The 72,089-nt window shown below is 33.4% G+C and overlaps 2 protein-coding genes across 6 annotated transcripts in view; one reads left to right on the top strand and one right to left on the bottom strand.

Annotated features, from left to right (window-relative positions):
* Positions 1–11,524: 11,524 nt before the first annotated feature.
* Positions 11,525–51,947, top strand: LOC139496210 (ras-related protein Rab-8A-like). 5 transcript variants are annotated; one of them, XR_011657563.1, is made up of 9 exons: positions 11,535–11,728; positions 14,351–14,411; positions 36,114–36,174; positions 36,887–36,964; positions 37,331–37,420; positions 42,832–42,948; positions 44,902–44,925; positions 47,049–50,767; positions 50,902–51,947. XR_011657563.1 is itself a non-coding variant. In XM_071284686.1 (8 exons), exons 1-8 carry the CDS (start codon positions 11,605–11,607, stop codon positions 47,130–47,132), a joined length of 639 nt encoding a protein of 212 aa, XP_071140787.1. In that variant the 5' UTR covers positions 11,535–11,604; the 3' UTR covers positions 47,133–51,876. The 5 variants fall into 5 exon arrangements, 3 of the variants coding, with proteins under 3 accessions (XP_071140787.1, XP_071140788.1, XP_071140789.1); XR_011657564.1 differs by lacking the exon at positions 44,902–44,925 and having other exon boundaries at positions 11,525–11,728; XM_071284686.1 differs by having other exon boundaries at positions 47,049–51,876.
* A 17,270-nt stretch (positions 51,948–69,217) lies between these two features.
* The window catches only part of LOC139494972 (uncharacterized), a 4,073-nt gene continuing 1,201 nt past the window's right edge, over positions 69,218–72,089 (bottom strand). Inside the window, exon 2 of the mRNA XM_071283095.1 lies at positions 69,218–71,019. Coding sequence (XP_071139196.1) covers positions 69,333–71,009 — 1,677 coding nt within the window. The 5' untranslated portion in view covers positions 71,010–71,019 and the 3' untranslated portion in view covers positions 69,218–69,332. The remainder of the gene's footprint in view (positions 71,020–72,089) is intronic.

Genomic DNA, 72,089 nt, shown 5'->3' on the forward strand with positions numbered 1-72,089 from the left:
TAGTTAAAAAAAAAAAGACCAAAACACAAAAATAACACTTAAGCAATGAACTGTGAAAATAAGGTCACGGTCAAATAAAACATGCACGACTGACAAATATAGATCACAAAATATTTCCATACACTAAAAATAGTTGACCTATTGCAAATAGTATAAGAACAAAAGACCAAAACTAAAAACAACTGAACCATGCAAATGAGGTCAAGGTCAGATGATATCTGACAGCTAGATATTTACACCTTAAAATCATTCCATACACCAAATGTAGTAGACCTATAACATACAGTATAAGAAAAACGGACCAAAACACAAAAACTTAACTATAACCACTGAACCATAAAAATGAGGTCAAGGTCAGTTAACACCTGCCAGTTGGACTTGTACACCGTACAGTCCTTTCATACTAGTATTAGACAAAATACAAAGAAACAGGCCGGTAACAACCGTTGTTACCGGCCTGTTTCCTTTGTTACTTTTGTTTTTTATCTGACTTGTACGACGTTTCAAGAAAGTTATAATACATTTTGCAAGACTAAACATTTTAGATACTTAGATAGCCATAAAGCAGTAAATATAAGTTATAGCATTATAATAAACATTTTTCATTTCCCTTCAACCGAGATTTTTTTTAAAGAAAAAAAAATCAGGAATCAAATTATTTGATAAAAAAGAGCCATTTCAAGTAAAAGATGAATGTTGTACACATTTAAGACTTTTAAAAGGCAACTTCTTAAAAAAGTAATATATTAAAGAAATATTTTAGTGGTAAGTAGGATTACGTTTGATCTTTATGGGTGAAACGGAAAGCGGGGAAGAAGGGGAGGAGGGGCTAATTTATTTTAAGATAAACAGGCTGTAATCTTTATTTTTGATAAAAAAAATGCAGGATGTGCCATTCCATTTCCCCATCCCCCCTTAAAAAAATACGTTTGTTGCCAAATTCATCAATTTAATATTCAGTGGTGGGGGTCCCGGGGATTGGAACAACCTTGTTTTGGATGATCAATGCATTTAAATGGGGACATAAAGTTGGACCCCCCTGTTTTGTCCTGGATTTGGACCTGAATCCGCCACTGATATAAATTCGATAACAATATAAATGTATCAAAAGAATGAATTTACTACTTCATTTGTAAATAAAATGTTTATGAAACAATGAATTTTGTCTTAATATTAAATATATTCAGGCCTATACTTTTTTTTTTTTAATTCATGCTCGTCTCTCGATCTGCAAGTGTTGATCGGGAATAAACACGTGTTACTATATGATCCAATCGCAGCTTACCGCCCAAAATTGATGACATAAGTTGAATAATTTTCTTCTAGATTTGCTGCTTATTTGGACGTGTATTACATGAACACTTTTTGTTTATAGGATCAATCGTGCGTTGGTGAGTTGATAGGGATTTTATCTTTTGATAAGATTTGAGTTTTATTTATTTATTTCCTGTCTCATATTTATTGAAATATACACGTCAGTATCATCCTTTCTTAAAATTTACTTTCAACATTGTCCCAAATACTATTCATATCCATATATTGAAGAAAACGTTTATTGACCGAATATTTTGCTTCATAAAGGGGGCGGTATGTTCTTTTTTTTTGTACATTAATTAACTATTTACTTTTCAACGCCATCACCCAAATGTTTTTGTTTAAATTAGCACTATTTACGGTATTCGGAAAATCAGGAATCATGCAAAACATTAATTTGTCATCTGCTTGACCATAGTAATTTTTTTCTCATAAAATTTGGGATCAAAATATCCTTTTTTTTTAGGAAAAAAACATTACCCCCCCCTTTTTAAAGTTAAATGTCTAATTCCTTAGTGTACTGATATGAATAGTATTTTACTGGAAATGTTTGAAAATAGATATTGATGCTAACGTGAATATTTTGTTAAAAAAATAAGACAGGAAATAAGTCGGTGAACCAAAAAGTTCAAATCTAATTGAAAGTTAAAGTGCCCATGAACTCACTGATCATGCACGAGTGATTCTATTCATAAAAAGAGTCCGTGTAACAAGTAAAAAGAGTCCGCGTATCATCTATAAAGAGTCCGTGTAACACCCGTTAATGTACTGTTTTTCTATAGCTCTGCGGGGGGCAAAGTCGTACAAGACCTATTGCTTATAGTATCTGAGATATGGACTTGACCACCAAAACTTAACCATTTTCACTGATCCATGAAATGAGGTCAAATGAAAACTGGTTGACGGGCATCAGGACCTTGCACGGTACGCACACACCAAATATAAAAAATCTGATAATTTTAAGAGAGAATTTAACATGACAAAAAAAAAAAAAAAAAATTTTAAGTAAAGACTTAACCATGAAAATGAGGTCAAGGCCATTGGACATTTGACTGATGGAAACTTCGTAAGTTGAGGCATCCATATACAAAGTATGAAGCATTTAGGTCGTCCATCTTTCAAAATATATTTAGCTTTTAAAAGTTAACTAACGCCGCAGCCGCCGTCGCCGGATCACTATCCCTTTGTCTGAAATGCTAGAAAATCTAAAATGGCAAACCTTACAAGACCACAGACTAAAAACCAGACTCCAAATGTTCCACAAATTAGTCATCAAGACAACAATGAAATTGAAATACCACCGCAAGATATACTTAAAAAAAGCCAGTCTAAAACAAGATCTACCCATAAAAAATATATAGACAACTTCAATGTAACAAAGACAGCTTTAAATTTTCTTTCTTCAGCCAGACAATGAAAGATTGGTACAAATCACCACCCGATATCTCAAACCAAACCTCTACAGACAACTTTAAGGATGCACTTACTCATGAGGTGCTCCTTAAAACATTATCTCACCTTAACTAAATGTGCTTATTGTTTTTATCTTATATTTATACAAAATATATATACTAGTATATAAAAAATGTAAAAATTAAAAAAATGTAAATTTCATTAAAATAAATTATAAAAAATATTGAAATTAACTTAAAGCGACCTCATACAGGCATGCGCCGAAAAGTAATCCTCAAAAAGTTGATGGTATTCCGTAACTAAAGAAGCTTTAAAAAAAAAATGTCGAGCTTTCTGGTCGCAGGCTCGACTAAAATGACCCAAATTACAGGCCTGTACTACATGTAGTTGCAGACATTATGTATACGGACAGCTAGTTCAAACTGGGATGTATAATATAATAGTCACATGTTTAAATAATAAACCATTAACAACTTATGGAGAGAAAAAAACATGCTTCTAAGACTTAAGATTAGGTGTAGTATAATAGATCATAATAATTCTGTTAAAGACCAGACATTTTTAGTGGAGCATCGTTCCAGAATATACCCATCCTATATTTTCTGTCCGAGGAAGCTTGATTATTTCTGGGACTATTATAAAAAAAAATATTATACTAACAGTCCCAGATTATTTTTATTGAATCATAGATAAAAGTAGATGTGGTACGAGACAAATCTCCACCCAAGTTACAATTTGTAAAAGTAAACCATTATAGGTCTTCAACATGGAGCCTTACTAACACCAGTCAGCAAACTATTAAGGGCACAAAAACACTTGTGTAAAACCATTCAAACTGGAAAACCAACGGTCTAAAGTTAAAACTATATAAAACTGGCGTTTTCAAAGGAGTAGGTCCGGTAAGGACCGATTTTGGCCTCAAATTTCAGGTTCATCTGACGAAAGATTTTGACCACTTTTTAAACACTTAAGTGTCTATTTATATTTGAATTAATAGACCACTTTCGAGTTCATCCGTCACCGGAAAAAACTCGTCAATTATACGCGCTTTTATCACCGTCATTTGTGCGTTTTGGGGCGTCGTCACTTCCCTTCCAATGTTGAGCGAGTGGTTGGAAAACTATAATTCTATATTATACGAATTATTCGGCAAATTGAATTTTCAAAATTGACAATCAACACTGCTGTCATTAGGGAATTGTCAGTAAGTACCTACAGAGCAACCATTATTTCTAGTTTATCCTGCACAAAGACGATCACTAAGACGCTTGATGAACGTAAATAGTGCAGGGATACAGGCGAGCCCCTCGATCTGGTAAATGACGTCATAAAGGCGTGCATAATTGACGAGTTTTTGCCGGTGACGGATGAACTCGAAAGTGGTCTATTAGTTTATGTGAAAGATTTTAACAGATTTAGTCATTAAAAACGATCCGATTCAAGCTCAAATATGAAAAATCTACCTAATATGTCAAAAAATGTCACTTTTCAGATGTTTTTTGGTAAAAATGAAAGTGGCCGCATCCGTGTTCATCCTCAACCTTTATATATGTTATGTATTATCATAAAATACAACTTACATTTCAATATTAAGGATGAACACGAATGCGGCAACTTTTATTTTACACGAAAACCGTCTGAAAAGTGACATTTTTTGGCATATTAGGGAGATATGATACAAAACAAAGAGTCTTATTTGCTTGATTTACAGGAGGAATTCTCTAAATTTCCTGCAAGCAAAAAAAAAAACGATTGAAATAAAGATATGCCGAAAAACAGCAACAAACGACAACCACTGAATTACGACAGGCTCCTGACTTGGGACAGACACATACATATATACAGAATGTGGCAGGATTAAACGTGTTTGCGTGTTCCCAACCCTCCTCTAACCCGGGACGGGAGAGATCCGTTTGCGCCACAACTTTTTTTCTCCAATGCTACGTTTGCGCCACATGTTTTAAAATTACATGGTACATGTATCATTTGCGCCAAAAATAAAACATAAGATTGCGCCACTTAGCAGAAAATATCTTCCCTACTCCTTTTTTCGGACTTGGAACCGGCAGTTTACAAAGAAAATGTTTCTTTTACTGAAACATATCTTCTTCTTACTGCTGCTGCATGGGTACTTCCTAATTTAATGTATGTCGTAGCTTGTAACTTTACTTTATTGTCCAAAAAAACAAACATTGAAGGATTAAATGCATTGGCATATCTTTATTTCAAATATTCAGCAAAGTAATAATTTTTATTCTCCGAACATATGATTCTTTTTAAGCCAAACATAATAATAATCATTAATATTTGTGATAGAAATGTGTACAGGTAAATATGCGCAATTGAGTTCTGAATATTGGCACAATTGATACATTTGGAAAACAAAATTTGGCGCAAATGAAACAGTAATTGGCGCAAAAGGACTGCTGCCCCTGGGACAATGGTACAACTGTACAACATGAGAACGAACTATAAAAATAAGTTAAAATGTTTAATTTAACTCATCAGATAGATACAAATAGAAAAACATGGACGTAACCGGGTACTTCTACATATATTAGTGCTTAGCTTGTCTATATATTTGACTTGGATACCTCCACGAGGGGCTTCAATTTAAGGAATTTGAAACTTGGGGGCTTGTCTAGCCCAACGCTTGGACGGATGCTTGTGAATAGTATAATTTTATGCATTTATAAAATACGTAGCTCCAATAGGGGTTGGCGTGCTTTCGGCCCCCTAAATCCACAACTGTATTAAAAAGTGAATAAAGGAAACAGGTTATTTGATTTTTTATAGTTCCGTATTTGTTATTTTTGCATTTGTAACTTATCGTACGACAATCAACTTTTAGCAAAGTAAAAGTAAGCAGCTACCTCAAGTCAGAATGGGACTGTTTAGTGAGAGTGCCACGCTCTCTGCACGTTTAGAACCCCAGCTCAAAGGTTATTTAGATCTATTTACATTAGTCTACTTTTTCATTGAGAAGTTTTTTTATATGATTTTATATATCTTCAGTAAGATGAATCGTTATTTACGTCTCTTATACAATTATGCATTCCAGTCTCACTTTAGATATAAAAAAAAGTTTGCCCGCTAAAATTAATTTTCTTTTACGACCTTGATGTGTATGGGAACTTTTGAAGAACCCGGAAGTGCCATGATTCTAAATACGTCTCTCCACTATGTCAATGTTTCCTGTAAACTTTTAGTTCAACAAGATGGCGAAAAAAACTTATGATGATTTATATAAACTCTTGGTAATTGGCGATAGTGGTGTTGGAAAGACCAGTGTTCTTCTCAGATTGACCGCAGATTCCTTTGATTCACTATTTTTTTATAAAGGATGTATGTGTTGGTTTGTAGTGTAATGGTTAAGACCGATGGCTATATATTTCGATCCTGCACTTGCTCGGGGCTTGTTGGTAAAAGTTGCCCACGACTCAAGTTAAACCCAAGAGATCAATCTCAGATATCCCTTCGGTTTGTCTGTTCCCGTTGGGTTGCTCAATGGTTCTCTCGGGAGTACTTTGGCTTCATCCTTAATAACAACAGAATTAACGGTGGGCGTCCAAGCACACCCATGGTGTCGGTATTGAGGATTTGTCCTTGATGGTGGGTTTGGGGATTTGTCCCGGCTTGATGGTGGGTTGTACATAAGTGACACATCTCCATTAATCCCGTAAAGCGTGGTAAATGTAAATTCGCGGGATGTTAATTTTCTTATTTTGGCTGATATATGTAAATCTCAAAAAATAATTTCCTCGAAAATTTATGCATGCGTTCGTAACTTTCTAATAGCTGAAGCGTTTTAAAAACCATCTATTTTTTCCCGGTTATAGCGGTCTGGAACCGGTATCATGAAGCAATCTCAGTGTTTAATCATATAAAGAGCTTCTTATATCATGGCTAAGATTGTTTATGCATGCCCGCCGCGTCACACTGTCCCGATTTTTATATACGATGGACACCCGAATGCGAAAATTGTAAGTTCGTACGAAGTTGGTCCCGATCTAGTTAAAATACTAAAAAGTGACCGAAGCAAGTACGGTGAATAACGAAGTGTATACGATGGTGCCGAAATTATATACGATAGCAAAAGATGGACATACAAAGGTTAACCGAAGACGGGTATTTAAGCTTCATATCACAGCCGATGGATCACGAAGGCTACACGATGGATTACGATGATGGCGCGATGGCCGTACGATGTCTAAAAGACGTCGTGTTCAAAGGTCAAGGTCACAGTGACAGTTGTAATACAAGGCAATATCACCATTGTGGACACTCTCAAACCAATATGCTTCAAAAGATTTTAACCACATTTGGTATATTGTTCCTCCTTTTAGTGATCTGACATTTTTTACGTTCAAGGCCAAAGGTCAAGGTCATGCAGTCTATGGACTTGTTTTTTCTCCTTGAAATAGCATAATACACAGGAAATTGGTGGCTCATTTTTTTACCTGCTGGTTCGGAAGACAATATTAAAGGTATTTCCAGTTACTGAATGTTTTGGATGATTTTAAAAAAATAGTTTATGTATCAAATATGCATATTCTATTTACCATTTTCTGCATGTGTCATATACAAATATAGTGTCCATTTTTTCTGCTTCTGCCTTGTTTGAACTGTAAAATGTGTGCACTAGTCTGAATAATAACCCATAATTTTTCCCATGTTTACTGATCTATCTTAAAGGTAAGGTAATGGGTTCGTTGATCCCTTTTATTCAAAAAGAGCTCTTTCCCGGAGAATATCACAATAACATAGACAAAAGGAAGGATGTGGGGAAAGCAACAAATACGGCAAAATATGACATATAGAAACAAAATGGTTATGGAGTAAACATTTGTGTGCCAACAACTCAGACGATACATAAAAAAATCAGAATAATGAAGAAAAAGTTGGTTTCCCTATATACGTGTACCTGCAGTGTTGGTGTACGAGGCGCGTTTATGATTTTCATTATGTTACTTGATATGAAAAATTGACAAAAATAATATTTTACTTGTAAAAGTAAATCCTGAGCCTGTAATAGCTGCTCTTCTTGTTCCATTTGAATTAATAGAAACAACGCTGTCGTCTTTCTTGTTCTCATAGAATCATATGATATGAGCTCCATGTTTTGTGAACGTCTTTCTTAACTGTCGTATTAGACTGACCAGTGCATATCGCGCATGGCACTTTAAATATATTTTAGCGCGAAAATTTAATTACATTTAGCTGGATTTATTTCCGTCGTAGTTCCATCTTGTCGCCTTCGTACTTTTATTCGATGGCAACACGACGGGATAACGAGGTCTTCACGAAGTCGTGTTGCCATCGTAAGACCTTCGGGTAGCTTCGTGATTCATTCGTGTAGACATCGTAATGTCAAAACTGCCCGATGGAAATGATGGAAACACGAATGCAATACGATGTTCAAAGATGAATTCCCGGTGACATTACGATGGTGAGGATGGTGATACGAACTCAATACGAACCCTCAACATCGGACGCACCTTCGGGGATTTTTTAACATGTTAAAAAATTTAGAACCCTTCCCGAAGATGTCCCCGAAGGCTGGAAAAAGTGGCCGATGGTCTACGATGGTTACAGATGGCACTACGAATAGCCCGATCTGGATACGATCAGTCCCGATTTTGAAAATTTCCATAATCGTGTTGCCATCGGCGTAAAAATCGGGACAGTGTGACTCGGACTGTACCTTGAAATTATATTAGAATGGTTGACGGCCCTTGAATTTCAAATTGCCCTCGCAACTTTGTCCTTCCAGGAGCAAAGCACGCGGCACGGCAGACTAGGCGACCGCCGTACCAATAATACTCTTAGTTACGGCATGCCGTACCATTGATTGTAATACACACAGCCTGTCGTGCCTCATAAAATATAGAAAATAAATTAAGGAAATTCTTGTATCACAGATAAATCTGCAGCTATATATAAATTCCATATTTTACAGGAGATGCTACACTGAAAGGTATTTTCAGGCTATTTAACATGCAGTGTACGAGTTATCGAACTTTAAATGAGTATAATCAGATTGTAATCCATACGGTATTGATTTTAATATAATTCTTAATCAAATAATCAATAACGGCAATATAAATTAATTAATACACTCGAACTGATAAAATAGAGAATGGAACTTGGGAATGTGTCAAAGCGACAACAACCCGACCATAGAGCAGACAACAGCCGAAGGCCACCAATGGGTCTTCAATGTAGCGAGAAACTCCCGCATACGGAGGCGTCCTTCAGCTGCCCCTAAAGAAATATGCATACTAGTTCAGTGATAATGGACGTCATACTAAACTCCGAATATTAAATGAGTTATAGTAGTCTCAGACTCAAACGATAACAACATCTAGGTCGTTATATAATAAGTATGCAAAATCATCATAGTGTCCATTGCAATCTGAAAATGATTTTTAAAGAGTAAATATTTGTGATCATACCGTGTATAATCTGCACAGCTCTTCCCCAAGTCCATATATATATATCTTTTTCTCGGCTTTTAGCAATTACCTTCTCTTTCCAGTCTCTCAAAAATAACACACTTACATAAACAAACCTTATTACACATTTTTTTCGTGACAATACAAATAAAGAATTATATAAGATTTTTGGCCAGGCCAGTACTTTTTTTCTGAAAGATCTTGCCTGACAAATATACATATCTTTAGAAGTATTTTTACATTCATTTTTTTATATATATCAAACAGAAATGTTTTGACTTGCGGGAATTCAAAATTAATTCAATATTTCTTGTATATCCAAATGCTTATATATATTTGTTCCTGACAGAAAAATGAGTTGTACATGCAGGGCCACTAAGCAATCTGCCCATTTTGCATGCCACCAGCAAAAAAATACAATAAATAAACTTAGGCCGGGAAGGCAACATTTTTTTCTGCATCTTTATATCCTTTAGTCTTCACGAAAACTTTTTTAGTTGTATACTTCTAGCACCAAATCAGTTCTTTGCAATATTTCAATATTGCCTTTCAAGTAAGAAATTACAGTACTGTATACTAGGAGAATTGCCGCTGTCAATTGCCACTTTAACATTCTTAAATTTAGGAGATAACTGTATTTTAAGCTCCGACGGCGTCAATTGGTGATTTGGTGGTTGCAAATTATGTTAATATATATATACTGGCGACGCGTTATCAACATGCATGACAAAATCAACCAATAACAAAAAAAAAATGAATAAGATCAAATAAGTCTACATGGTCACCAGTCATGTCGTCAGTGAACCGACAGTCGATTCCTTTGAATAAAGTGTTTGCCCTCAAATGACGATCGATGTTTAGTCATTTTTGACAATAATTTTGAAAACTAGAACTAATACATGTATTTAGAGAGCTTACTAGATAGATTTGTTGCAATCAAATATTTATCGGAGTTATTGCTCTTTAACCACGATTTTACACAGGCTCAGTTTGCTCTGTGATAAATATATCAAAACTAGAAACTGCAAACATGACGAGCAAAATAAGATTTACAAATAAGTCAATGACTGAAATTGTAGGACAAAGTGAACTTCAATGATGAGTTTTGTCCATTTATGTCTTTTTGGCGCATCATAATTGACAAAAATATACAATTAATATATCCATAAATATTTCTTGAGTCCGAAAGCGTTTTTTTTTCTGGATTTGCCTTCTTCATGGTGATTGCGGCGTCAAACCGAACCATTGAAAACCAGGACTGTATATATTGTCATAAAAATAAATATAAACAACAGATGTACCATATATACTGCACAATTAAAATTATGTATTTTCTATCCAAGAATCCTTTGTCTTGCAATCATTTTGCAATATACCGGCAAACTATTTCAGCGGTGTCTATTTAATATGTTGTTTTTCTTCTGTTTATATATTATATTATTCATAAAATGTATACATAACTTATTATTATGGTCATGTAAAAAAAATATATATATATAAAAAATCTATACTGAATAAGGCTTGTATAAAAACGTAGAAACGCCGGTACGAGCAGTGGCGAATCATGGCTAGGGAGAAAGGGGTGTCAATAGGTTGGAACACATTTTTTTTTTACGATCAATGCATTGCAAATGGGACATATAATTGGAAGGCCCCCTTCCATTTATCCTGGGTTGAAAACAAAAGCCAAATGCATAAAACCAATATGTTAGGATCGAGTGGTATTTTCACTGAATGGGATAGAGTTATAAATAATAAATTGTTTATATATACATTTGTATATGCAAAAAAAAGTCTTTTTATTTCAATCGATCTGGATGAGGTAGTTGTAGGTAACTTCACGCTTATAAAAACTGAAACGGTGAAAATCGAGTTTGCATGACAATGTATACCATGTATACATAATGGTTCCTCTTACTGACAAAAGTTCTTCCAGAAACCTAGCTATTCAGTTATACAATGCTATATGATAATCAGGTACATGTCTTTTTTTTTTTTGGAAAGGGGGGGGGGGGTCTGAAACAAATATTGAATTCAATTTGAACAAAATATATGCACTGTTATAATGTCTATACATTTTTATTAAGCAACATATAATGTGTATGAAAACTATTTTAAAAACAGATACTATCCTTTTCTATTATTCGATTTAATTTTACATTTTGATTTCAGTAGTTTATTTTTATCTGAATATGAATCTTTATTTAGGTCACTTATGCAATTATGCATTCCAGTTTCACTTTAAATATTAAATATACTTTTTCTTATTTTCCTAGCTGTTCGAAGTTCCCGAAAAAATGAATTTTCTGTAAAAACATTGATGAGTATGAAAACTTCCGAAGAAACCCGGAAGTGCCATTCCGAATACGTCACTCCATTTATGTCAATGAGGGTGTTTCCTGTTAATTTTTAGTTCAACAAGATGGCGAAAACTTACGATTATTTATTTAAACTGTTGTTAATTGGCGATAGTGGTGTTGGAAAGACTTGTGTTTTATTCAGATTTTCCGAAGATGCCTTTAATTCAACATTTATATCAACGATAGGTAAAAGTCTAGAGAAAAACTTCTAATGGTCACTCGGAGTACCTCAATGTTTACCTGTATTTTTTTCAAAACAAAACATAAAACCATTCCTTTTCATCACATTCGTGGTTGCTGCTCATCCCCAAGGCTTATATTCTACTTTCCAATAAGCAGATCCTAGGTTTAGAAAAAGTACAGTAAATTACACAATGACAATACCTTTTCTTAACAATGGCTGAGTGAGTCATCAGTCATCATTGTGAAGAACATGACACAATTATAAAGCATACTTGTACATGTATGTGAGTGACATATTGTCATTGTTTTTTTCAATAAAGATTGTTACTTTTTAACATATGCTTATGAGAACGACCATTTAACTTCTTTCAAGTTTGGGGGTTTTAGGGATTCCAAATTTGATTTAAAATATAATATTGTGATCAAGAGGATAACAACAACAACATGAATTCCCCCCAAGTGTTTAATTTTGAAAAAAAAAATAAAAGAATGATGGTGTTTAAAAACCAGAAAAATATTCGCTCTATGCATAAAAAAGTTTCTGACTCAGACTAAGCTTCCTAAATGTATAAGAAGTTATGTTCTTATCATGCTTATTGCAAAAACATATCATCTAAAGATGAATTGCTAAGTTTTTTGGACAGTAGTGAGTACATGTACTGACATTATACATGTACAAATGTATCATGTGAAAATTTGTTGAAAAAAAATACTGAGTGCATTTTGTAACTTCATTAGTTACATCACTCACCCAAAACAATGTTCCAACTGTTGTTAATGTTTAAAATTTCTGGTTCTAAATGTTTAACTTTTAGGAGAGTCTGGATCTGTTTGCCTTGATTTTATTCATTAGTAGAATGATTATTTTAAGGGAAATTTTTTAAATTATTATTATTTTTTTTTCCTACCGTAATACAAATTTATGTATTAGGGGACTTAGTCCCCTTATTATTAATATATCTAGACAAATCCTTGATATAGAGTACATGTAATATGTAAAATTTCACTGAATATTTATGTTGCATTGCTGCAACCAGTTCATTAATCTTCCAGTGAAAATACAACAATCATTGAGGTCAAAGCCCTCATAAGTTTACCTAATCAGTATTCGAAATAACAATCAACATTCATTGAATATAATTCTGCAAATAATAATAAGCCAATCCTTGCTTCAAAAACAAGCAATTCATTTTACAATATAATTTTTTTTAAATTTTGGGATAGAAATATATATGTCTTTACAACATGTACAAATGACTAAATATTAATAAATATTGACATTTGTATAATCATGTTTATAAAACCTGTAGGTATCATTAAAATTAATATTCTTTTTAATAAAATGGACAAATATTAATCAACCCGCAGAGGACATGGGCAAATGGACTCAAACATCAGACATTTCAAGCTTTCTCTAGATTTTTTTTAAGAATTGTTACTACATGCTGACATGTTAACATGTACATTAAACACATATAAGTTTCTTGTTTGATTACTGGTGTCAATGGTGGCTGTAAAACTTTAAAGTTTTGATAATCAGCTGATTATTGATATTCTAAATTGAAATCGAAATGTAAACATGTTTTTTTGTTTGAATGGTTTTACTCTACTATTTTTTTGGACCCTTATATAGCTTGCTGTTTAATATGCTATTTGGTGTGAGCCAAGGCTCCATGTTGAAGACGGTACCTTTACCTACATGCATAATGGTTTACTTTTATAAATTGTAACTTGGATGGAGAATTGTCTCATTGGCACTCATACCACATCTTCCTATACATGTACCTATATAAATGATTCCCACAAAAAAGATGTAAACATGGAAAAGAGCCTCCTCTGGGATGTAGTAAAATGAGTTAAGAAAACAGACTTTCACAAAATTATTTCACTTATCATGCTTATTCTAATGCAACATTGCTTGTAACATTCAATTTGATTGGATAACTTTATAAATGTTCGTGGCATCAATTGACAATTATTTCACTTATCATGCTTATTGTTCATGTTGTATAGAATATAAAGAAACAAAGCAGTCACATGACACAGTAAACATGCTAAATGAATATAAAAAATGTATATAAAATTGAGAATGGAAATGGGGAATGTGTCAAAGAGACAACAACCCGACCATAGAGCAGACAACAGCAGAAGTTCACCAACACATTTGTACATCATGTACATGTAATAACAGTTATATTGTATCTGTAAGTTTGGAACATTGATACATTTGTATGAATGATGATTGATTATAAGATGATAATACACCATGTACATGTATCAAGTGTATGAAAGATGATAATACATGTATCACATGTATGAAAGATGATAATACATGTATCACGTGTATGAAAGATGATAATACATGTATCACGTGTATGAAAGATGATAATACAGTGTATGAAAGATGATAATACAGTGTATGAAAGATGATAATACATGTATCACGTGTATGAAAGATGATAATACATGTATCATGTGTATGAAAGATGATAATACATGTACATGTATCACGTGTATGAAAGATGATAATACATGTATCACGTGTATGAAAGATGATAATACATGTATCTCGTGTATGAAAGATGATAATACATGTATCATGAGTATGAAATTCTGTCTTTTCAGGTATAGATTTTAAGATTCGAACGATAGAATTAGATGGCAAGAAAATAAAACTACAAATATGGTCAGTATAGTTAATTCTTAGCATTTAGTAATTTTCCTATTCTATTTTTAGTAATGATATCTAGGCTGTCCACCGCTGGGTACATATTGACCTTGAGTTTTTACAGGAATTGGTTTTCTTGAGTCTATATTGCATAAATTCTTCATTACAATGCTGAAAAGATTTGTAGATTCTCATACCTAAATGTTTTTTGGAAGTTTTAGGTTTTTATAAATTTGGGTAGCATCATTTTTACTATTCTTCAGTTATGTCCCTTTATAACTTTATACGATAGACAAGAATGAAGATGGGGCATCATCTGTGTCCCATGGACACATTCCCTATTTATTTAATATAATTAAAAATCAGTAACTAATTATAAAGGTCTATAAACTTCAATGTACTGCTAATAAGGTGGACAAATTCTACATGTTCAAAATTAGTGATTATTTACTAGAAGGGACATGCTTTTTACTAAGAGTTCCAAATGGGTTAAATTGGTCCAAATAAAAAAGATTCTAAAACCAATTGAGACCACACTTAACAAATCCTTAATCATGTTAATAGGTTCATATAGCGCCATGAACTTTTTTGATATTCTGGCAATGTCTTGTGCTCTATATAAAAAATTGAATATATGTTAAAAATGGATGATATTTTAATCTTTCTTAAGAAAAGGTGATTTGAAATTTAAACCACCCATGGATAAAACTTTTCTTGAACTTGTTGAAGGTTAAAAAATTGTGGACTGAAATTTCAGATTTTGAACCAATGTTGGAGTTTATTTTTTGTAAAATAAAATATATAAATATCCTCTTATTTGTGTAAGGCAATAATTGTTTATCCAATGGAACACTTTTAACTACTTTATACAATTATGAATATCGGAACAAAAAAGTCAAGTTGTAACCATTAAGATTTCCAATTAATTTGACATCTGGTCATGTTCATGGATTTTTTTTGTATGGATTGTGATTCTTTTGCCTTATCATAAAATTTGAAAACCCTAACATAAATACTCTAGATCTATTACATGTATTAGTTCATACTTTGAATAAAAAGTTTGGAAACTTCATCCAAAAAGTCCAAAAAAATCAAGTGCAGTTCCCATAAATCATCACTATTTTAGATTCGTTAAATGAACACACATTATGTACAGTACTGTTATTTCTTATTCAAAGAATTCAGTTCAAAGTTCAAATGTAACTGTACACATGGGCGTCAAGTTGGTTACCTATTCCCTATTCCCTATTCGTTACCTATTCCCTATTCCCTATTCGTTGCCTATTCGTTACCTATTCCCTATTCGTTACCTATTCGTTACCTATTCCCTATTCCCTATTCGTTGCCTATTCGTTACCTATTCCCTATTCGTTGCCTATTCGTTACCTATTCCCTATTCCCTATTCGTTGCCTATTCGTTACCTATTCCCTATTCCCTATTCGTTACCTATTCGTTACCTATTCCCTATTCCCTATTCGTTACCTATTCGTTACTGATTTGATTTTTAATATCCTTCCCCCTTTTTAATTATGGCATTGAATAGTTTAATATGGCTGCCGTTACCATGGAAACGGCACAATTGTGAAAAAAATCAGTTTTTGGTTTTTGGTAAACTGTTTGGATATGCTTCAACTCAGAATCATCATATTTTAAAACAATGTAGGTGCCCACTATATACAGGTGTTGGATGATTTTGGCGATCATTGGAACTACTATGTTGCCATGGAAACTACACCAAAATTTTCAAAATTCTAAAAATGCTCAAAACTTCATGAAACTTCACAGTAATGATGAGCAACATTGGAGTTGGAATTTCCAAAATAGGTCTTGTTACCATGGAAACAATGCAAAAAGGTCAAAAATTTCAAAAATAAGAATTTTCAGCAAACTGGATGAAACTTTACAGGAATGGTAACTGGCATAGGCAGAGTTGGATTTTGAAGTTAGAATTTTCAAAATGGCCGCCGTAACCATGGAAACAGCAAAAATATCAAAAATTCAAAATGTTCAAACTTAATGAAACTTTGCAAAAATGTTACTAGACATCTGTAGATGCTCTCTTTGACTTTGGAATTGTCAAAATGGCTGCCGCTCACCTGGTAATAGGGGGAAGGGGTGCCTTCCGTTATTGCTAACAATTACAAATCTAGTTGTTAATAGTCTTACATATGGTAATAGTTCTGAATTGGTTGAGGTAAAATGATCTTTTTATGACCTATTTATATGTGTTTGTGCTCAACCGATCCTTTTACTTCATGTTCGATACGCATTTGTTCCTTACTTGTTTTTTATACGTTCTACCTTTTAACTGCTTTATGTCCATATGTTTGAAGATGGATCTTGGTTCGACGGGATGAAATCACCGTGTTAGCGCTTGCGTAAAAACGAAGATGTGGTATGATTGCCAATGAGACAACACTCCACATTAGACCAAAATGACACAGAAATTATCAACTATAGTTCACTGTACGGCCTTCAACAATGAGCATAGCCCAAACCGTGTAGTCACCTATAAAAGGCCCAGACATGACAACCTCATACAATTCAAACAACAAAACTGACGGCCGTATTTCATATACAAAAATATAAACGGAAATATGTAACACAAAAACAAACGATAACTTCTTAATTTCAGGCTCTTGTCTAGGGACAGGCACATACTTACATAATGTGGTAGAGTTAAACATGTAAGCAGGGTGTACATCGTTTCGGAGCATGCTATTACCTTGTTTAATTCGTTCCATCACTCGCTTATAATTCGCTTATAATACGTGTATCTTACGTTGCACCTTTTAAAACATGATTTTCAATTGTTTTGTTGTCTCTGGTGGAAGATTTGGGCTCTTAGAGGTGATATAACTCTATAAGTGCATTTGTATCCGTTCCAGCGGTCGGATAATACCCTGTTAAATATTCGTTACTAATTCGCTTTTAAAAAGTTTGTTGTACGTTGCACCTTTTAGAAAAGGATTTCCAATTGTGTTCATATCTCTGGTGGTAATAATGTGTTCTTATAGATGAAATACCCCTATAAGCGCATATGTACTCGTTCCAGCGATCGGTTAATACCCTGTTACCTATTCGTTACCTATTCGTTACCTATTCACTTATAGTACGTTTGTTGTACGTTGCACCTTTTAGAAAAGGATTTTCAATTAAATTCATATCTCTGGTGGTAACAATGTGTTCTTAGAGATGAAATGACCCCATTAGAGCGCATGTACCTGTTCCAGCGCTCGGTAAATAACCTGTTACTTATTCGCTTTTAATGTGCGGGGTATACGGTGCACCTTGAAATAAATCGTTTTTTAATTGTGTTCAGGTCTCTGGTGGTAAGAATGTGTTCTTAGAGATGAAATTACCCTATTAGCGCGCATGTACCCGTTCCAGCGCTCGGTTAATACCCTGTTACCTATTCGTTACCTATTCGTTACCTATTCGCTTATAATACATTTTTTTATACGTTGCACCTGTTAGAAAAGGATTTTCAATTATGTCCAGGTCTCAGGTGGTAACAATGTGTTCTTAGAGATGAAATGACCCCATTAGAGCGCATGTACCCGTTCCAGCGCTCGGTAAATAATCTTGTTACCTATTCGTTACCTATTCGCTTTTAATGCGCGGGGTATACGCTGCAACTTGAAATAAATCGTGTTTTAATTGTGTTCATGTCTGGTGGTAACAATGTGTTCTAAGAGATGAAATGACCCTATTAGAGCGCATGTACCCGTTCCAGCGCTCGGTAAATAATCTTGTTACCTATTCGTTACCTATTCGCTTTTAATGCGCGGGGTATACGGTGCACCTTGAAATAAATCGTTTTTTAATTGTGTTCAGGTCTCTGGTGGTAAGAATGTGTTCTTAGAGATGAAATGACCCTATTAGCGCGCATGTACCCGTTCCAGCGCTCGGTTAATACCCTGTTACCTATTCGTTACCTATTCGTTACCTATTCGCTTATAATACATTTTTTTATACGTTGCACCTGTTAGAAAAGAATTTTCAATTATGTCCAGGTCTCAGGTGGTAACAATGTGTTCTTAGAGATGAAATGACCCCATTAGAGCGCATGTACCCGTTCCAGCGCTCGGTAAATAACCTGTTACCTATTCGCTTTTAATGCGCGGGGTATACGGTGCACCTTGAAATAAATCGTTTTTTAATTGTCTTCAGGTCTCTGGTGGTAAGAATGTGTTCTTAGAGATGAAATGACCCTATTAGCGCGCATGTACCCGTTCCAGCGCTCGGTTAATACCCTGTTACCTATTCGTTACCTATTCGTTACCTATTCGCTTATAATACATTTTTTATACGTTTCACCTGTTAGAAAAGGATTTTCAATTATGTCAAGGTCTCAGGTGGTAACAATGTGTTCTTAGAGATGAAATGACCCCATTAGAGCGCATGTACCCGTTCCAGCGCTCGGTAAATAACCTGTTACCTATTCGTTACCTATTCGCTTTTAATGCGCGGGTATACGGTGCACCTTGAAATAAATCGTTTTTTTAATTGTGTTCAGGTCTCTGGTGGTAAATATGTGTTCTTAGAGATGAAATGACCCTATTAGCGCGCATGTACCCGTTCCAGCGCTCGGTTAATACCCGGTTACCTATTCGTTACCTATTCGTTCCCTATTCGCTTATAATACATTTTTTATACGTTTCACCTGTTAGAAAAGGATTTTCAATTATGTCCATGTCTCAGGTGGTAACAATGTGTTCTTAGAGATGAAATTACCCTATTAGCGCTCATGTACCTGTTCCAGTGCTCGGTAAATAATCTTGTTACCTATTCGTTACCTATTCGCTTTTAATGCGCGGGGTATACGCTGCAACTTGAAATAAATCGTGTTTTAATTGTGTTCATGTCTGGTGGTAACAATGTGTTCTTAGAGATGAAATGACCCTATTAGAGCGCATGTACCCGTTCCAGCGCTCGGTAAATAACCTGTTACCTATTCGTTACTTATTCGCTTTTAATGCGCGGGGTATACGGTGCACCTTGAAATAAATCGTTTTTTAATTGTGTTCAGGTCTCTGGTGGTAAGAATGTGTTCTTAGAGATGAAATGACCCTATTAGCGCGCATGTACCCGTTCCAGCGCTCGGTTAATACCCTGTTACCTATTCGTTACCTATTCGTTACCTATTCGCTTATAATACATTTTTTTATACGTTGCACCTGTTAGAAAAGGATTTTCAATTATGTCCAGGTCTCAGGTGGTAACAATGTGTTCTTAGAGATGAAATAACCCCATTAGAGCGCATGTACCCGTTCCAGCGCTCGGTAAATAACCTGTTACCTATTCGTTACCTATTCACATTTAATGCGCGGGGTATACGGTGCACCTTGAAATAAATCATTTTTTAATTGTGTTCAGGTCTCTGGTGGTAAGAATGTGTTCTTAGAGATGAAATGACCCTATTAGCGCGCATGTACCCGTTCCAGCGCTCGGTTAATACCCTGTTACCTATTCGTTACCTATTCGTTACCTATTCGCTTATAATACATTTTTTTATACGTTTTACCTGTTAGAAAAGGATTTTCAATTATGTCCATGTCTCAGGTGGTAACAATGTGTTCTTAGAGATGAAAAAACCCTATTAGCGCTCTTTTAACCGTTCCAGTGCTCGGTAAATAATCTTGTTACCTATTCGTTACCTATTCGCTTTTAATGCGCGGGGTATACGCTGCAACTTGAAATAAATCGTGTTTTAATTGTGTTCATGTCTGGTGGTAACAATGTGTTCTTAGAGATGAAATGACCCTATTAGAGCGCATGTACCCGTTCCAGCGCTCGGTAAATAACCTGTTACCTATTCGTTACTTATTCGCTTTTAATGCGCGGGGTATACGGTGCACCTTGAAATAAATCGTTTTTTAATTGTGTTCAGGACTCTGGTGGTAAGAATGTGTTCTTAGAGATGAAATTACCCTATTAGCGCGCATGTACCCGTTCCAGCGCTCGGTTAATACCCTGTGACCTATTCGCTTATAATACATTTTTTTATACGTTGCACCTGTTACAAAAGGATTTTCAATTATGTCCAGGTCTCAGGTGGTAACAATGTGTTCTTAGAGATGAAATGACCCTATTAGCGCGCATGTACCGGTTCCAGCGCTCGGTTAATACCCTGTTACCTATTCGTTACCTATTCACTTATAATACATTTGTTGTACGTTGCACCTTTTAGAAAAGGATTTTCAATTGTGTCCATGTCTCTGGTGGTAACAATGTGTTCTAAGAGATGAAATGACCCTATTAGCGCGCATATACCCGTTCCAGCGCTCGATTAATACCCTGTTACCTATTCGTTACCTATTCACTTATAATACGTTTGTTGTACGTTGCACTTTTTAGAAAATGATTTTCAATTGTGTCCATGTCTCTGGTGGTAACAATGTGTTCTAAGAGATGAAATGACCCTATTAGCGCGCATATACCCGTTCCAGCGCTCGGTTAATACCCTGTTACCTATTCGTTACCTATTCACTTATAATACGTTTGTTGTACGTTGCACTTTTTAGAAAATGATTTTCAATTGTGTTCATGTCTCTGGTGGTAACAATGTGTTCTAAGAGATGAAATGATCCTATTAGCGCATATGTACCCGTTCCAGCGCTCGGTAAATACCCTGTTACCTATTCGTTACTTATTCGCTTTAAATACGTTTGTTGTACGTTGCACTTTTTAGAAAATGATTTTCAATTGTGTTCATGTCTCTGGTGGTAACAATGTGTTCTAAGAGATGAAATGATCCTATTAGCGCATATGTACCTGTTCCAGCGCTCGGTAAATACCCTGTTACCTATTCGTTACTTATTCGCTTTAAATACGTTTGTTGTACGTTGCTCCTTTTGGAAAGGGATTTTCACCTGTGTTCATGTCTGGTGGTAACAATGTGTTCTTAGAGATGTAATGACCCTATTAGAGCGCATGTACCCGTTCCAGCGCTCGGTAAATAACCTGTTACCTATTCGTTACTTATTCGCTTTTAATGCGCGGGGTATACGGTGCACCTTGAAATAAATCGTTTTTTAATTGTGTTCAGGACTCTGGTGGTAAGAATGTGTTCTTAGAGATGAAATTACCCTATTAGCGCGCATGTACCCGTTCCAGCGCTCGGTTAATACCCTGTTACCTATTCGCTTATAATACATTTTTTTATACGTTGCACCTGTTACAAAAGGATTTTCAATTATGTCCAGGTCTCAGGTGGTAACAATGTGTTCTTAGAGATGAAATGACCCTATTAGCGCGCATGTACCGGTTCCAGCGCTCGGTTAATACCCTGTTACCTATTCGTTACCTATTCACTTATAATACATTTGTTGTACGTTGCACCTTTTAGAAAAGGATTTTCAATTGTGTCCATGTCTCTGGTGGTAACAATGTGTTCTAAGAGATGAAATGACCCTATTAGCGCGCATATACCCGTTCCAGCGCTCGGTTAATACCCTGTTACCTATTCGTTACCTATTCACTTATAATACGTTTGTTGTACGTTGCACTTTTTAGAAAATGTTTTTCAATTGTGTCCATGTCTCTGGTGGTAACAATTTGTTCTAAGAGATGAAATGACCCTATTAGCGCGCATATACCCGTTCCAGCGCTCGGTTAATACCCTGTTACCTATTCGTTACCTATTCACTTATAATACATTTGTTGTACGTTGCACTTTTTAGAAAATGATTTTCAATTGTGTTCATGTCTCTGGTGGTAACAATGTGTTCTAAGAGATGAAATGATCCTATTAGCGCATATGTACCCGTTCCAGCGCTCGGTAAATACCCTGTTACCTATTCGTTACTTATTCGCTTTAAATACGTTTGTTGTACGTTGCACTTTTTAGAAAATGATTTTCAATTGTGTTCATGTCTCTGGTGGTAACAATGTGTTCTAAGAGATGAAATGATCCTATTAGCGCATATGTACCCGTTCCAGCGCTCGGTAAATACCATGTTACCTATTCGTTACTTTTTCGCTTTAAATACGTTTGTTGTACGTTGCTCCTTTTGGAAAGGGATTTTCACCTGTGTTCATGTCTCTGGTGGTAACAATGTGTAATTAGAGATGAAATGACCCTATTAGCGTGCATATACCCGTTCAAGCGCTCGGTTAATACCCTGTTACCTTTTCGTTACCTATTCGTTACCTATTCGTTACTTATTCGCTTATAATACGTTTGTTGTACGTTGCACCTTTTAGAAAAAGATTTTCATTTGTGTTCATGTCTCTGGTGGTAACAATGTGTTCTTAGAGATGAAATAACCCTTTTAGCGCGTATGTACCCGTTCCAGCGCTCGGCTTATACCTTGTTACCTATTCGTTACTTCTTATTTCAAGGTGCAACGCATAGCACGCGTATTTAAAGCGAATAAGGAACGAACAAGTAACAGGGTATCAGTCGAGCGCTGAAACGGGTACACATGTTCGATTAAGGTTATTTCACCTCTAAAAACCGACAGTTACCACCAGAGACACAAAAATATTTCTTTTTAAAGTACAACGCATTACACACGTTTTAAAAGCGAATAAGGAACGAATAAGTTACAGGGTATCACTGAGCGGTGAAATGGGTACATATGCGCTGATAGGGTTTTTTCAACTCAGATCAGAGAACACATAATTACCACCAGAGACGTGAAAGCAATCGATAATCGATTTATTTCAAGGTGCAACGTATACCTAGCGTATTTAAAGCGAATAAGGAACGAATAAGTAACAGGGTATCAGTCGAGCGCTGAAACGGGTACATATGTTCTATTATTTCACCTCTAAAAACCGACAGTTACCACCAAAGACACAAACGTATTTCTTTTTTTAAAGTGCAACGCATAACACACGTTTTATTTTTTAATTTAAACATATTTATTTATAGTGGATTGGGAAACAAGTTTTGCAACTTATATTTACCCCTTTCCACTTTTCGGATGTGAGTGCTGCCTTGTAGCGGCATCAGCCTACTCTTTAATCTACAAGGGTGTCTTCAACGTGCAAGAGATATGGCTCTCTCTTAACACGGGTCAGCCATTTATAGTCCCCTTCCGACGGACTATCATCGTTTCCTGAAGACCATAGTCGCAAATGTTGTCAAGAGAAGCCGAAAATTAAGTTCCTGAAATTTTCATCCCAAACGGGAATCGAACCAGGAACCATTGTGTTAGTAGTCCGATGCACTAACCGCTACAACACATTTTATAAGCGAATAAGAAACGAATAAGTAACAGGGTATCAGTGTTGCGCTGAAACGGGTACATATGCGCTAATAGGGTTTTTTCACTTCAGAGAACACACAATTACCGCCAGAGACATGAAAGCAATAGATAATCGATTTATTCCAAGGTGCAACGTATACCACGCGTATTAAAAGCGAATAAGGAACGAATAAATAACAGGGTATTAACTGGGCGCTGGAACGGGTACATACACGCTAATAGGGTCATTTCATCTCTAAGAACACATTATTGCCACCAGTGACATGAACACAATTGAAAATCCTTTTCTAAAAGGTGCAACGTACAACAAACGTATTTAAAGCTAATAACGTAATAAGTAACGAATAGGTAACGAATAGGTAAGGAATAGGTAACAGGGTATTAACTGAGCGCTGGAACGGGTACATAAGCGCTAATAGGGTCATTTCATCTCTAAGAACACATTGTTACCACCAGAGACATGAACACAAGTGAAAATCCTTTTCTAAAAGGTGCAACGTACAACAAACGTATTATAAGTGAATAGGCAACGAATAGGTAACAAATAGGTAACAGGGTATTAACCGAGCGCTGGAACGGGTGCATGTGCGCTAATAGGGTCATTTCATCTCTAAGAACACATTGTTACCACCAGAGACATGGACACAATTGAAAATCCTTTTCTAAAAGGTGCAACGTACAACAAACGTATTATAAGTGAATAGGTAAGGAATAGGTAACAGGGTATTAACTGAGCGCTGGAACGGGTACATGCGCGCTAATAGGGTAATTTCATCTCTAAGAACACATTCTTACCACCAGAGACCTGAACACAATTAAAAAACGATTTATTTCAAGGTGCACCGTATACCCCGCGCATTAAAAGCGAATAAGTAACGAATAGGTAACAGGTTATTTACCGAGCGCTGGAACGGGTACATGCGCTCTAATAGGGTCATTTCATCTCTAAGAACACATTGTTACCACCAGACATGAACACAATTAAAACACGATTTATTTCAAGTTGCAGCGTATACCCCGCGCATTAAAAGCGAATAGGTAACGAATAGGTAACAAGATTATTTACCGAGCACTGGAACGGGTACATGAGAGCTAATAGGGTAATTTCATCTCTAAGAACACATTGTTACCACCTGAGACATGGACATAATTGAAAATCCTTTTCTAACAGGTGAAACGTATAAAAAAATGTATTATAAGCGAATAGGAAACGAATAGGTAACAGGGTATTAACCGAGCGCTGGAACGGGTACATGCGCGCTAATAGGGTCATTTCATCTCTAAGAACACATTCTTACCACCAGAGACCTGAACACAATTAAAAAACGATTTATTTCAAGGTGCGACGTATACCCCGCGCATTAAAAGCGAATAGGTAACGAATAGGTAACAGGTTATTTACCGAGCGCTGGAACGGGTACATGCGCTCTAATGGGGTCATTTCATCTCTAAGAACACATTGCTACCACCTGAGACCTGGACATAATTGAAAATCCTTTTCTAACAGGTGCAACGTATAAAAAAATGTATTATCAGCGAATAGGTAACGAATAGGTAACGAATAGGTAACAGGGTATTAACCGAGCGCTGGAACGGGTACATGCGCGCTAATAGGGTAATTTCATCTCTAAGAACACATTCTTACCACCAGAGACCTGAACACAATTAAAAAACGATTTATTTCAAGGTGCACCGTATACCCCGCGCATTAAAAGCGAATAAGTAACGAATAGGTAACAGGTTATTTACCGAGCGCTGGAACGGGTACATGCGCTCTAATAGGGTCATTTCATCTCTAAGAACACATTGTTACCACCAGACATGAACACAATTAAAACACGATTTATTTCAATTTGCAGCGTATACCCCGCGCATTAAAAGCGAATAGGTAACGAATAGGTAACAAGATTATTTACCGAGCACTGGAACGGGTACATGAGCGCTAATAGGGTAATTTCATCTCTAAGAACACATTGTTACCACCTGAGACATGGACATAATTGAAAATCCTTTTCTAACAGGTGAAACGTATAAAAAATGTATTATAAGCGAATAGGTAACGAATAGGTAACGAATAGGTAACAGGGTATTAACCGAGCGCTAGAACGGGTACATGCGCGCTAACAGGGTCATTTCATCTCTTAGAACACATTCTTACCACCAGAGACCTGAACACAATTAAAAAACGATTTATTTCTTGTGCACCGTATACCCCGCGCATTAAAAGCGAATAGGTAACGAATAGGTAACAGGTTATTTACCGAGCGCTGGAACGGGTACATGCGCTCTAATGGGGTCATTTCATCTCTAAGAACACATTGTTACCACCTGAGACCTGGACATAATTGAAAATCCTTTTCTAATAGGTGCAACGTATAAAAAATCGTATTATAAGCGAATAGGTAACGAATAGGTAACGAATAGGTAACAGGGTATTAACCGAGCGCTGGAACGGGTACATGCGCGCTAATAGGGTAATTTCATCTCTAAGAACACATTCTTACCACCAGGGACCTGAACACAATTAAAAAACGATTTATTTCAAGGTGCACCATATACCCAGCGCATTAAAAGCGAATAAGTAACGAATAGGTAACAGGTTATTTACCGAGCGCTGGAACGGGTACATGCGCTCTAATAGGGTCATTTCATCTCTAAGAACACATTGTTACCACCAGACATGAACACAATTAAAACACGATTTATTTCAAGTTGCAGCGTATACCCCGCGCATTAAAAGCGAATAGGTAACGAATAGGTAACAAGATTATTTACCGAGCACTGGAACGGGTACATGAGCGCTAATAGGGTAATTTCATCTCTAAGAACACATTGTTACCACCTGAGACATGGACATAATTGAAAATCCTTTTCTAACAGGTGAAACGTATAAAAAAATGTATTATAAGCGAATAGGTAACGAATAGGTAACAGGGTATTAACCGAGCGCTGGAACGGGTACATGCGCGCTAATAGGGTCATTTCATCTCTAAGAACACATTCTTACAACCAGAGACCTGAACACAATTAAAAAACGATTTATTTCAAGGTGCGACGTATAACCCGCGCATTAAAAGCGAATAGGTAACGAATAGGTAACAGGTTATTTACCGAGCGCTGGAACGGGTACATGCGCTCTAATGGGGTCATTTCATCTCTAAGAACACATTGTTACCACCTGAGACCTGGACATAATTGAAAATCCTTTTCTAACAGGTGCAACGTATAATAAAATGTATTATAAGCGAATAGGTAACGAATAGGTAACGAATAGGTAACAGGGTATTAACCGAGCGCTGGAACGGGTACATGCGCGCTAATAGGGTAATTTCATCTCTAAGAACACATTCTTACCACCAGAGACCTGAACACAATTAAAAAACGATTTATTTCAAGGTGCACCGTATACCCCGCGCATTAAAAGCGAATAAGTAACGAATAGGTAACAGGTTATTTACCGAGCGCTGGAACGGGTACATGCGCTCTTATAGGGTCATTTCATCTCTAAGAACACATTGTTACCACCAGACATGAACACAATTAAAACACGATTTTTTTCAATTTGCAGCGTATACCCCGCGCATTAAAAGCGAATAGGTAACGAATAGGTAACAAGATTATTTACCGAGCACTGGAACGGGTACATGAGCGCTAATAGGGTAATTTCATCTCTAATAACACATTGTTACCACCTGAGACATGGACATAATTGAAAATCCTTTTCTAACAGGTGAAACGTATAAAAAATGTTTTATAAGCGAATAGGTAACGAATAGGTAACGAATAGGTAACAGGGTATTAACCGAGCGCTAGAACGGGTACTTGCGCGCTAATAGGGTCATTTCATCTCTAAGAACACATTCTTACCACCAGAGACCTGAACACAATTAAAAAACGATTTATTTCAAGGTGCACCGTATACCCCGCGCATTAAAAGCGAATAGGTAACGAATAGGTAACAGGTTATTTACCGAGCGCTGGAACGGGTACATGCGCTCTAATGGGGTCATTTCATCTCTAAGAACACATTGTTACCACCTGAGACCTGGACATAATTGAAAATCCTTTTCTAACAGGTGAAACGTATAAAAAATGTATTATAAGCGAATAGGTAACGAATAGGTAACGAATAGGTAACAGGGTATTAACTGAGCGCTAGAACGGGTACATGCGCGCTAACAGGGTCATTTCATCTCTTAGAACACATTCTTACCACCAGAGACCTGAACACAATTAAAAAACGATTTATTTCTTGTGCACCGTATACCCCGCGCATTAAAAGCGAATAGGTAACGAATAGGTAACAGGTTATTTACCGAGCGCTGGAACGGGTACATGCGCTCTAATGGGGTCATTTCATCTCTAAGAACACATTGTTACCACCTGAGACCTGGACATAATTGAAAATCCTTTTCTAATAGGTGCAACGTATAAAAAATCGTATTATAAGCGAATAGGTAACGAATAGGTAACGAATAGGTAACAGGGTATTAACCGAGCGCTGGAACGGGTACATGCGCGCTAATAGGGTAATTTCATCTCTAAGAACACATTCTTACCACCAGGGACCTGAACACAATTAAAAAACGATTTATTTCAAGGTGCACCGTATACCCCGCGCATTAAAAGCGAATAAGTAACGAATAGGTAACAGGTTATTTACCGAGCGCTGGAACGGGTACATGCGCTCTAATAGGGTCATTTCATCTCTAAGAACACATTGTTACCACCAGACATGAACACAATTAAAACACGATTTATTTCAAGTTGCAGCGTATACCCCGCGCATTAAAAGCGAATAGGTAACGAATAGGTACCAAGATTATTTACCGAGCACTGGAACGGGTACATGAGCGCTAATAGGGTAATTTCATCTCTAAGAACACATTGTTACCACCTGAGACATGGACATAATTGAAAATCCTTTTCTAACAGGTGAAACGTATAAAAAAATGTATTATAAGCGAATAGGTAACGAATAGGTAACAGGGTATTAACCGAGCGCTGGAACGGGTACATGCGCGCTAATAGGGTCATTTCATCTCTAAGAACACATTCTTACAACCAGAGACCTGAACACAATTAAAAAACGATTTATTTCAAGGTGCGACGTATACCCCGCGCATTAAAAGCGAATAGGTAACGAATAGGTAACAGGTTATTTACCGAGCGCTGGAACGGGTACATGCGCTCTAATGGGGTCATTTCATCTCTAAGAACACATTGTTACCACCTGAGACCTGGACATAATTGAAAATCCTTTTCTAACAGGTGCAACGTATAATAAAATGTATTATAAGCGAATAGGTAACGAATAGGTAACGAATAGGTAACAGGGTATTAACCGAGCGCTGGAACGGGTACATGCGCGCTAATAGGGTAATTTCATCTCTAAGAACACATTCTTACCACCAGAGACCTGAACACAATTAAAAAACGATTTATTTCAAGGTGCACCGTATACCCCGCGCATTAAAAGCGAATAAGTAACGAATAGGTAACAGGTTATTTACCGAGCGCTGGAACGGGTACATGCGCTCTAATAGGGTCATTTCATCTCTAAGAACACATTGTTACCACCAGACATGAACACAATTAAAACACGATTTTTTTCAATTTGCAGCGTATACCCCGCGCATTGAAAGCGAATAGGTAACGAATAGGTAACAAGATTATTTACCGAGCACTGGAACGGGTACATGAGCGCTAATAGGGTAATTTCATCTCTAATAACACATTGTTACCACCTGAGACATGGACATAATTGAAAATCCTTTTCTAACAGGTGAAACGTATAAAAAATGTATTATAAGCGAATAGGTAACGAATAGGTAACGAATAGGTAACAGGGTATTAACCGAGCGCTAGAACGGGTACATGCGCGCTAATAGGGTCATTTCATCTCTAAGAACACATTCTTACCACCAGAGACCTGAACACAATTAAAAAACGATTTATTTCAAGGTGCACCGTATACCCCGCGCATTAAAAGCGAATAAGTAACGAATAGGTAACAGGTTATTTACCGAGCGCTGGAACGGGTACATGCGCTCTAATGGGGTCATTTCATCTCTTAGAACACATTGTTACCACCTGAGACCTGGACATAATTGAAAATCCTTTTCTAATAGGTGCAACGTATAAAAAATCGTATTATAAGCGAATAGGTAACGAATAGGTAACGAATAGGTAACAGGGTATTAACCGAGCGCTGGAACGGGTACATGCGCGCTAATAGGGTAATTTCATCTCTAAGAACACATTCTTACCACCAGAGACCTGAACACAATTAAAAAACGATTTATTTCAAGGTGCACCGTATACCCCGCGCATTAAAAGCGAATAAGTAACGAATAGGTAACAGGTTATTTACCGAGCGCTGGAACGGGTACATGCGCTCTAATAGGGTCATTTCATCTCTAAGAACACATTGTTACCACCTGAGACATGGACATAATTGAAAATCCTTTTCTAACAGGTGAAACGTATAAAAAATGTATTATAAGCGAATAGGTAACGAATAGGTAACGAATAGGTAACAGGGTATTAACCGAGCGCTAGAACGGGTACATGCGCGCTAATAGGGTCATTTCATCTCTAAGAACACATTCTTACCACCAGAGACCTGAACACAATTAAAAAACGATTTATTTCAAGGTGCACCGTATACCCCGCGCATTAAAAGCGAATAAGTAACGAATAGGTAACAGGTTATTTACCGAGCGCTGGAACGGGTACATGCGCTCTAATGGGGTCATTTCATCTCTAAGAACACATTGTTACCACCTGAGACCTGGACATAATTGAAAATCCTTTTCTAATAGGTGCAACGTATAAAAAATCGTATTATAAGCGAATAGGTAACGAATAGGTAACGAATAGGTAACAGGGTATTAACCGAGCGCTGGAACGGGTACATGCGCGCTAATAGGGTAATTTCATCTCTAAGAACACATTCTTACCACCAGAGACCTGAACACAATTAAAAAACGATTTATTTCAAGGTGCACCGTATACCCCACGCATTAAAAGCGAATAAGTAACGAATAGGTAACAGGTTATTTACCGAGCGCTGGAACGGGTACATGCGCTCTAATAGGGTCATTTCATCTCTAAGAACACATTGTTACCACCAGACATGAACACAATTAAAACACGATTTATTTTCAAGTTGCAGCGTATACCCCGCGCATTAAAAGCGAATAGGTAACGAATAGGTAACAAGATTATTTACCGAGCACTGGAACGGGTACATGAGCGCTAATAGGGTAATTTCATCTCTAAGAACACATTGTTACCACCTGAGACATGGACATAATTGAAAATCCTTTTCTAACAGGTGAAACGTATAAAAAAATGTATTATAAGCGAATAGGTAACGAATAGGTAACAGGGTATTAACCGAGCGCTGGAACGGGTACATGCGCGCTAATAGGGTCATTTCATCTCTAAGAACACATTCTTACCACCAGAGACCTGAACACAATTAAAAAACGATTTATTTCAAGGTGCGATGTATACCCCGCGCATTAAAAGCGAATAGGTAACGAATAGGTAACAGGTTATTTACCGAGCGCTGGAACGGGTACATGCGCTCTAATGGGGTCATTTCATCTCTAAGAACACATTGTTACCACCTGAGACCTGGACATAATTGAAAATCCTTTTCTAACAGGTGCAACGTATAAAAAAATGTATTATAAGCGAATAGGTAACGAATAGGTAACGAATAAGTAACAGGGTATTAACCGAGCGCTGGAACGGGTACATGCGCGCTAATAGGGTAATTTCATTTCTAAGAACACATTCTTACCACAAGAGACCTGAACACAATTAAAAAACGATTTATTTCAAGGTGCACCGTATACCCCGCACATTAAAAGCGAATAAGTAACAGGTTATTTATCGAGCGCTGGAACGGGTACATGCGCTCTAATGGGGTCATTTCATCTCTAAGAACACATTGTTACCACCAGAGATATGAATTTAATTGAAAATCCTTTTCTAAAAGGTGCAACGTACAACAAACGTACTATAAGTGAATAGGTAACGAATAGGTAACGAATAGGTAACAGGGTATTAACCGATCGCTGGAACGAGTACATATGCGCTTATAGGGGTATTTCATCTATAAGAACACATTATTACCACCAGAGATATGAACACAATTGGAAATCCTTTTCTAAAAGGTGCAACGTACAACAAACTTTTTAAAAGCGAATTAGTAACGAATATTTAACAGGGTATTATCCGACCGCTGGAACGGATACAAATGCACTTATAGAGTTATATCACCTTTAAGAGCCCAAATCTTCCACCAGAGACAACAAAACAATTGAAAATCATGTTTTAAAAGGTGCAACGTAAGATACACGTATTATAAGCGAATTATAAGCGAGTGATGGAACGAATTAAACAAGGTAATAGCATGCTCCGAAACGATGTACACCCTGCTTACATGTTTAACTCTACCACATTATGTAAGTATGTGCCTGTCCCTAGACAAGAGCCTGAAATTAAGTAGTTATCGTTTGTTTTTGTGTTACATATTTCCGTTTATATTTTTGTATATGAAATACGGCCGTCAGTTTTGTTGTTTGAATTGTATGAGGTTGTCATGTCTGGGCCTTTTATAGGTGACTACACGGTTTGGGCTATGCTCATTGTTGAAGGCCGTACAGTGAACTATAGTTGATAATTTCTGTGTCATTTTGGTCTAATGTGGAGTGTTGTCTCATTGGCAATCATACCACATCTTCGTTTTTACGCAAGCGCTAACACGGTGATTTCATCCCGTCGAACCAAGATCCATCTTCAAACATACGGACATAAAGCAGTTAAAAGGTAGAACGTATAAAAAACAAGTAAGGAACAAATGCGTATCGAACATGAAGTAAAAGGATCGGTTGAGCACAAACACATATAAATAGGTCATAAAAAGATCATTTTACCTCAACCAATTCAGAACTATTACCATATGTAAGACTATTAACAACTAGATTTGTAATTGTTAGCAATAACGGAAGGCACCCCTTCCCCCTATTACCAGGTGAGCGGCAGCCGTTTTGACAATTCCAAAGTCAAAGAGAGCATCTACAGATGTCTAGTAACATTTTTGCAAAGTTTCATTAAGTTTGAACATTTTGAATTTTTTATATTTTTGCTGTTTCCATGGTTACGGCGGCCATTTTGAAAATTCTAACTTCAAAATCCAACTCTGCCTATGCCAGTTACCATTCCTGTAAAGTTTCATCCAGTTTGCTGAAAATTCTTATTTTTGAAATTTTTGACCTTTTTGCATTGTTTCCATGGTAACAAGACCTATTTTGGAAATTCCAACTCCAATGTTGCTCATCATTACTGTGAAGTTTCATGAAGTTTTGAGCATTTTTAGAATTTTGAAAATTTTGGTGTTGTTTCCATGGCAACATAGTAGTTCCAATGATCGCCAAAATCATCCAACACCTGTATATAGTGGGCACCTACATTGTTTTAAAATATGATGATTCTGAGTTGAAGCATATCCAAACAGTTTACCAAAAACCAAAAACTGATTTTTTTCACAATTGTGCCGTTTCCATGGTAACGGCAGCCATATTAAACTATTCCATGCCATAATTAAAAAGGGGGAAGGATATTAAAAATCAAATCAGTAACGAATAGGTAACGAATAGGGAATAGGGAATAGGTAACGAATAGGTAACGAATAGGGAATAGGGAATAGGTAACGAATAGGGAATAGGAAATAGGTAACGAATAGGCAACGAATAGGGAATAGGGAATAGGTAACGAATAGGCAACGAATAGGGAATAGGGAATAGGTAACGAATAGGTAACGAATAGGGAATAGGGAATAGGTAACGAATAGGCAACGAATAGGGAATAGGGAATAGGTAACGAATAGGGAATAGGGAATAGGTAACCAACTTGACGCCCATACTGTACACACCATTTTTTTTTATGACTACAGACTATCTACATTATCATTGATTATCTACTGGTATCTAAAAGTTGATGAAATTCTAAAAAATGAAATCTAATGCATTTTAGTCATTTGTTAGTTATACCCGGTGAATGTTATTTTTGAAAAAGTACAATGAATTAAGGAAAAAATAGAACCTGAGTCCTATAGCTATTGGCAATTAAAATAAGTCATTTTACAAAAAACTTTGAACAATTATATTACAAAGCACATGATTGATAGTGTAGGCAGATACAAAGTGCAAATTAAAAAAATATACAGTGAAACCTGGCTAAACCGAATCCTGCATAAAGCAAAAACCTGTATAAACCAAACATGTTCTTAAACACTGTCATATCAAATTGTATGCAGTGTGAACCTGATAAAAAACGAACTTTGGTCAAATCTGAACAAAATCTGAAGTGCGAAGAGTTTTGGATTAAACAGGTTTCACTGTACAAAGTAAAGTTGGTGATATGATTTAAATCACTCATTATTTATGATGATACATATAGAATTAAGGAAGTTATAATGAACTGAAGAAGTTGTTTGATGATCTACAGTCAAAACAAGGAAGAATTAAATACTTATATTGACTTAGACTTTTTATATTACATATTTTATGTTTGTTTTTACCTTATGATGAAATTAAAATAAGAAATTTAACCGATTTAAGATATAAATAATTTGTATCTGTTGAACAAGCTTTACAATGAAGAATGTGTTATGTCACAGTTATTTTTATTATGCATGTTATGCAAAAGAAGAGCCTTGAAAATGTTGAAACGTTAAAAGTTTTTACCACAAGACAATGAGATTATTTAATTTATTATTGATTTGAAGTTGAATAAAAAGTGCAATTGTTCAAAAGTTCATTGTCCGTGAAATATGAGAATGAATTTAAAATATTTAAATGTCAAATGAATGTCTTTTATTTGCTTTAGTAGATTATTTTTCAAAATATTTTTTTTAAAGTTCACCTGGACCAGAGAGCTACATTGAATGCAAGCTTTTGTCATCACTTAGTGAGATAAGAAATTGAAATATTTAAAATGTCTTTTGTTTCTTTAGTGGATTGTTTTCAAAATATACATTTTTTAAGCTCACCTGGACTGGAGGACCAGTTGAGCATTATTTTCATTGGTATGGTTGTTGTCCCTCATGGTAATTTGAGGCAGTTAATAAGCTGCCTTATGCGAGCATCCTAGATTTGTGTTCTACCCAAAAAATGCTGAAATATGTGTCATTGTTATTATCTAGCTGGATGTTCTGTTATTTTTTTCCCCAGAGATCTTCTTCTCTAAAATTTATGATCCAATCAATATTTCAACCAAACTATAGGTGAATGATTTTTATACTTGATATATATCAAGTACAAAATATGTGGGTTTTTTTCCTGACGGTCAAAATCACATGGTCATGATGGTCGAAAACTATAATAAATAGAGAAAATCTGACAGGGGCAAAAATGCTCAGATATCAATTAAGAGGTTTATTGCCTTCAATGATGATTATATGTTCTAATTTCATGTTTGTTGTCCATTAGTTCAAACACTATAATTGATATGTCTGTATGTAGTAACTGGTATGCCTATGGGGGCATAAAGATTTTTATAAAAAAAAAGAATGCCAATATCACAGAAACCATTTGCTGGCCCCACTTTGTACAAAATGAACATTTTTGGAAGGCTCTTGTTATCAAAACCCCTGTTATATATTTAATATGTTTTAAATGAATAAAAATAATAGAATGCCACCCTCTCTCTTCATGCTCTTGTGTTTGTTAGAAACATATATATCATTTGTATGTGCATGTACATGAACATCTATTACAGAATTGTACTTATCATGCTTATGAATGAAGTGAAACGAGTACTTATAACAGAAGTGTTATATGAAGTGTATCTATTTCAGAAATTGCATTGTTCCTACATCAGAAAGAAAAGTTTTTAAGTTTCTCACTTATGACGGTTGTAGGCAATCATGATGCATCTTTAAAATCAATCAGTTCAGAAAATGATGAGTCAATGTACTCATCATGCTCATGGACTTGTCTTAGTGTCAAATCTTAAAATGTTTTACACTAGGTCTTAGTGTCAAATCTTAAAATGTTTTACACTAGTATTTGTCAAATTTCCATTGTTTAAGATGGACCAATACATTTACATATATACAGGTACTGTCAACATGGTTGATGGTAAACCATCTAATTTTGCATTCAATTTATTTTTACAACATTGGGGAGTAGAAAAATACATTTATTATGGAAAACTTGGAATCTTTTTTAATTTATCAACATCAGGAAAAATTGAATCTTCGAATTATATCATCGTTTTGCTACTGAACCAATTTGATAAAATGGTTGTATTATTTGAAAGTAAAGTTTTTGGTCTTTTTGGTGTTGTGATTGGTCCAGACATTTATGTAGATGCTGATCCTAGGCAAAGGAATATAAAAGGACAGAACTGATATCTGCATCAATTCACATACTTAAGATAATTTTACTATGCCATACAATAATTGTTTGATGTACATTGTAGGGACACGGCAGGACAAGAAAGATTCAGAACCATTACTACAGCTTACTACAGAGGTGCTATGGTGAGAACATTTATTCTCCACCATGTACAATAAGACACATGGCACAAACATTTTACTGACTCTTATAATAATAAGGAGATGTCGTATACTTGCCTTTGATACAACTATGCACAAGAAACTGATACAACTATGCACAAGAAACTGGTGTTCTACTATAGGTCATCATATACTCACTCTGTCTGTTGGAGTGAAATTGTACACCCTTCAACAAAGGAAAAAAAATAAAAAAAATCCATACGTTCTTGTCAGCTTTCAAATGGCCTCGACTTGAAAAAATGAAACAATTCAAACAAGAAAACTACAAAATAAAGAAGCAATGGAATAGATTTGAAGGCAATAAATGACCAATAGTACAAGTACATAAACGCTGTCACAAAAAAATTGTTGAGCAATTTCATGGAAAACTTAGTTTTTTCAAGCATTATTTCCCTAGCTTTTAGAGTAGATTGTTGGCTAAGAAGCCATCTATTTCATGAGTTAAGTTTGTTTGTCTTCATTTTATGTTACTTATGAAAGTCTTCAATTAAACCTTGATTGCAATGCATACTCTACATGTATCTTCTACTTTTCTGAGAAATTAATCTCCCACCTTAAAAAAAATCATGTTACACTAAATAAAAATGTTATTTTGGCTTTTGTAAAAGTCTATTAAAAAGCTTTATGTTTAGATTTAAGAATTAATGTTAACCCATTTATGTTTTATGCATTTCAGGGTATTATGCTAGTTTATGACATCACAAATGAAAAATCTTTTGAAAATATTAGAAACTGGATTAGAAATATTGAAGAGGTATGTTTTTTAGTGCATGAGTTATTTCCCTTTTGTCAATTATTAGCTATCACATATTACATTAAAATGCTTTCTGACAGTCAATTAGTAACAAATAGTACATATAGATTTATGTGTATAAAATTCTACCCTAAACTTTAAAGAGATATAGATGAGTCCAACATAATAAATGATGATATCTTTCTCAAGGAAGATATTATGGTAACCGATGACCATAAAATTACCAATTATATTGTAATTGCATCTCCCGCCAAAGTTTGTTTATTTAATTTTCTTTTCTTCCAACATTTTACCATTGTCTCAAAATTGCTTATTTCCAAATTAAATAATACCTATGTTTTATAATTGATTGTTTTTATTACCCAGCATGCATCACAGGATGTGGAGAAGATGGTTTTAGGCAACAAATGTGATATGAATGACAGAAGAATGGTGTCGAAAGAAAAAGGAGAAAAAGTATTTAATAGAAAACTTTCATACTAGAAAAAAAACTGAGAAAATTAACATTGATTCAATAAGAAATCATAGAATTTAGTGTCTCAAAATATTAAACAAGTAAACTTAATTAGAAAAAAATAGTTAAATGACAAACAGTATATGAGCTGCGACGTAAAGAATCGACCTTTTGCAAAAATATATCAATACATCTGTTATCCTATTGTGGATTAAAAAAAATCTCTATGCTCTCTCTGTAAATTGATTTGTTGTAAGAAAACTACTAAACAAACGAAAATTCATCTTTTATTAGCTCACCTGTCCCGAAGGGACAAGTGAGCTTATGCCATCACTTGGCGTCCGTCGTTTGTCCGTCATCTGTCGTCCGTCGTCTGTCGTCGTAAACTATTTCAAAAATCTTCTCCTCTGAAACTACTGGGCCAAATACTTTCAAACTTTAACTGAATGTTCCTTAGGGTATCTCATTTATAAATTGTATCCGAAGTTTTGATCTATCAACAAACATGGTCGCCATTGCTAAAAATTGAATATAGGGGTCAAATGCAGTTTTTGGCTTATAACTCAAAAACCAAAGCATTTAGAGCAAATCTGACATGGGGTAATATTGTTTATCAGGTCAAGATCTATCTGCCCTGAAATTTTCAGATGAATCAGACAACCCGTTGTTGGGTTGCTGCCCCTGAATTGGTAATTTTAAGGAAATTTTGCTGTTTTTGGTTATTATCTTGAATATTATTATAGATAGAGATAAACTGTAAACAGGAATAATGTTCAGCAAAGTAAGATTTACAAATAAGTCAACATGACGGAAATGGTCAGTTGACCCCTTTAGGAGTTATTGCCCTTTATAGTCAATTTTTAACCATTTTTCGTAAATCTTAGTAATCTTTTACAAAAATCTTCTCCTCTGAAACTACTGGGCCAAATACTTCCAAACTTTAATTGAATGTTCCTTAGGGTATTTAGTTTGTAAATTGTATCCGAAGTTGTGATCTATCAACAAACATGGTCACCATTGCTAAAAATAGAACATAGGGGTCAAATGCAGTTTTTGGCTTATAACTCAAAAACCAAAGCATTTAGAGCAAATCTGACATGGGATAATATTGTTTATCAGGTCAAGATCTATCTGCCCTGAAATTTTCAGATGAATCAGACAACCTGTTGTTGGGTTACTGCCCCTGAATTGGTAATTTTAAAGAAATTTTGCTGTTTTTGGTTATTATCTTGAATATTATTATAGATAGAGATAAACTATAAACAGCAATAATGTTCAGCAAAGTAAGATTTACAAATAAGTCAACATGACGGAAATGGTCAGTTGACCCCTTTAGGAGTTATTGCCCTTTATAGTCAATTTTTAACCATTTTTCGTAAATGTTAGTAATCTTTTACAAAAATCTTCTCCTCTGAAACTACTGGGCCAAATACTTCCAAACTTTAACTGAATGTTCCTTAGAGTATCTAGTTTGTAAATTGTATCCGAAGTTATGATCTATCAACAAACATGGTCGCCATTGCTAAAAATAGAACATAGGAGTCAAATGCAGTTTTTATACGCCCGTCGTCTTTTAGACGGGGTGTATTATGGTATACCGTTGTCCGTCCGTCCGTCTGTCCGTCCGTCCGTCCGTCGTCCACACTTCGGACAAAAACTCAAAAACACTTTCACCAATTTCCATGAAACTTAAGTGAATTGTTTGTATCTATTGACGTAAGCTCCCTTTCGTTTTTTTTTAATTTCAGATTTTAAGTTTTGGATTTATGGGGCTTTATTCATAAAAAAGGGGGGATTTTCAACACTTCGGACAATAACTCAAAAAGGCTTTCACCAATGTCCATAAAACTTTGGTGAATTGTTTATATCTATTGATGTAAGCTCCCTTTCAATTTTTATAAATTTCAGATTTTAAGTTTTGGATTTATGGGGCTTTATTCATAAAAAAAGGGGGATTTTCAACACTTCGGACAATAACTCAAAAAGGCTTTCACCAATGTCCATGAAACTTTGGTGAATTGTTAATATCTATTGATGTAAGCTCCCTTTTAATTTTTATAAATTTCAGATTTTAAGTTTTGGATTTATGGGGCTTTATTCATAAAAAAAAGGGTGATTTTCAACACTTTGGACAATAACTCAAAAAGGCTTTCACCAATGTCCATGAAACTTTGGTGAATTGTTTATATCTATTGATGTAAGCTCCCTTTTAATTTTTATAAATTTCAGATTTTAAGTTTTGGATTTATGGGGCTTTATTCATAAAAAAAGGGGGATTTTCAACACTTCGGACAATAACTCAAAAAGGCTTTCACCAATGTCCATGAAACTTTGGTGAATTGTTTATATCTATTGATGTAAGCTCCCTTTCAATTTTTATAAATTTCAGATTTTATATTTCCGTGTTATGAATTTTTATGCTTAAAAAAGGGGGGATTTTCGAATTTTGGGACAATAACTAACACTTTCACAAAATTTTATGCAACTTTGATAAATTGTTTATATCTATTGACATAAGCTTCCTTTTCGTTTTTATAAATTTTAGATTTTACGTTTTCTTAAGTAATGAATTTTTATACCTAAAAAAGGGGGATTTTATGAAACTTTGGTGAATATATTAATGTAACATCTCTTTTGATTTGTATATATATTTCTAGTTGATCATATAAATTCATTTAAAGCATAAAAGACAAGTTAAAAGAGCAACGGGCGTATCATGCGCTAAAGCGCAGCCCTTTATTGGCTTATAACTCAAAAACCAAAGCATTTAGAGCAAATCTGACGTTGGGTAATATTGTTTATCAGGTCAAGATCTATCTGCCCTGAAATTTTCAGATGAATCAGACAACCTGTTGTTGGGTTGCTGCCCCTGAATTGATAATTTTAAGGAAATTTTGCTGTTTTTGTTTATTATCTTGAATATAATTATAGATAGAAATAAACTGTAAACAGCAATAATGTTCAGCAAAGTAAGATCTTCAATTAAGTCAAATTGACCAAAATTGTCAATTGACCACTTAAGGAGTTATTGCCCTTTAAAGACTTTTTTCATAATTTGTTCATCATGTTGACTTACTTTAAAAAATCTTCTCCTTTGAAACTGCTGTATCAATTTCAGCCAAACTTAGGCTAAATGAGTTTCAGAGTATCTAGTATAAATTTTATATTTTATTTCCTTGTATGTCAAGAAACATAGCTCCTATGGCTAAAATAGAACATAGGAGAAAATGATTATTTTTTTTGGCTTTTGAAGAAAATAGGACGATCCAAAAAACATTTAAATAAATTGAAAAGCCAAAATAATCATTGATGAGAGATTTAACCAAAAGAATTAAGGTGAGCGATTCAGGCTCTTGAGAGCCTCTTGTTTCATATTTGAATGTTTCTGTAAATGTATATTTGTTCCAGAAAATCCTATAGAAACTTTGTCATAAACAATATCATAATATCTATTCCTATTAGAACAAATATTCTATACCGTATATTCTGTAAGGAACATTTACTGTAATATTTTTTCCACTGGAATTAATATTCCAGAATATTGTTTCCACTTGGAACTTATATTATGAAGGAGCTTCTATTCCCTGACATTCCAACATTTTTCAAAGTCTTATACTTGTATATGTATACGTGCACTTGCATAAGGTCAATTTCTATTTGACCCAGCTCATATGTTGTACATGTGTACAGTCGGAAACCCGGTTGAAATAGAACAAAAGAATCGAAGCTCTTTGTTAGAGAAGGTGAGAAATGTTTACTGTAATGTTTACTATGGTGACAAACATTTTAAATGTTAATAGAAACAAACAAAATTACAATTTTCTTCTCAATTACGAAGTGTTTTATTTTAAAAACACCATTTGCATAAGTTTTCAATTTATTTAGTAAATAGTTAAGCAGAACAATTAGATATCAAGTCGACGACATGGGTATCTTGCAAGTTGGATGAAGAAAATGCATAACCTCCGATTTAAATTTTTTTTTTTACCACTGAGGGAAAAGATATCAATCTATTAGTTCAGTAATTTTTGTGTCTACCCTTCCATTATGTTACTCAAGAAAAAAATCCAAAAAAATGGGTAACAATTGTATCGAAAAAAGAAAATCGAGTGCACCTTTTTATGTTAGGGCGTGTTTGAGTTGAATATTTTGTCTTGATATCGTATAAATCAAGAATATTTCATACATCCTCTCGCTTCAGATTCTTTCATTTTTATATATCAAAGCTACATTTTGACTTTATAACATAAAAAAATCACAGTACTAAAGGATGAAATATATGGGTCAAGGGAAATACCTATCTAATGAATCACAAAGACAGAGTAGGTGTGTTGGAATAGCTATTTTTTACTGAAAGTACTTGACGACAGTCTTTCAAGTTGGATGATGAAAATGCATATCTTCTAAAAATTATAATTTTTTGTGTGTAATAACTAGGGTTTATAGTCTTCAACCACTAAAAAAATCTAGTCTGCCCTTCCACGAAATATTTAATTACAATTTTGAATTTTCGAAAATTCCACCTGGCAACCGATCAGACAATAATTTTAAGTTGAATCAATGCAGACAAGATCACTAACTGATGCTCATTAGTTAGTTGATACATTTGTCTTTTAAAATACAACTGACATATAAGGATCGTAATGGTGCAATGTGGATAAATTTATCGGTTTCCAAGAGCAAAATTGGTAGCGCGTCATCCCTACAATGGCTTCCATTTCTACGATTGTGAAAATAAACTGGCTTAATGGGGAGATAATTTTGACGAAGTAGAATCCTAACTGTTTACTCAGTGTCAATTTAAACAGTTGCTTCATCAATACCGTTAACGACATAAAAACATTTTTGTGGATATGAGTTCCAATTACCTATGTCATATAAGTGAAATTTAATTAATGTTATGTACAGTTAATGAAATACCATCTTCAGTATTTCAAAAGGGCTATGTTTATTCAATCTGACAACAAAACAGTTGTCCTTTAGATACAGTCTTCTATGTGGCAGTATTTCTTTTCATGGAATTATACCTTTGCTAAATATATGAAAAATACAGTGTCAAAAAAGTACATTTCTTCAATAAATTATTATGAAAATATAGGTCACTATATTTCCTTCAACAATGAGCAGAACCATCATACTGTATAGTAAGCAATAGACTCCTTGATGACAAAAGGTGAAACAATTTAAATAAAAATCAATGACTGAACATGTACAGCCTTATTAACATTACAACATCTTCACAAAAAAATAATAAGGCAGACAGCAACCAAATAAAACTACTGAGTTATAGACTTCTAGCTTGGAATAAGTACATAAAGAAAGAGTTTCAGTTAAACAAGCATGTATTTCTTACATTTGATAGTTTTATACTTTGAGGCTATATTTAAATTTGATCTATTTTACATTGTTTTAGTTAGCAATTGAGCATGGTATAAAGTTTATGGAAACTAGCGCCAAAGCCAGTATTAATGTAGAAGAGGCTTTCTTTACCTTGGCGAGAGATATCAAGGCTAAAATGGATAAAAAATTGGTAAGATATCGCAATTAATGTATTATGTTATGCAATATAAGATCCTTGAAAATAAAAAAATAAAAATTTTGTATAGCATACTTCATATAGAAAGAAATAAAAAGTTAGCATACAATGATATACCATATTGCAATAGTGCCAAAAAATACTGAAGTTATTGATATCAGGAATAACAAAAAGATGTTTTCAACAGTTTTTTCTAGCTTAGCTGTACAATTTAAGGGTTATTAAATGAAAATTGTTGAATACATGTATTATCACTTGTTGACTTTTTATTCCCCAGTCGTAGTGGAGGGGGCATTAAGCTTTACCCTTGTTTTAAAAAGTTACTAGGGACAATATCTACCAATACTCTTACAGTAACCCTATGAAATTAAGCTAAGATAACAGAAATACCGAAATATTTCATATAGTACAATATAACACATCAGCTGACGGCCTGTATACAATATACACAAACAGAAAAACAACATTCACACCATACAGTGTACAGCCTTCAATGATAAGTAAAACCAAATTTTATAGTAAGCCATGATATACTCCTCCAGCATAAAATGTAAAACAGGATAGCCTAACTTATTTGTGATAATTTCTGCATGGGATTAAATAGATCCCATCTCCTTTAATTTTCTAAAAGTTCTTGCGTAAAAGGTCTTAATTCTATATTTCCCATGACTTTTGTCAGTCAATGGCATCAATTTTATCATGTTTATAAATCCTGAATGAAATCAAATATTAAGACCTATGGGTGTTTGGTTTAAACTATAAAGATTTTGATATTTTGTAGAAAATGGGAGTAAGTGATATTCATCCTCAATAGCAAATTAGCTCTGACAGCAATTAACATAGTTACTTATAAACAAATTTAACACTAGTACTCTATCTATATTTGTATACACACATATTCTTGAGCCAGAGTTAGTTTTACTGTTTTATGACACTAAAATCACTCATAACAAGTATCATTAGTATATCTGGAAAAAAATGGTGCATGTTTGAAATATTCTTACTACGTTTTTTTTGTGATTTCATTCTTACAGACACCTTTTACACATGTTAGTAGTTATAAGCGTGGGTATTCACATCAGTAACATGCAGATACAGTGAAATCAGGGGAAAGACAAATCATACTAAAATTTTCTTTCTGGTCTATTGGTCACTCCCTTATTCTGACCATTTGTTTGTACATAATCATGGTTATCTAGTTAAAGTTTTGAGTCTAATAAAAGGAAGTGTACCATGAACTTGCTCACATCGTATTGAAACAAAGTACACATAATCATTACAATATTATCTTTTGAATTATAGTATACACTATTTTGCAAAATCCATTGTATTGCAATGGCAATTGGAATATCAAATAAAAGTTTGCTTTCACAACAAATGTTTTAAATGGTAAAAGGAGACTCTGATCCTAATGAATTGGCCGTTTCAGAATCTAAAGGACTATGGGTAATTTCATTGTTCGTACCCCAAAATGAAAATAACGTCACATCATTGGTTGAATTTCCATTGTTTAGGACGTTTTTAACCAATCACAACGTTTTGGTGTACACTTTTGAAAATATTACCCAGAATGCATTAGATTCTGATACGGCGAATTGTCCTTGATGATAACTGGCGAAAATATTTTCACAAATAAGGCTGGTCTGTAAGTTAACATTTTGTATACTGATTCCTCTGTATCTGCATGAGTTGATTGGTTGAAGCTAATTATATTTCAATAAAGACACTGTATATTCAGATTATAATATACATTTATCACATTATGGTAGAGCAAAAAATTTAAACTTTAAGCAATTAATTATGATGTCTTGATGGAAAATTTGTAAACTTTCTTATGGTAAATCTTAAATTATAATTTATGAGCTAGACAGTTATTTTGTATATCATGTATATATATATATATGACAAGTTACAATAAGAACTACAAAATATTGATTATTTTAAAAGGCACACGACCATATTTTAAGTGCAGTAAGTCAACTTTGAACAAATTGCGCTACCTAGCTTTATAAAATAATGATATAAAATCTGCATCATCATGTTTATACATAGTCTGTTCTGACGATCAAACAAGAAATCAAATTTCTGGCTTTTATTGCAAAATATCTTTTTAAAATTCATTTTCTTGCAGTATAATCTATTCTTTTTCTAACAATTGGTTAATAACCATATATTTTACTAGGACACACAATTAGTTTTTCTTTTTCTCTGACCTTATCTGTATCTCAGGCATAGAAATATATTGCTGTTTCACTTAGCCTTACTGGAGTTAGCATTTTTTTTAATTTATAAAAATGTATGAAATAATGAATAATAATTAACATGGCATATGGGTTCAATATAGCATTGATAAACAAATTTCAGTTCTCGCCAACATTAATTTATACTGATTATGATATATAATACAATAAAATTTTAGAAACAAAAGTGTATAAAATGAATTTATATATTGGTATTTGGGTTCAATATAGCTTTATGAAACAAAATGACTTTCAGTTTTGGCAGACATTTGGAGGTACTGATAATTCATTTCAAATTTTAATTTTCAAAATGATGGAAAGATTTATATATGATCATCATGCAATTTTATACCTAGTATTTTCAAATAGCACTATTTTCCTTAAACTGTAGCCCACATTTACAGACATTGCATTATGAGATTTATTAAAAATATAGTACCATGTAAAAAAATGTAGCACCATGTAAAAAAATATAGCAACATGGTAAAAAAATATAGCAACATGGTGAAAGCAAATAGAAACATGGTAAAAAATATAGCACCGTGGTAGAAAGTGGGGAGAACACTATGTTGGTCACAAATATTACATTCATTTTGAAGGTTAATAAGTTTAAAAGCCTTGTTTAAAGCCTTGTTTTATCATGAAATTAAATGCCTTCACAGTCCTTTCATGTAAGCCATCTATCTGTACTTCTGTGCAGCAAAGTAATACACATACCTTGTGAACGATATAAGTCAATGTTAGGAAGAGTTACTTCTCTTTTGTCATAAGATTCTTGAAATCTGCCAAATTCAACTTGTTATACTGACAGCTAGACTTATGAATTTGTTTTTTCTGAATAATTTATTCTGCTAGTCATCACTATGATCAAATGCAAATCTTTTACAAGACTTTTGTGTATTGCATGAATCAATTTCGTAATTGAAATAAGAATATCTAAAGTAAAAAAAAATCTTCAAAATGGTGACCAAGGGAAGTAACTCAAACTGTAATTTTGATTTATAATGTAATTTATGCAGGAATGTGTATTATTTGAACAGATAATGTAAAAGGATTACAACAAATGCTTAAAATATATACAGCTTCATACATTCATGCAAGCTAATTATGAAGTCAGATATAAAAAAAATAATTTTATGAATTGCTGTGATACTTTTGATATTGGCTTATATAATATATGTAGATAAATTACAGCTAGATTGTTTTTACTACTAAAGTAATAATGTAAGGGAGATAATTTTTTTTTTACTAAAGTTGTGATGTAAGGGAGATAATTCTATCTTATATTTAAATAATAATAGTCAAAGCGGATCTTTATTATAACATGTGCTCTTAAATATATCAGCTGTTGTAAAAGGCTTCAACTTATTTATTAGCAGCTTCTTTCAGATTACGTTTTTAGACTTGCAATCAGAATTTATACAAGTAAATGCAGTTGTTTATGTTTTAAAATGTAGACATGAAGGGTTTGAATTTGTAGAATTGTACTTGACTGAATCAGATCAGAGGATATTCTAATAGTTATAAATAAACTCATCATAGATACCACAATCGAAATTTTGTAGTTGTGCCAGACATGCGTTTGTCCAATAAAGACTCATCAGTGATGCTTGAATAAAAAAATGTTAAAAAGGCCTAATAAAGTATGAAGTTGAAGAACATTGAGGACTAAAAACTTGTAATAGGCATCTTGTAATAATGTACTAGTGTAAATTGTAAAAAAAATAGTGATGCAATTTATTTCAAGAAAGCTAACTATATGATTAGTTAAATGACTGTGTTTTTCTGTATTGACAAAATGTATTTTTTGTTTATACATATATTTGTAATTTTAACATGTATCTATTTTTTCAGGAATCTTCGAGTGCACAAAACAAAGGACACAAATTAAATGAAAAAACTCCTCAAAAATCAAGATGGAGATGTACAATACTTTGAAGAAATATCATTGGTTAATACAGTCATGTGATTCCCATAACACCATTTGATTGGCAAGGTTTAGCATTTCTAAATCAACCAGCCAATACAAGAACCAGCTTTTATCATTTGATACGCATCTGGCCTTTAATTGGTCAGCCAGAGACAAATCAACATACATCATTGTGTAAATAAGTTCATGAATATTCATGAGTTATGTAAGATTGCTCACTAGTTGATTTATCTTGACATCAAATAAAATGAGCTTCCAGCCCAGCAAAAAGGAAATGAGAGAGAAATAAAAGATATAGGGTGTTGAATTTTTTAAAGTTTTTTTTAAATGAGAACATTTTTTTTAATGTTTGTATAATAAATGAAAACAGGGTATTATGTCAAACCAAATGGGGGAATATTTTCAGTTGAGTTTTAGAAATAATAAATTAATTTTCATTTAAAAATTGTATTATAACAAGATGAAAATTTTGTTAAAAATTCTTTTAACTTTAAATATTTTACTTTTTTTGTTATTTTTAGTTGTTCATCTTTATTTAAACAGAAAAGGAGATACATGTTAAACAAATAAGTACATTCATGACATTATTGCTCAAAATGGATGCAGATTAAAATGAATGGAGTTTAATATTAAGAAAATTTAATTGATCATTATAGACATGAAATTTGTAGCATGATACAAACACTTGCTTGATTTTATACAAAGAATACAAATTTAACTACTGTGTTATTAAATGGTTAAGGAAGTAAATGCACTGCAAAAACAATGTTCAGATATTGTTCGTACATTTTACTGGTTTCAATTTTTCTTTGCATTCTTTTTGTTCAGGATCGATGCATTTAAAAACTTTACAGTCTTCAAAATTTATTTATTTCCGAAACTAAATTTTTCATGCTTGAAGTATTTTGTGATAGTCATCAGATTGCAAATCTGTTTTAAGTTTAATTAGAAATGTAAGAGTGTATGTGTGCTATTTTCTAAAGAATAAGGAATATTTTGTGTGCAAAGGTATGAATGTATGACTCTTAACCTTGGTTGTGTTTTTTCTGTATGATTACATCTGTGAATATTGCACACTGTTTGAGGATATTGTGTAATTCAAAGTTTGATAATTGAAAACAAAAACCTTGCTTTAGTTAACAAGCCTACATATTATCATCTACTCTAGAAGAAGATATGGCAAAAATTTCATGAGAAAGAAAGTTTAATTTGTTTTATTTTTGTTATTTATGGCTTATGATTTGAAAAGCCTCAATATTGTCATTTCCTCTTGAAGATGTTGTAGATGACAAAAATATCAGGATTAAGAAACTTATTTTTTGTTTTTGTTATTAATGACTTTAAGGTAGGGCTGGCAGCTCATTTTGCATAATCACTACATAATTATATATGTGCTTCCTTTAACTTATATTTCACCTCAAAAATCAAGAATTCTGTCTTAACCAAACCATGTTGTCTAGATTTCACAAGAATTGTCACCTAATTTCTTGATAGAATGTCAATAGGGCAACTATCAGGTCTACAGGTGCCACATGAGGAGCAAGATCTGCTTACCCTTCCGAAGCACTTTATATCACCTCCTGTTTTCCAATGGGGTTTGGTTGCTTAGTCTTTAGTTTTCTATGTTGTGTTTTATGTACTATTATTTGTCTGTTTGTCTTTTTCATTTTTAGCCATGGCGTTGTGAGTTTGTTTTCAAACTATGAGTTTGACTGTCCCTCTGGTATCTTTTGCCCATCTTTTCAAGACAAAAGACGAAGATGCACAGGTTGGCATATCACCAACATCAATGAACAAAACCCTACCCTATGATATTAAAAAAAGTCCGGGGATGACAAAATTGTAATGATTTGAAATAGAAAACCAACTGCTCTATTTATACTTGAAAAAAGAAACCGCTAAGTGTTGCAACCAAAGACACTAATTGGGTAACAGGCTTCTGACGTGTGATAGGCTGTGAATTTGTTTAACATGTTTGGCCTTACCTTTGCCTGGGTAGTCTATTTTAGTGGGAATTTATTGACAATGAGTAGATATAAACTATGTGGCTATGTTCAGTCACAAATCTTAGTTTTTTAGGGATTTATCATACTTTGCCATAGGGGAGCCCTTGTAACATGTGTAAGGAAATAGTGTAACAACATAACATAAGAACACCGTGTGATAATCAATTGGAAAGCACAAACAAATAATAAAAGACTGTTTTTTACACATGGTTTGGTTAAGCAAGGTTTGACTGTGCTTTTTTGCTTCTATGATTATTTAAATATATGGTAAGTGTTTACCATTTGTAAATAGTTCTCTACAATGCAGCTACTAGTATATTATATTGGCCTTTTCTGTTATAGCTAACTGTCTGACTGAAATGATTGTACAATTGTACGTGAACACCTACATTTGTAAAATACATGTTTTAGAGAACAGCGGTATACTACTGTTGCCTTTATTTAGCATTCAAATCATCATAATTTACTTGTTCTATTGTGGAGCAATTGAAATGAGTAATTGTCACATGACAGTCATGTGACACTGTTATGTGACAGTTTTTCATTTCTTTTCAATTGAAGATAAAAATATGAATGAGGTTTTAATTTATGAGTGTGTTATTATGTATATGTCTGGGGAGATTTCTAGTGCATTTAATTATTAGCCTCAATAGATGGCTTATTTGTAATCTTAAACTTCATCAATGGAAATGTTATTGCAATCATCCTCTTAATCATTTAAGGTTGTCTTCTATTGAATTTTACAGTTGTCTCACATTTATGAAGGTATATTTTTCAGTATACATGCTATTTTAAGGCCAAAAAAAGTACAAAAATCTGGAATTAAAGTTCTTGAATAATAGATGTTAAAATTATCTGGTATCTTTCTCTAGATACAATATGAATCAATCAAAACAAAAAATCTTGTCCTTTCAATCACTTCACAAATCTTCTTTGGAATTTCAATAATCACTGCTATTCAGTGTTAAATACCTACCAAGAGACATTTTATGTGCAATCTGTTTTGGGTGTACTGCACTGGATATATGTAGCTGAGACCATGTGCACAAAAATTCAAACTAGTGCCTCAGGATTGACTTTTTTAATTGTACTTAAATAATGTAAGAATCCCTGTATTCTAATCATTACATGATTCATGCAATTTAATGAATGGTAATTATGCTAAGGTTGTTTGACTACAAATTATAAGAATGTATGGTTTTAAAAGGGAGGGAGAGTTGAATATAAAATATATTCATTTCAATTCTATTAGAATTTATGAATGATAAATGTCTCATTTGTTAAATAGTAGTGCTTATTTTGCATAATGAAATTAAGGGTAATTTGTATTTTGAAATATCTTAGATGAACTTGGTGGAGATCTTAAATTATTAAAAATTTAGAATTACAAATTAACAAACAATCTGTGTCTGTATACCAGTATATGCAATTTTGCCTATAGCGATGTTACGAATAATTGTCAGAAAACTTGTTCTTCAACCTTTTGTTTTTAATGTATTAATGATAAATAAGTGTTTGGTTGAATATCTAAATCTACCAATGGCCATAAATTAAAATTGATCATGATTTATTTTTTAAGACATTGTACTCTTCAGGAGTCAGTTTCACAAAAAACTTACCACAAAGATTGATCTTAAGTGTACTGAATTGTTAATCTCTTACAATCAATCTCAGTCGTAGGTTTTTTTTATGAAATTGATTCCAGATGTTCATTTTTAGGAGGTTAGTTTAAACATATACTTTTTGTTGCATTTGCTAATACATGCAGTAGGGTCACCTAATATTCTGCAATTTTACAAAGAATATATATTTTTTTTAAGCCAGGTCCAGTATCTTTTAAAAAATAAAACAGAATAGAAGGCAACATATCACTTATCTTTAAAGTTGGCATTATTTATCCTGGATAACAAAATTGATATAAATTAAAAAAATTGTTCATGGAGAAAACAATCAATCAATTAACCAATATTGATATTTGAATTCTTTTGTATTTGGTTTTGAGTACTGGTATTTCAGAAATTATTGCGATGTTTTTATTAACGCAAATAAGGCGACTAGGTGAATATTGCAATGATAACTCACAATTTAATATCTACATATCAGCACATAGTAATCTTGCATTTCTATTCATTTGTTAAAAATTGCAATAAAAAATGCACGTAATAAGTTCTAAACTTAGAGTATTTCATTTTATTTAAGGTCTACAATCCTTCTATTACTGTAAATTCAGAATGTGCATCTATTATTTGTCGTTTAAGACTAACATATTATTTGAAATTTTACGTTCTTTCATACAAACAATTTCAAAACGCATGTTTGAATTATTATGATTATATTCATGTCGCATTTTTAAAATATAAAAACATCGCCATAATTTCTAAATTAACAGTATAAATCTAGAGTATGATTGTGTTAACATCTGACATGAACAAAACCTGCTGTAAATATTGTATGCCTGCACTTATTGTTCAAAAGTGTATAATTTTATGTAAACAATATGTAAATTTCTGGTAAACATATAGATTTGTTATGAACTGTTTTAACTGTTTTTATTTTTGTTATGTCCCTTTGTTATCCAAGGATTATTAAGTTGTCTCCCTTGTAAGTGAATTTTTAATTTATGATTTAACCTTGTTTAACACTCCTGAATGGTTATTGCTTATATATTTACATTCTATTTCATGAAAACATTTGTATTAAGAATTTTTTTTGTAAGTTAACAAACAATTAAAAACTTGCAAATCAATTTGTTTTAATATTTTATGTGAAGAGAATCTTCATTGTTACTCACAACTTAGTGTGCACCCTTTAGGAATAGCTACCATTGGAGGTTTAAAACAGAGAGATTGGAGTATAAATGAAACAGTTAACCAGTATTAGATGGTGCTACATTGTGTAAAAAGAGGAGAGTTTACAACAACAAATGCATTGACTTAATTCAAATATAATTACATCATGATAAATACAGTTTTATTCTGACACAAAGTAATTTATTGTCAATTAACTACAATTTTCTAACTATTTTTTGACAGAGAGGTATCACTTAACAGAATTGTATGATAAAGGAAAGATTTTATTATTATTATTTTATCAACTTTAATTTGAACAGCACTAAATTTGCTGGAAAGATGATAAGATTATTTTTTTGTACATTAAAGGTCATAATCAAAGAGATTATCAATTTTTATTTATAAGTATAAATACATGTATGTTATGCCTGCTAATGAGACAACTACTCATCAGAGTTCAAGTGAAGTTGAATAATAAGCATAAGGCTTTTAACAATGAGAAAAACCTTCAATGTATAGTTTACTTTATATTTATCGTTACATAATTTTGTCTTTAAGCAACCTGAACCAATACTTATTTGGTAAAGAAACTGATGTTTTCACAGATTGAAAGGGTGAACAAAATGTGTTGATCGATGCTTCAACTCAAATTAAAAAAAAAATTATGTGATAAGAACTAAATGTTTAACGTGTGAAAGCAAATCTTGGCATGAAGAAAAAAGGTATGTAATTTAACAGGTAAACGAAAGTGAGTAGAATTCTACGGAAGCGTATTAGGGACATAGCAAAAATAAAATGGCAGTGAACTTTTTTTTCAAAAACGAAATTTTGACAATTCAAATCTCAAAATTTTGACTGTAACTTGAAATTTTGACTTTTCAAATCCCGAAATTTTGACTTTCTAAATCTTGAAATTTCAACTTTTTCAAAAGTCGAAATTATGACTTTTTAAAAACTCAAAATTTCGACATTTTTAAAACTCAAAATTTCAACTTATTTTAAACTTGAAATTTCAACTTATTTTAAACTCAAAATTTCGACTTTTTTAAACTGAAAATTTCGACTAATTTTAAACTCGTAATTTCAACTTATTTTAAACTCAAAATTACGACTTTTTTTAATTCAAAATTTCGACTTATTTTAAACTTGAAATTTCAACTTATTTTAAACTAGAAATTTTGACTTTCTAAATCTTGAAATTTCAACTTTTTCAAAAGTCGAAATTATGACTTTTTTAAAACTCGAAATTTCGACTTTATAAAAAGTCGAAATTTAACTTTAAAATTCAAAATTTCGACTTTTTTTAAACTAAAAATTTCGACTTATTTTAAACTTTAAATTTCATCTTATTTTAAACTTAAAATTTCGACTTTGAATTCAAAATTTCATCTTTTTAAATATCGGAATTTATATTTTAAAGTTTAACGTTTTGTCTTTTGAAATCTCTAAATTTTGACTTTGATGTTAGTATTCAAACACAGTTATTACAATTTTAGAAGGAGTAGACATGGACGCAAGTTATTAAAGGGTCATCCACACATTTTGGCAATTTATATTCAGAAATTGGTTTTGTTCTTGAATAAAGATATGGATTTTTAATATTGAAGAGTTTCATTCGGAAAGAACATACATGTTGATAGAAAAAAAATGTTTTCCAATATTCCATGTTTTAGTTTCAACGACACTGTCATTGGATCGTCAGATCTGAGGACATAAATTTAACATCACAGTTTCAAAGGCCTGTTTGTTTTTCCAACAGCAAGTCACTGACTTTGCCTTGTTTAAACAATGATAAACCATGCAGCCAAAAATGCCATGTATATTAAGGACGACCAATGAGCTGCTCAGTTTTTATATGACTGCAAAAATTGAAAATTTTTTGGTCGTATATTGGTATCACATTGGCGTCGTCGTCTGAGTTGTCGTCTGCGTCATCGTCGTCGTCCCAATTCTTTTAGTTTTCGCACTCTTACTTTAGTAAAAGTGAATAGAAATTTTAACACAAGGTTTATGACCACAAAAAGAAGGTTGGGATTGATTTTTGGGAGTTTTGGTCCCAATATTTTAGGAATTAGGGGCCAAAAAGGGCCCAAATAAGCATTTATTGGTTTTCGCACTATAACTTTAGTTTAAGTAAATAGAAATCTATGAAATTTTGATACAAGGTTTATGACCACAAAATGAAGGTTGGGATTGATTTTGGGAGTTTTGGTTCAAACAGTTTAGGAATAAGGGGCCAAAACTCCCAAATAAGCATTATTCTTGGTTTTTCGCACAATAACTTTAGTATAAGTAAATAGAAATCAATGAAATTTAAACACAAGGTTTATGACCACAACAGGAAGGTTGGGATTGATTTTAGGCGTTGAGATCCCAACAGTTTAGGAATTAGGGGCCAAAAAGGGGCCCAAATAAGCATTATTCTTGGTTTTTGCACCATAACTTTAGTATAAGTAAATAGAAATCTATGAAATTTAAACACAAGGTTTATGACCATAAAAGGAAGGTTGGGTTTGATTTTGGGAGTTTTGGTCCGAACAGTTTAGGAATAAGGGGCCGACAGGATTTCATCAAAAATTGAATAAGTGGGGTTCTTTGATGTGCCGAATCTAACTGTGTATGTAGATTCTTAATTTTTGGTCCCGTTTTCAAATTGGTCTACATTAAGGTCCAAAGTGTCCAAAATTAAACTTAGTTAGATTTTAACAAAAATTGAATTCTTGGGGTTCTTTTATATGTTGAATCTAAAAATGTACTTAGATTTTGGATTATTGGCCCAGTTTTCAAGTTGGTCCAAATCAGGGTCCAAAATTAAACTTTGTTTGATTTCATCAAAAATTGAATAATTGGGGTTCTTTGATATGCCAAATCTAACTGTGTATGTAGATTCTTAATTTTTGGTCCCGTTTTCAAATTGGTCTACATTAAAGTCCAAAGAGACCAAAATTAAACTAAGTTTGATTTTAACAAAAATTGAATTTTTGGGCTTTTTTGATATGCTGAATCTAAACATGTACTTAGATTTTTAATTATGGGCCCAGTTTTCAAGTTGGTTCAAATCAGGATCCAAAATTATAATATTAAGTATTGTGCAATAGCAAGAAATTTTCAATTGCACAGTATTCAGCAATAGCAAGAAATCTTCAATTGCACAGTATTGTGCAATAGCAAGAAATTTTCAATTGCACAGTATTGCACAATAGCAAGAAATCTTCAATTACACAGTATTGTGCAATAGCAAATATTTTCAATTGCACAGTATTTCACAATAGCAAGAAATATCTAATTGCACAAAATTGTGCAATAGCAAGAAATTTTCAATTGGAGTTATCTTTCTTTGACCAGAATAGTAGTTGAATCAACTTAAATCATTGTTTTATAGTATATACAATGTATATACCACTTTTACTACCAACTGATAAATTAAAACAGGGGTTACATTTTTCTCATTTCAGATTTCATAAATAAAAAGAAAATTTCTTCAAACATTTTTTTGAGAGGATTATATTCAACAGCATAGTGAATTGCTCAAAGCAAAAAACATATTTTAAGTTCATTAGACCACATTCATTATGTGTCAGAAAGCTATGCTGTGTCAACTATTTAATCACAATCCAAATTTAGAGCTGAATCCAGCTTGAATGGTGTGTCCATACTTGCCCCAACCGTTCAGGGTTCAACCTCTGCGGTCGTATAAAGCTGCGCTCTGCGGAGCATCTGGTCTAGTTTTAGAATTTTGAAATGTTGGTTCTTTTTTCTGAAACATTGATTAAACTCTACAAGTTGGCATTCTTATGACACTACTATTAACCCTTGTCTTTATATATTATACTGTTGAATAACAGTTTGTCGTAATATAGGTGTGTCGTAATAACGGGGTTGTCTTGATACACATATCTGTAGTCCAGACTTAAAATATGTATTTGAACGGGAAGGATATTTTATTTATTCTTCGGCAAAACAAGATTTTCTATCTAAAATAACCTCTTAAAAATGGTTTAGTTTATTTAAATATGCTTATCAAGTCTACGATGTATATGGCTCTCCGCTTGCTGATATAAATGACTGTGAATGTGATAAACGCAAACGTATAAATACTGAGGAAAAGTCGAAATTTCGAGTTTAAAAACAATAGAAATTTTGAGTTTAAAAGAAGTCAAAATTTCGAATTCTAAAAAAGTCAAAATTTCGACTTTTTAAAAAGTCGAAATTTCAAGATTTTTGAAAGTCAAAATTTCAAGATTAGAAAAGTTAAAATTTCGAGGTAAAGTCGAAAATTTAAGATTTGAAATGTCAAAATTTCGACTTTGAAAAAAAAGTTCATTGACAATTTAATTTTTTCTATCATGTCCCTAATACGCTTCCGTAGAATTCAACTGACAATCCAATAAAAAAAAGTTATGACAAAATCAGGATGACAAGAAGTATGTTGCATTTAAATAAATAAATTCCTTAGGAACAGAAAAATAATAAATTCTGGCAAAATCGCAATTTCTTTCTCAGTAATTAATCATTTTAAAAAAAAAAAATATTTCCAAATGAGAAAAACCTTCAATATATAGTGGACTCTATATTTATCTTTACATAATTTTGTCTTGAAGCAACGTGAATCAATACTGATGTTTTCACAGATTGAAATGAGGTCATGCAATAATTCAGTTTCAGCAGTGACAAAAGTTGCATAATGCAAGACTTAAGAATCACTATCCCTCAGCTACAGCATAAACTATTTGTAAAAAGATGAAAAATTCAGAAATCTTTTTAAAATGCTTTACAGATGCCTTATGTAACAAAATGTTTTTTGTCATATGTCATTTTAAAAACATTGTTTAGTGACTGCCTTAAAAAATGTTTAGATTTTTGTACATCGACTGCAAAATGCATATAATCACGGCCGACACTCGGCTAACCGAGAGATTGGTCGGTTAATCTATATTGAGTATGCGGCTATATGGGCGATTGGTCTGTTAATCGGGTTGGTTATACGTCTGTTAAGAGTAAAACGCTTAATTTAATGTTAAACTCTATTAAATATACAGATGTTTGGCATGTTATAAGAACCAAATCAAAAAAAGAAAAGTGTCTGACAAAATGATATCTATCATAGACCATTTTGCATTTGTAAAAACATTTCTTAGTCTGCGCAGTTTTCAGTAAAACTAAAAGGCGTCGCGCAAGTATGTAGTATTTATGCTTTACGCATAGCAATTTTTTGAATAAAAGGCGAAACAAACAAATTTAGATATCATTTAAAGGACAAAAAAAAGTACTGTGGTTCTAAAAAATAAATTGACATTAGTAAATATTTCATAATTGTAAAATAACGTGAATAATACCACGTTTTAGTGAAAATTATGGGAATAAAGTCTGTTAATGGGTTGGACAATTGAAATTGTGTCAGTTAAGAGTTATTTAGCCATGACAAATTTAAGAATGAGATGTTCCTGAGTAAACACAAATGACAATACGGTGCCACAGTATCCTAGAAAGAGCACTTTTATTTTGACTTTCTTTGCATTTTATTGAAGGGTGTGTCACTTCAATATAGCGTGATATGTATTAGCCTCTGGAATATGCATGAATTTTTTATTGACGTTTTCAATCAGCCTTAATTTTTGTGTCTGTTTGAAGTAGCACGTTCTCAATTCCGACTGAAAGTGTCTTTCTAATACAACACAGGGTACATATAACGTGTTCTCGTTCACATATGAACATGATATTTGTCACTGGACGCTAAACCCTAATTCGTCAGCATCATCCAATTGGTTCTTTTCTTCTATTACTTAATCATATGTTGTTTACAAATCACTCTAAAGAAGTAAACGGAAAGGAGCTAATGCAGCTACATTTGGTTATTTTAAGTTCCGTTTAGTTCCTTTCTACATAAGTGCAGAGAACTACAGTTGTCTATGGTGGCCGGTGAAGTCCATTTCGCGTTTTCGCGATTTCGCCTTTCATATTCTATAGGGCGAAAACGCAAAATATCGAAAAGGCGAAATCGCAAAGTCGAAAACGTGAAAACGCGAAAACGCGAAGTCGAAAACGAGAAATCGGTTTCGCATTTTCGCGTTTTCGACTTCGCAATTTCGCGTTTCCGCCATATAGAATATGTAAGGCGAAAACGCTAAAGTGCTAAAACGCAAAATGGCATTAACCTGCCACCATAGTTGTCCGCATGTTATCTTCTAGAATTTGTCACCAATATAAGTACATCGCAATCCGTTACTGTTTCAAGAGCCATCGGTGTTTCATGTGTGTATTCTTAAACAAGTATTATTTTTCGCTCGTTTTAGCAATGTATCAGTCTCTACTGTCCTTATATATTATTCTATATTCTGCGTTTCCATTCAGATTCTCGTGTATACCATGAGGGTCGGATTGGGGGTTTTGTTGATTTCTGTACTCTTTAAATTGTTATGTAATTTTTTTCTACATTTTGTTTATCTTACTCATTATTCTTTCTTTCTCTTCATATTTTGTCATCCCAATATATTTTACTTACTGATATTTAGTTACATTACGAAGTTTATCTCTGATTTATATATATTGGTTACCAATGTAGATGACAAATGTGTGTCATGCATGACAATTAAGCAGAATCAACATGATATATGCGATCATTCTTGGATGGAATTAATATTACTTTAATATTACACTTTTTGAAACCATTTTTATCAATTTTCAATTTCATGTGTTGTTTCCGTATATGCTATGGTTTCATTGCTCATGTGGGGTTTTCGTATATTTTAGCCGCTCGTCTTGAGCCTACTCATTTGATCCCATATAGCAATAAAATTATACTTTTATTGCCATTTATAACTCTTAACAGACCAATTAACAGACCGAGTTTTATACATCCGACCCATTAACAGACCAGGTTTTAAATAAAGATTGATTTATGTCACCAAAATACAGATTTTCGGGTAGATTTTTCACACAATGATATCAATATGGTTGACAACATAATGCCTTTCTTTTTTCGATGTTCAAAATATTGAATGCAAGTAAATTTAACCAATGTGTCATTTTGTGTACATTTTATGTGTGTAAAATGTGTATAAATTTATTGATGAGTAACCCGCCTTTTCATTTTATAGATCGTACATCGAAGCTAGAAAAATAATAATTACACCACTGAATTCAGTACATTGAATTGTTTTGTTAGACATGAATACTTTTTATGATGAAAATATATTTAGAAAGTTATACTATGAAACATGCTGATCTTTCAATGATTTTCTCGATAACACCTGATTAACAGACTTTAGCCAACCCGATTAACAGACCAACCACCGATATAGCCGCATACTCAATATAGATTAACCGACCAATCTCTCGGTTAGCCGAGTGTCGGCCGTGATAATGGTATGATGGTGTTGTCATTGTCGTCGTCATAAGAAATTTTGTTTCAAAACAAACTCTATAAAATTGTACCACAAGATTTCATAGCACAAAAAGGAAAGTTAGGATTTATATCGGGGGTTATGGCCCTAACCTTTTGGAAAGGAGCAAAAGCCATACTTTTCTATTACTTTGAATACATATATCTTGACCAGTTTCAATAGGGTTAAATTTCATGTATCGAATTCTTGTTCAAAATGCTGAATGATGCCATGCAGAAACCTGTGCTGTCATATATTTAATCACAACTTAAATTTAGAGGTGTATCAAGTTTGAATTTTGTGTTCATATACTGGTATCAACTGAATGATTATTTCTTATATATATACATACATCTGTGGTTGTACCAAGCTGCACCCTGCACCCTGCAGAACATTTAAATTGGCATGTGAAAAAAATCTCCACTTATAATCAATCATAAAAGAAATATATATGGCATAAGAGAATCATTGAAACAACTACATAGCTGTCATTTAGGGTTCATATGAGCTCATTTCAGGGATCAAGTATTATAAGCAAAAGGTGGACTATATTTGATGGTTTGAATGATTGAAATCAATGTGTACATGAACATGATGAAGGATATAGGTTCCACGATAGGGTTCACATGAGCTCATTTCAGGGATCAAGTATTATAAGCAAAAGGTGGACTATATTTGATGGTTTGAATGATTGAAATCAATGTGTACATGAACATGATGAAGGATATAGGTTCCACGCGTACGATAGGGTTCACATGAGCTCATTTCAGGGATCAAGTATTATAAGCAAAAGGTGGACTATATTTGATGGTTTGAATGATTGAAATCAATGTGTACATGAACATGATGAAGGATATAGGTTCCACGATTTTCGGTACTTATGCATCTTCGGATTTCAAATGTTTGGCTTTGAGCGTTCCTGATGAAGGTAAATCCAGAAAAGCGCTTCGGACGCAATAAATTATTAAACGTGTTGTTTTATATTTTTCCATCTGATCGTGACCTCATTTTAATGGATAATTGGTCAGTGTTGATATTCACTGGTTATGTCTCAGATATTTTCAGCATGTATATAATTTTTGTAAGTCTAAATGGTTTCATCTTATGTTGACCTTGACCTTATTAGGTCACCTGGCCTAAAGGGCCAAGTGAGCTTTTCTCATCACCCGGCGTCCGTCGTCGTCGTTAACTTTTACAAAAATTGTCTCCTCTGAAACTACTGAGCCAAATTTAACCAAACTTGGCCACAATCATCATTGGTGTGTCAAGTGTAAAAAAATGTGTCCAGTGACCCGGCCAACCAATCGAAATTGCCGCCATGTCTAAAAATAGAACATAAGGGTAAAATGTAGATTTTGGCTTGGGGTGCAATCAACAGTTTTTTTCTATGACGTCACATTTTGATGGACCATGCATAAGTGACCCTCATATTAGTGGTGAACTGATTAATAAAGATGCTTGTATAAAACTAGATATCACTGGAATCAGAATGTTCTCTAGTTTATAATGAAATAAAAATAATGTGTACTTTTCATATATTAAAAATATTCCATCCAATGAACATGGGGGAAAACAGGTCTAATTTGAACATAAAAAACTTGAAACCAGGTCATGTGCACACCCACGAAGACATGATCCATGCACATTTTACATAATCAAATCTGTATGACATTTGTAGGTTTTTACCTGGCCTTTAAAAACAAGCTTGTTTCAGGGTAAGGTTTCCTGCTCCGAAAAGAGCTACAGTGGCTGCAAATAAGTTTTCAATTTTCACTGCCAAAAAAACAGGATGTTTACAGTGTTGTCTCCCCTCAAAACATGTAAAGTTAATATAATTTTTAAAATTATTTCAATCTTTCAACCTGTTTTAATTGAAAGCTAATTAACTAATTTTTACAATCAAATACAAAAAACATGATACCTTTTCACCAATTGAGTAAATAAACAGGGGTTATTTTTAGTCGGGGAATAACCCCTATTTTTTTTTATACGAAACTGTTTATAGCACCCTTATAAGTATGAAACTAAAGCATTTATAGCAAATCTGACGAGATTTACTTTTAGTCGAGTAGCAAGTATCAAGTTGCAAAAAGCGAGTATCAAGTTATGAAAGGTGAGTATCGAGTTATAAAAAGTGAGTAGCGAGTAACAAAAAGCGAGTATCGAGTTATAAAAAGTGAGGAGCAAGTAACAAAAAGTGAGTAGCGAGTTATAAAAAGCGAGTATCGAGTTATAAAAGTGAGTAGCGAGTAACAAAAAGCAAGTATCGAGTTATAAAAAGTGAGTATCGAGTTAAAAAAGTGAGAAGCGAGTTATAAAAAGTGAGTAGCGAGTAACAAAAAGCGAGTATCGAGTTATAAAAAGTGAGTATCGAGTAACAAAAGCTACCATTTATATTTTTGGTTTTTCAACGAATGATCATCTCATGGTTTGTTTCCCTTTTCATTACTTACTAATTCTGAAGGCTTTCAATACAATTTGATACCTTGCTATTTTATATGAATTCATTGCAAAGGATAGTCGTTTTACTTTATTTATAAATTACTCTAAATCAGGATAAATGTTTTTATTTCGTCATCTAACCTGATTATTTGTTTATAGTTTGCTTAGTATCGACCCGATGAGTTAAAACTTAAAAGCTGTTCTCTTCAGAGTTTTACTTGGTTGTTCTTATGTTGTGCTGTACCGGTAATGCCACTGTCCTATGTTAGAGGAAAGGGACAGATCCTGCACATACTTTTAACCTCCCTAAATATATATACGGTTTCCTAACTTACCTGTTCCAAGTAAGAAATCTATGATTTTTGTTGTCTCTTGTTACTGTAATTCATATATACATGTTTTAACATTGATGATTTCGTATTTAAATCTGGGTGTTGTTTAATCTCATCTGAATTGTTTTACATGTGAAGTTGGGGGGGTTACAGCTTACTTTGCGGCACAAGCCAATGCTCCGTGTTGAAGGCTGTACTGTGACCTATAATTGCTTACATTGAAGAGATTTTGTCATGGATGGATATATGTCTCATTGGCAACCAAAGAGGGGAGGGAGCAAGGGGTTTAACTGTTATGCTGTTATGGGCCAAATTGATTCTTTGTTATCTGTTATTCTGAAAATATATTTGCTGTTAGCTGTTATTGTCTTATTCATTGTTAGCTGTTATTGGACTATTAGGGTTTTTGTTATCTGTTTTTGTGATAATATATTTGCTGTTAACTGTTATTGAAAATTGGAATGTTAGCATATTTTTTTTGACAGCCCATATTTGGTAGAAATTGAAGACTGTTGAGCATTGGGGTCTACCACTAGTAATACTGTGGTCCCGTATTCGGTGAAGGATTTCATTAACATATATACCCATCACAGATCAACACATAAACATATTAATATCAGTGAGGTCAAAGGACAATTCCAGTATAATTCATGATGATTATCCTTTGTAATAAAATTCATCTTTTATGAACGTGTAGCTTGTTGTTCGGTGTGAACCAAGGCTCCGTGTTGAAGGCTGTTTTTTTTTACCTACAATGATTTACCTCTATAAATTGTTACTTGGATGGAGAGTCTGTCTCATTGCACTCATATACCACATTTTCCTATATCTATGTATTTAGAATCATTTTTTTTTGTCTGGGGATAATGTTCCTTGTTTCCCGTACATACATATTAAATTCGAGCATTTCTTTATATGACAAAAAGGAAAATATATGGCCAGGGATATCTGATGAGGATCTCAATTAAGTACTACATGTAGGTCCTTACTACCAATATTAATATGCATTTTTTTAACAAAACTAATACAGATATAGTGTATGTTTCCTGGATTATTGCTTAACATTTTGATAAATATTCCCATAATTAGCTAATTTGTAAATGTATTCATAAAAATACAAAGTGTAGTTATGAAAAATCATTTATTCAAACACCAATATACAAATTGAAATTATAGCCTCAGTCCTCCCCGGAGTTATGTTGTTTCGTTTTCCAATACAAAACACTAGCATGTCAAGCAGAATACTAATTAGACTTGTATTATTTTTAATTTTTGTTTCTTGTGTACAATTAGGAGTTGAGTATGGTGTTCATTAGCAATGAACTAGTTCATGTAGTATAGATATTTGTTTATGGGCCAGCTGAAGGACGCCTCCTGGTCTGGGAATTTCGCTCTGCATTGCAGACCTGTTTGTGAGATTCTGCTGTTGTCTGTTCTTTGGTCGGGTTGTTGTCTCTTTGACACATTCCCCATTTCCATTCTCAATTTTAATTCATCTCCAAACAAGCGTTATGGTATGGTTATAAAAGTATTCTTTCACAATGGAACAAGTAATGAAATTCATCACCTATATCATTACTAGAGCAAAAATTACAGTCATAGGTTTTGAATCCAAAAATTACTATTTAAAGTTCCAATTGAGGATAACATATTATAAACTTTGTCATAAGTTTACAAATTCAAAATTTAATTTGAAAAGTAAAATTCTTTCCTTGTATCTATTTTCAGTTCCTTAATTGTAAAGAAAAGGTGTATTTTACAGATAGGTTTTCACTATTATTTTCATTATTTTTTTTATACTAATTGGAAATTTCAAGCTGACGTACTATTTTAATAAAGATGTCTCTGTTTATAGTTTAATATAGACACATGATCATCTAGGGGTAAGGTAGTTGGCTGTGACACAACGAAATGGGCGTAAGCAAACTTAAACACACATGGGGATCTTGCACAGTCGTACTGCATTTATAAGAATGATATGTATTTTAGTATATTACTTTAACATTAGTTCTTTCAAAATGGCAAACAAAATATATCAATTTAAATTAATGAATTAAAATGAATATCCTTTGCAATGAACTATGATGCGCTGATATAAAAATCATAAGTACCTTTTGTTACTCGCTACTCACTTTTTATAACTCGATACTCACTTTTTATAACTCGATACTCGCTTTTTGTTACTCGCTACTCACTTTTTGTTACTCGCTACTCACTTTTTATAACTCGCTACTCACTTTTTGTTACTCGCTACTCACTGTTTATAACTCGCTACTCACTGTTTATAACTCGCTACTCACTTTTTATAACTCGATACTCACTTTTTATAACTCGCTACTCACTTTTTGTTACTCGCTACTCGCTTTTTGTAACTCGATACTCACTTATTATAGCTCGATACTCACTTTTTGTTACTCGATACTTGATACTCGACAAAAAGAAATCCTCAAATCTGACAATGGGTTAAACTGTTTGTCAAGTCAAGATATATCTGCCCTGTAATTTGCAGATGAATCGAACAACTGATTGTTCGGTCGCTGCACTGAATTGGTTATTTTTAATGAAATTTTGCTGTTTTTGGTTATTATCTTGAATATCTATAATACTAAAATAACGAGGTCCAATTTGTCAGCCGTCATTAGGTAAAAACAACAAATCAAAGAATTCAACTTTATATATAGCTAATATAGGACAATGGTGTAGATTAAAAATTACACCACTCCAGACCCTTTTGTTTTCCACATAATTGATATTGCCAATAATTAACAAGTTTCGGGTCGAATCCGATACCGATACCAATAGTATTTTCACCTGTTACCTATTATCTTATTTATACGTTCCGCATCTGACAGGCGCACCACCAAACGGTGTATTTAGGATTTTGGTGTATACACGGGTCATAATCACAGGGTTGACACTACTAAATTCAATCATTGTCAAATTCCTATTGTAGTATTTTAATCAGTAAGACTTTCTAAGTTAACAATACGAATACTAAAAATCTGGACTTAAAATAAGGCGTATTATAGGTACAGTTTTCAATTTGTTAGCGGGCATGACTTAAAACAGCGAATCAAAGAATTCAACTTTATTATAACTAATATAGGACAATGCTGTTGATTAAAAAGTACTCCATTCCAGGACCTTTTGTTTTCCAAATAACTAATATTACCAATAATTGATAGGTTCCAGGTCGACGGGTTCACACAGAAAGAGTTTGAAAGCAGAGAAACTGTGTATCTTATAATCGGCATGACTTTAGCAGATGACAAAACCAATACTAAAATAAGGCTTACACACATTCATATACTTTAATTCAGTCATGGATCCGCGATATCACGGGTGTGTTCTAGTTATTATAGATAGAGATAGACTATAAAGAGCAATGTTCAGCAATGTAAGATCTAAAAATAAGTCAACATGATGAAAATGATCCCTTAAGGAGCTATTGCCCTTTATAGTCATTTTTTACCAATTTTTCGTAAATTTATGTAATCTTTTACAAAAATCTTCTCCTCTGAAACTACTGGGCCAAATTTAACCAAACTTGGCCATTATCATCATTAGGGAATCTTGTTTAAAAATGTGTGCGGTGATCCAGCCAACCAACCAAGATGGCCACCATGGCTAAAAATAGAACATAGGGGTAAAATGTAGATTTTGGCTTATAACTCTGAAACCAAAGCATTTATAGCAAATACGACATTGGGTTAAACTGTTTATCAAGTTAGATATTAATCTGCTTTGAATTTTTCAGATGAATCGGATAACTGGTTTTTGGGTTGCTGCCCTAAATTAGTTATTTTTAAGGAAATTTTGCCGTTTTTGGTTATTTTCTTGGTTATTATTATAGATAGAGATAAACTGTAAACAGCAATAATGTTCAGCAAAGTAAGATCTACAAATAAGTCAACATGACCAAAATGATCAGTTGACCCCTTAAGGAGTTATTGCCCTTTTATAGTCAATTTTTAACAAATTTTGTAAATTTTACAAAATATTTCCCTCTGTAACTAATGGACCAAGTTCATTATAGATGCAGATAATTGTTAGTAGCAAGAATGTTCAGTAAAGTAAGATCTACAAACACATCACCATCACCAAAACACAGTCTTGTCATGAATCCATCTGTCTTTTGTTTAATATGCACAAAGACCAAGGTGAGCGACACAGGCTCTTTTAAAAGAGCCTCTAGTTTTTTACTTTGAATACATATATCTTGACCAGTTTCAATAGGGTTAATTTCATGTATCGAATTCTTGTTCAAAATGCTGAACGATGCCATGCAGAAATCTGTGCTGTCATATATTTAATCACAACTTAAATTTAGAGGTGTATCACGTTTGAATTTTGTGTTCAGACTGGTATCAACTGAATGATTATTTCTTATATATATACATACATCTGTGGTTGTACCAAGCTGCACCCTGCAGAACATTTAAATTGGCATGTGAAAAAAGTTTTGTTATTTTAAGCTGTTAGATTCTCTGGAAAAAGTGATGTAGCTAGGTTTTCTGCAAAAAAAATACCCAATAATGGAGTTTATTTTATTTAAACAAAATGAAACTTTATAACGGCAAAACAAAATGAAAATATCAAATATGACCAAATAAACTCATCATAGATACCAACATTATTAAATTTTGTATTGACACCAGACGCGCGTTTCGTCTACAAAAGACTCATCAGTGACACGAGATTCCAATCAAAGCCTTAAAGGCTGTAAAAGCAATTGCTGCCATGTTAAATGTTTGGGGACTTTTATTTTTCATCCACATATATACAAGAATTAAACCTGACATGAGTGTTGTCTAGTTAAAAGTAAGAAGGTTTTAACTTTATATAAATAAAAGACTTTAGCAGAAAGTCATTTTTAATATGTTTTATATTTCACAAGGAGACAACACGTTTACCAGGCTAAAGTTGGGGTCAAATATACATGTGCTGAAACATATAACTCAAAAAGAAATCATCATGGATTATCCCCTGGTAGTGTTTGTAACTTCCTTGGCAATAATTTCCTTTATTGATTTAATTTTAACAATTTTCATTATTAATTTATATTTAACCATTAACACAAATGATTAAGTTAAAACATTTCAACTTTCCAGACGCAAATGTTAAAAAACGGGAAAGAAATAAAATATCTTACAAGATATAAACATGTAAAGAATAAATGTATATTTCAGCTTAATAAAAATATTTTCATAATGTTACTTTGTCATCATTTTTAAAACTAAGTTCCAAACATTATTGCTCAGTTGATATGTGTCCTTCTGATGCGGTACGAGCACAGGCACTTGTTTCTATCCATAGGAAGGTCGATTGTCCATTATCCATATAAATAGTTTTATATGGATAGTCGACCTTCCTATGGATAGAAACAAGTGCATGTGGGTACGAGATAACTACAATTCTCATGCAATCCCGAAAAGGGGGGTCATCACAGACAAACATGACATTAAATCGTTATCACTGAACTAGTATATATATTGTATAGGGGCCAGCTGAAGGACGCCTCCGGGTGCGGGAATTTTTCGCTGCATTTACATATAAGGCACAAAATGTGCACCTTAATTCTGCTGTTGTATGTTTTTCTATGGTCGGGTTGTTGTCTCTTTGACAAATTCCCCATTTCCATTCTCAATTTTATTATACGAACAAGAACAAACAGCTCTACGTTGCTTTGATATTTATCAATTTTCAGGAAACATTGCGAAAAATGATCTTCAATATTTCGAAAACATGTGAAATAAAATTGCTAACACGGTGGACCGTCGAGTGTCAACCTGGGAACAGTATATCTAATACATATGTTCCTGTGTCAACAAACGTAGTAGACTTGTTCACTGAAAAGACGAGGATAATAGTTTCATCTGACATTTGTTATGCAAACCCAGTTTTGATCATGATATTTAAAAAGACGTACTTTTTTTCAATCTATGTATTAATAAACTAGAAAATTCCAAATTGTAAATATCTCTTCATCTGGACCGACTTGGCATCTACTACGTTTGGACGGGTCCATTTCATTAGTAAGGTGATCGATAAATATTACGGAGTTTTGACAGAAAAGGAAAACGAACTTATTGTTATGTGTTTTCAACAAGGGTTTCGTTCAGCTAAATTATTTGCGCAAATAAAGTTTGTCTATTTTTAGATTACAGGTAATAATTTGACACTACGCATTATTACCTGTGTAGTGATTTTGATTTTACGATAAATGTATGAATGAACGATAATTTTATGAATGAACAAGAGCACCTGACCTCTTTAAGAAACACAAATTAAACATAAAAAAACGTATTTATTAGGAGATAATTCAGTTAAATTTTCAATACTAAATCAACAACTGAAATGAATCCATATTTTGTTGAAACATCGTACGAACGGCGGAAAACGGAATCGCATTTATAAAAATGTACTTTTTTTCACTCGGACTTCTATGTTATTTGATAGTCAAACGGTTGACCCTTTAAATACAAAAATACATCTACAAGAACATATTATGAAACTTCTTAAATCCACTAACTTTTTATTAAAGTTTCAAGCTATGTATTGCATTAGAAAACATACATAGGTGTTAAAGAATGACTGACCAGGAGCCTGTTTAACAAAATACTATGGCTTGATCTGGGCGGAGTCTCTGATCTGGGTCACAAAGATGGCCATACGCGACGGCATAAAAGCAATTGCTTTAAAAACGTTAAAAAGGCCAAATAAAGTACAAAGTTGAAGAGCATTGAGGACCATAATTCCTAAAACTTTTGCCAAATACAGCTGAGATAATCTATTCCTTAGGTAGAAAAGCCTTAGTATTTCAAAATTTCAAAAGTTTTGTAAACAGTTAATTTATAAATATGACCGTATCAATGATAATATATGTCAGCACAGAAGTGCTGGCAATTTTGCTTGGACTTCTTTATCCAAAGGGTTTAACTAAAAAAGGAAGGAATTATGTGATACTAATTTTATATAGAATATATATTATTACATAGAATGTAGAAATTAAACATTTCAAAAATATATACTAGCAAAAAAATCTAGAATCACTAACATCTTCATTAATAAAGGAGATAAATACTCAAAGCGATCTATTTCGGATCCCTATTCTATTATGAAATGTAACAACATGAATATCATTGTCAAAGGTTCATATATTTATGAAACTAGGGTGTATATGAAAAAAATTGATGGTTTATTATCTTTTCACATTAAAAAATGTATGCAGAAATAAAATGCTATTCTTCGTCTTAACTACACAACTTTATACAAAGCAGCATTGCCACTACTTTTATCACAAACTAGAAGAGAGTTGTTTTCCTTGCTATAGTATACAGCATTTGGTTCGGCGAGACCGTCGTCTTTATTAAGTAGAATCTTGCTTGCTTTTCCATCATGTTGAATAAGCACAAGATTGTTTGAAGCACGCCCAACTACAAATACGTTTTGATCTTTATCAAGGGATAGTCCTGTCGGAAAGCGTATGGATTCATCAATAAACGTCCATATCTCAGTTCCGTCCATGCTGCAACAATGTATAGTATGCTTTGATGAATTTGTGTAGTATATCCTTGTACCGGAAGTTGTTAAATTTTTTACTTCGATTCCCTTGCATTTCATTTCACCTATTCTTTTCCCCGAAGGATCAATTACAACAATTTCTTCCCTGCCTGTGGCAACATAAAACTTACCATTATTGTACACTAAACTGAAGCAGAAAAATCCTAGTTTTAAAGTCTTCTGAACACAACCATATTTTACGAGATCGATACGTTTATGATATCCACAAGAGACAGCCACACCATCCGATTCAAACAAAGCTATTCCATTTGAAGGAGAAGATGTAGTGATATTACGAGTATATATACCGAATGCATTGTATTCTTGAATGTGATTAGTTGTTGTCTGATAATTTGCTACCAGTATGTGTCCGTTTGGTAAAATCATGCACCCATCAACAAATATGAAACCATCTTGCTTTTGAAGGTTCAGTTTTTTGTCTAATTGAAGTACTACATCCTGGATACATCTCTCTTTTATGTGGCTTCTCTGTATCTGTGCTTGTCCTATTTTAGAATCATATACCAGTAAACCAGATTCACGTTTTTCTAGCTTGATTTTACCAACTTTGTCAATTTGTTCAAAAAGATTATTAATAATCGGATGAAAATCGAGCTCAATATCATAACTCCTGGAACGGCAAGTTACTAACTTCATCGACCTGATCTCTTCGTTGACGCTTTTAAATACTTGTCGGGTGCCGAGAAAGACATGAAGGTCAGAAGCGAAATCTTTCAACTTTAACGTTTGGTCTTTAAGTTTTATCAAGTTTTTCTGTGCATCTTCAAAATCTTTCAAATCTTTGATGCTTTCTGACATACATTCGTCAGATATGGACGACAATTCTTGTAATAATCTTTGTTGTAACTCGTCAAAGAAGCGGACGGCTTTCTCTCTGGTGGCGCTAATGGTTTTCTCGATATCACGTCTTTTGGCCTGGATTGATTCGCATACTGTGTTACGGTCACGTATAAAATTTTCTATATTTTGTAATGATCTGTTTATGGTATCTTCAAGATCCTGTATCACCGTTGAGTGTTTTGCATTAGCTGTAACATCCTCCAGAGGCACAACATCCGGGCATATTTTGTGCTCAAAAGACACACACGCTTTGCAGAGTGGTTCATCGTGACTTTTGCAAAACCAATCAATTTTTTTGTTGTGCTGAATACAGGTTTGCTCAACAGTTACATGTTGTATATTACGATATGTATCTATTGAAATAAGTTGATGACTTCGAGAAATTTTTGTCGCCTTATGGAACTTTTGGCAGTCTTGACAAAATCCTTCTTCGCATTCAACACACCATGTATTAGCTTCCACTGTTTTATTATCATAACAGCATGGGTCGCAAAATATAGGCGTAGACATTATTTTATGCCTATAAATAAAATAAAAGGTCTAATAAATGAATTGTCGAATCAATAAAATAATTTAATCGCAATAATTAATCTCACATTTGTATCAATATTTTAAAAATCGCAAATATAAATGCAAGAATATAAGTTCACAGTAAAAAGGAGACACACATTTGATCTACTCGTATTACCATTTATATTCATTATAATTTACCTCAAATGCCAAATTGTGATTGGTTCACACGAGGGAGACAATCATCTATATCATACGGTTCAACGATAAATATTTTTGATTGTCCCTTTAAATTAAAAAAAAAAAACATTTTGGTTCCACTTTTTGTCATTTTTGTTTAACCGTAACGGTTTTTAGTAAACGACATCATATATCATTACTTTTAGTTTAAGTTTACAAGAATGATAGGACATTCAGTATAATAAATTAAATAACATAACTGAGAGGGTGATGGAGCAGATTACTACCCATTGGAAACAATGTTTTCTCGGTGTAATAATCTGCCCTATCACCCTCTCGGCTATGTGTTATTTATATAATGTTTCCCGAAAACTACATTATTACAATTTCGGAGCTCAGCGATAAGTTTTGTTCTATTATTTCATCATTAAATTACAAATTTGAAACCCTTGGATCAATACTTTCCTTATATGTGCGAGATTGATTGATTATTGTTTGAATTACGTCCAGTGACAAATATATATCATGCATCTTCAGGACGAGAACATATTTACAATTAAGAAAGAAGTTCATTGATTAGTCGTATACTGTGATTTCAAGTTTAACATTAAGAACCATTGGTTCAATAGCTTCCTTGTAAATTAATGGTTGCTTTAAGTCCAGTTGCAAATAGTTCATACATGACCAGGACAAGAACAAATTAAAAATAAATTCATTAGGCCTTGCCGAAGGAGGAAGATGAGCAGAAAAAAATGAATGCCAATATATGGAACATGAGTGTATATGAGATAGGATCAGAATTTTAGCCTTTTTAACAGACCACCTACGGACAATCATAGAGTTGCCAAGGTTCATAACGTGCAGAAACCATGCTATCACTTCAAACAAAGTATCAGATAT

Source organism: Mytilus edulis, chromosome 11 (genome assembly GCF_963676685.1).
Source record: "Mytilus edulis chromosome 11, xbMytEdul2.2, whole genome shotgun sequence".
Taxonomy (NCBI): domain Eukaryota; kingdom Metazoa; phylum Mollusca; class Bivalvia; order Mytilida; family Mytilidae; genus Mytilus; species Mytilus edulis.

What these genes read in the sequence shown, in the direction of transcription:
- LOC139496210 (XM_071284686.1), top strand. Translation starts at nt 11,605, where the DNA reads ATGGCGAAAACTTACGATTATTTATTTAAACTGTTGTTAATTGGCGAT. An exon ending in CGAAAGAAAAAGGAGAAAAA is followed by an intron (nt 37,421 to 42,831) that starts GTATTTAATAGA and finishes ACATTGTTTTAG; the next exon opens with TTAGCAATTGAGCATGGTAT. An exon ending in CTAAAATGGATAAAAAATTG is followed by an intron (nt 42,949 to 44,901) that starts GTAAGATATCGC and finishes TTATTTTAAAAG; the next exon opens with GCACACGACCATATTTTAAG.